Below are 71,934 nucleotides of genomic sequence, written 5' to 3' on the forward strand. Positions count from 1 at the left end.
ATTATTTATAAAGACTAAAAAAAGTATGTTAATTTAACGTGACATGTTAATTTAAGTGGAAGTAATAAGTTTGGATATGACGTGACATATATAATTAATACTTGTGGCAAAAGGGTGGAAAATAAATTAGCTTTCTTGAAAAATGTATTTATTTAATTTCTTGTATTCTTATGGGAAGGAAATTAACTCGTTGTCCTTTTTTACTTGCATCTATATTTGCCAAGAATATGCTTAGGCGGCTAGTTCTACGCCTGAAAACTTTTGAGAGATGAATTATTGAATTACTATATATAAGTATAATCGCTGTTAATTTGTTATTGGCTGATTATTTTATTTATAGGTTGATGAAATTAGATGCACAATAAAGCAACTCGCCTAAATTTCCATCTTTGATGAACTAGTACGGTAAACAGATCATAAAATTAAGTTATTTTAATTAAATAGTATTTTATTCCCTATAAATAGATATTTTAACAAACAGTACTTTCTCCGTTCACCAATAATTTGATTTGTTAAATTTTCTCTCTATAATTTCAAATAAATAAATAATAAAATTAAATTTGATTATCATTAGTAATTTGTCTGTGTATATTAGAATTAATCTATAAATGTATAAAGCTAAAATACTAACATTACTCAGAGATTTTGGTTTTGGTTTCTTGCATAATGTTCCATCCCCACTTGAACTCTTAGATAGCTGAAATTTTGCAGATATAGTAAAGAGTATTCAAAACAAAACAAAACTGAATAAAAAATACAAACACAAAACAAAATTAAATTCAAACTTATCCCGGAAGTCAGGGGTGTGACATGTGAAACAATTAGAAGCCTCCCCATTCATTTGTCAACCAAAACAACTCGATTTGCTAAATTTTAATTTGACCAGTTTAGGAATATATTTTAATCAACAGAAACCCCAATTCGTCCATTCAGTTAACTTACAAACCACAACCATACAATATTATACTTGAAAAATCAATGTGACAAACAATAATCCACAAATTAAATCATACAAAACAAATAATCCATACTTAAATAACCAAATGTAAACTTATGGCATTTGAACTAAAAAACACTCACCTTATTGAATATTTACTACACTCAAATTTCAACTTACGTAAACCTACTCCACAATTTGAAAACAATAATAATTGATGTCATGGGCTGCTAACATAGGTAATTAATTAATTAATTTCTCGTAGATAGTACGTAATCGTTTGTGTCATTTCCTCGCCACACATTGAGTCAAGTCAAAACAAAAGAGAAGAAGGAGTAGATGAAATATCTGTGCATGCGTCGTAACTTAGAGAGAGAAAATTAGAGAGAGAGGATATGGGGGAACAAGTTTTGCTCCATGGAGATCTTCATGCAACTATCTATGAGATCGACAATCTTCATCTTGGATTTCTTTCCAAGCTTTATCATAAGGTATTTTATTTATATCTCCATTTTTATTTCACACCCAACTAATTCTTTATATATACGTAGAACCAGTTATTTGTATATATGTGAGTTGACCAAGCAGTAAAAATGTCAATGTCAGAGGCCAAAAGTCTTATAATCGATTCCTCTGTGGCATAGCCTTTAAATTTAACTTCATTGACCCATTAAAAACACTTATTTTCTCTGTTTCTTCCTGAATTGCATGTTTGATTAATCTTTGAGTAATTCTTGTACTTTCATGAAGTGGTTTAAACGAGAATGCATGGTTAAAATAAAAATGAAGGATCATTTTCACTATTTTAAGCAATCGATTATAAAAATCTATGCATCTTCTTACAATCTTACTGTTGTCGCTTTGAATCTATGCATCTTCTTACAACATCAGGATTTGAATCTCATTAATTGTTGTCGATTTTCGTTTAATTTTACTGTTTCGAGTGTAATTAATTTGATAGTAGAATAATTAAATAAACTTTGCATCCCTATAGAAATTCCAATTTCTAATTGGGACAAGGCTATCATTGACTGATAGTGAATGTTAGTGGAGGTTGTTATAATCTGTTACCTAATCCATTTATCGAGTTGGTGATTGGGTCATTTACACCACTCAAAAGGCAAATAAAACTTTTATTAATGTAATCAATGAAACAAATACTACTATATTTATATTTCACATGCATTTTAATTCACGGAATTAAAATAATGAGAGCATGAATAAATTATAAATGTATAAATTATAAATGTAAACGTATGAGTAGTGATCTAGGGTAACAACTACTTAAATGCATAACTAGAGAACACGAATTTAGTTCACTATAAAAGGTGATTTAGTTCACTCATTCCTGTAGTGAACTAAATCGCTCTTATAGTGAACTAAATCGCTATTATAGTGAACTAAATCCTTCACGAAGTAAATACTTCATTGTAATGGTATTTTGGTTTACTCCTTCATGTAGTGAACTAAATCACTCTTATTGTGAACTAAATCGCTCATATAATGAACTAGATCATATTTTGATCTAATGGCTGAGATTTGTTCTCTAGTTATACACTTAATATTACTTATACTTTGATCATCTCCACGTAATTGTATATTTGTGAATTGTGCTAAAGAAAATTACTTTTGGTATTCTTGTAATATTTTTTAGGGGAACAAAATAGTCTTTGAATTCAAATATATGTGAACTTGCTTATTTTCAGCCCACAATTCATCTCTGACGTACATAAAAAAAGATTTATTAGCGTAAATTCAGGTGTATTGGAATAGGAATATAGGATATTATCCAGTATGGGCAATAAGATCTCTAAGATAAAAAGGTTAATATTAAAATCCTTTTACATATTTATGGCCCCGTTAATAATAGTATGCCTGTAAAATCCGTTTTTCTACGAATATGCATAGTAGTCATTAATTTAATCAAATTATTAATTAACATCATGATTTATATGTAATTCATTTATCAAAAATGTCTTTATCGTAAAAGGCTAAAATTAGTCATGAACATATGCTCATTTTACGATTTTGGTTCTAAACATTATCTTTTGAATTTTCGCATCCCAAACATTTCAACTCTGATCACAATCGGTCCAAAACTAACTTTTCCGGTCAACGTTTTTAATCCTGATTTTGATCAAATTAAGCTATTAAGTATGATTGCTAACTTCCTAATTATATCATTAATTATTTTGAAATTGAAATTATTTAAAATACAAAACAAATAAATATTTAAAAAAATGAAAAGAAAATGGAACGATTTTCCGGTGGACGGAGGTCTTGGCGGGGAGGGCGGGGGAGCTGGAGGCGACGTCGTCGGCGACCTCCTGCCAGTGGTTGCCGCAGCGGAGGGAGTACCACTTGTCCTTGTAGGCGTCGATGAGGGCGACGGTCTCCTCGGGGGTCCAGCACGGCGGGGGGCAGCAGCGGCGATGGAGACGGAGGGGAGGACGAGCGTCGCGGTGGGGATGTCGTTGTCGGGGGAGGAAGGGGAGATGATTGTAGCCATGGGGGGAAATTGAGAACGGAGAAGGGGGAATTGAATTGGGAAAGTTGCGATCGGAGAGGGAGGAGAGAGAAGGGCATGGGAGGGTTATTTTCAATTTTTTTAAAATAATTTAAATAATTTCAATTTCAAAATAATTAATGATATAATTAGATACCAGTTTAATTTGGTGTAAATCAAGATTAAAAACGTTGACCGTTAAAAAATGATGGAAAAGTTAGTTTTAGATCGATTGTGATCCGAGTTGAAATGTTTGTGATGCAAAAATTCAAAAGATAATGTTTATTGATAAAATCGTAAAATTAGCATATATTCAGCACTAATTTTAGTCTTTACTGTTATTTGTACAAAATTAGCCGTTTACACTTTCCACTGCTCCACACCCAACATCCATGCATGCATGGGTCATGTCATTTTTACAAATCCATATAGTTCCACTTTCAAAGTTCAAAAATTTAAAACTTTGAAACCCCAACACGTTTTTTATAAGTTATCAATGCTTAATGAACTTATAGATTGTGACACTTTTAAAAATTATTCAAATAGTTCATAATTCAATTAATATTTTGAATAGTTAATATCATATTAATTCTGCGAAATAAATTAGAAATCAAACTTACACTTTCCCGCGATTAATCAATCATAGGTGGAAGAAGCCGGACGTTTCAACAAGCATGCTTCGCGCCTCTACGCCACCATCGACTTAGAGAAAACTCGAGTAGGCCGGACACGACTACTACACGAACACGACTCGAACCCTCAGTGGAACGAATCGTTCCACATCTACTGTGCCCACTCTGCCTCCAAACTCGTCTTCAACATCAAGCTCGACAATCCAATCGGCACCAAACTCGTCGGAACAGCCGAGCTCCCCGTCGCCGACCTCATCCCCGGCGATCGAGTCGAGACGTGGATCGACATCCTCAACCGCCGCCGCCAGCCGATCCACGGCGGCTCCAAGCTCCGCGTCCGCCTCCACTTCTACGACGTCGCTCGCGAGCGCTGCTGGTCGCGCGGCCTCAAGAGCCGCAACTTCCCCGGCGTTCCGTACACCTTCTTCCCGCAGAGGAAGGGGTGCAGAGTCACTCTGTACCAGGACGCGCACGTCGCCGACGGATTCCTCCCTGAGATCCGCCTCGCCGGCGGGAGAATTTACAATCCGCGGCGGTGCTGGGAGGATGTTTTCCATACGATCTCCGCTGCGAAGCATTTGATCTACATCAGCGGCTGGTCGGTATTCACGAAGATCAAATTGGTGAGGGATCTGGCCGGATCTGAGATAGATCTCGCTAGATCTGAGATAGATCTGGGCGAATTGCTGATTAAGAAGGCTAACGAAGGAGTTAGGGTTTTGATGCTGGTTTGGGATGAGAGGACGTCGGTGAAGCTGTTGAAGAACGATGGATTGCTTGCGACTCACGATGAAGATACCGGCAGTTATTTCAAGAATACAGGTGTGAATTGCGTGCTCTGCCCGCGCAACCCCGACGACGGCCGGAGCTTCGCGCAGGGGGTGGAGATCGGCACGATGTTCTCGCACCACCAGAAATTGTTGGTGGCGGACGCCGCGATGCCTAACGGAGACGATCGGATTAGGAGGCTGGTGAGCTTCGTCGGCGGGATCGATCTCTGCGACGGCAGATACGATAATCAAAATCACTCTTTGTTCCGAACTCTGAACACAGTCCACGTCGACGACTTCCACCAGGCCAACTGCCGCGGCGCCGACATCCGGAGGGGAGGGCCGAGGGAGCCGTGGCACGACATCCACTGCAAGTTGGAGGGCGCCGCCGCGTGGGATGTGCTCTACAATTTCGAGCAGAGGTGGCGGAAGCAGGGTGGGAGAGATCTGCTTCTCCCGCTGCAGGAGCTCCGCGGCGCGGTGGCGCCGCCGTCTCCAGTGATGCTCCCCGAAGATCACGACACGTGGAACGTGCAGATCTTCAGATCTATAGACGGAGGCGCGGCGTTCGGCTTCCCGGAGCTGCCGGAGGAGGCTGCGAGATCCGGTCTGATCAGTGGCAAGGACAACATCATCGATCGGAGCATTCAGGATGCCTACATCCACGCGATCCGCCGCGCGAACAATTTCATCTACATCGAGAATCAGTACTTCCTCGGCAGCTCATTCTCGTGGCTGGAGACCGATGAGGTCAAAATCGAAGAGGTCGGCGCTCTGCACCTGATTCCGAAGGAGCTGTCGTTGAAGATCGCGTGCAAAATCGCGGAAGGGGAGCCTTTCAGAGTGTACGTGGTGGTGCCGATGTGGCCGGAGGGGTTTCCGGATAGCGCGGCGGTGCAGACTATTCTGAGCTGGCAGAAACGGACGATGGAGATGATGTACACTGACGTGGCGGAGGCACTGAAAGCGAAAGGCGTAACCGCCGCAGATCTGAGAGACTACTTGACATTCTTCTGCCTCGGAAACAGAGAGACGAAGAGAGATGGAGAATACGAGCCGCCATTGAAACCGGAGCGCGATACGTACTACAGCAGAGCTCAGCAGTCGCGACGCGGCATGATCTATGTCCACTCCAAGATGATGATCGGTAATTGAGGCTACATTTCCTTCTTCCTTGGAACGATGGTTGATTCGGTATTTTTATTTTGTCTGGTGGCAGTTGATGATGAATACATAATAGTTGGATCGGCCAACATTAACCAGAGATCGATGGATGGTGCGAGGGACTCAGAGATCGCAATGGGGGCGTATCAGCCGTATCATTTGTCATGCAAGAAGGCAGCGAGGGGCGCTATCTACGGCTTTCGGATGGCACTGTGGTACGAGCACCTTGGCATGTTGGATGACGCGTTTTGTCATCCCGAGAGATTGGAGTGTATACGGAAGGTGATGATAAGCTCTTACTTAAGAGTTATACAGTGATTTCAACTCTTTTTTTTATTTTTTTAAATGTTTATGTAATATTGTGAGATATTTATTTGGTTCGTTTGGTAATAGGTGAAACGTGTATCGGAGAAGAATTGGGATCTTTACATTGCGGAGACTATGGAAGGGGATTTGCCGGGACATCTACTTCCCTATCCGCTCCGGGTCGAGTCTAGTGGTAGAGTGAGTGAGCTGCCGGGAAATGAGAATTTCCCAGATACGACATCGCCCGTTGTAGGCGATGTTGCTCAGTTCTATCCATCGATCCTCACTACTTGATATTTCTAGTTTCTTCAAATAAATACCGTGTGTATATGTGTTGATCCAAATGATATGCATTTATTTATGTTATTTCTGCTCAAATGAGAAGTTGCGTTGTTGTAATGATGAGTGTAAATATGAATGAAAACGCAACACGTTTATTATTGCTTATCGAAAACGAGAAATAATTTTAGATTTCATTTGGTATTATTATTTTAATAATGGGTTTATATTGAGCAAAATGGGAATTATAAAATAGCATGAGTTTTGGTTTTGGTGCAAATCGGTACGCCTAAACAACGTTTTCTTTTGCAATTTAAAGAAGAAATTGATATTAGTCTCCAACCTCAAAATTATGCAACTTCAACATTCCCCGCATTCTACCATTGAACTTCAACATTTGAGTTTGGACGAACGTATGTGGTGAAGCCTAAAGGTAAACACCAAGCAACCATTGTGTTGCTTCTCTCACTTGACATATACATTTGGTTTTAGGATTGTCTCACATGTTTCTCATAATCCTCTTTGGCAGCTGCTGCACTCTCTCGGAAACCCTTCCCCTTCCAAATGTAAGGATAAGTATTACATGTAGATACAATATATATTCATTTCAAATCATCATTGTTGGATTAATTTTAGCAATAATATGCAGATAAAGTGGATCTTCCCAACAACGGCCAGTAGCTGTACTTGTAGGCTTTCCATCAACTGCTTGTAAGTTTTTAATGAACCTTCGTATCCTCTTCTTCACCTTCCCGACTTGTTAGAAACGCTTTCGGCTTGAGTCCATGTGAATTCAAATGGATTTGTTATGGTTTCTTGGACCGAGTTCCTCATAACTATCTGTTGTCTAGTGTATGTCATAGTTGTCCTATATTTAAATGCTTAAAGATAGTGTATGATTGATGGGTTGCGATCTGGAATAATTCTTTTTTAATTTTAGGGTGTTTTTTGAATTTCATAAGTGTACTGAGTTTTTTTTAAATTTCTGTTTTGAGAGAGACGCATGACCCTCATGCGTCGCCCGTTAATGAAACGCATGGGGGTCATGCGTTTTAAAGAACGACGCATAATAGTTATGCGTTTTATAATTTTTTTTAAAAAAATTTGACAATGTAAAACGCATTACCCACAAGCGTCTCTCTTTTGAATTAAATCACAGAGCCAGACCGCAGAACACCACAGAACACAGCGAGTAAAAAAGGCAGCTGCGATTCTTGGCGATTTCCGGCCACTTCTTCCAATTTTCCATTTTATTCCGGTAAGTTTTCTTCTATCCTTCAACATTCCTCACTTGTTCGTTGGTTATTGGCGTTTTTGTTTCGATTTTAGGTGATTTTGTAAATCAAACGAGGATACCTTTGGGTGATGACCTACCTACTTATGTCTACATCTAAAGGGCACGTATCCATGCCCTAATCTTATTAGAAGGACTCATTCTACCTGACACGACGGGTTGTGAGGTTCCTTTTATGTGGTTGAATGCATTTGAGGAACCGGACGAGGTGCACAATATTAGTTGGGGAAGTGAGGCTTTGTCGTACTTGTATCATTATCTGTGCGAGGCTTCCATGGATAAGAGGAAAGAGTTGGGCGGGCCTATGATCCTTCTGCAGCTATGGGCGTGGGAAAGAATGCCCACATTAAGGCTGTCGTTTGTAGTAGCGCTCGTGCACGAGCTGTATACGCCTTGTGGAGCCAGGTGATATATTTAAACATTTATCTGTTTATGTATCTTGGGTTCTTTTTTCCATCAATTTTATTTATAGGCGGAAAGGAACTACACAAATAGGAAATGCTCCTAGATTTTCGGTGGAGCATTACCATGATCAAATATCCTTGATTAGACCAAGCCAGGTGAATTTTATTTTTATGTTGACTTAATTTATGAATTTATTATGAAGTTAATTTGGCGTTTGCATTGTTGGTTTGTAATTTCTGTGGACGCCATATGCAGATTGCATACTGCCTGACTACTGCAATGATGTGAATGGATGCTCCATGTGCGACACTTACTTGTTGTGTTGGGCCTATGTCGAGGCACATGAGGCTGGACGAGTGCGTAGATAATTTAATCGGTATCAGAATATTCCTCAATTCGTAGATAGGATACTCAAAAATGCCGATTATTTGGGTAAAAATGATCGGCGTGGTAAGAAGGGTAATAATTGGGAAAAACACGCATCAATTCTACATTGAGGAGTGGGACATGAGGTATGAAAGGTTCCAGGCAACCGTAGACGCCGCAACGATGTCCATGAACATTCCATTGAGTCCGGGGTATATGGCGTGGTATAACATGATTACAGTGACGTACCTGACTCAACCTGGGGTACGGTCAATTGCTGGGATGAACGAGTCGGCTTCTTCGATGAGATTACTTGTAAGTTTGTTATATTAAACTATATGCTTTCATGTGTTATAGATTGTTTCGTATTTATATTTGTATGATTTTTTTATCTAGGTTGAGGGTTTTCAGCAGGTTTGGCATTTGACTACTGAACAAGAAATGGACCCAAGAATGTGACAGATTCGAGAAATTGCTAGGCATGTCCTTTATTCTACGAACCACGCCGATTCATGGAGTACCCGGCTTCCCAACACTAAGATGTGGTCATACCTTATGAACCACAAGTAATTCCACCACGTCGTGGAGTGACTGGTGTTCGGACTGGTAGACACGGTTTCACAAAACAGTTTAGGATGTCACAGCCGCGTCACGATTATGTGGTAGCAGAGCCTATAAATCCAGAGCATGACCCACCTCAGTGGTCTTTCTATCAGACGCATGAGTCTCAATCATAGTGGGGCCGTCTCCTCTATTCCCCAAGCCAACCTGAGCTTGATTGGAATCGGCGCCCCTATTCTTTTTTTTTAATTAACTCCTATATAAGAGAGGAAATTACAAATAAACTCCTATACTATAGATAGGAGGAAATTACAACTGATGTCAAGAGGGCTCGAACTCGGCACCTCATACAATAATGTCTAAGCTCCTTGCCGCTAGGACAAAGCCAAGATGTGCCGCAATGGAGTGAAGCCCGAGCATCAGTCGATTCATTTTTCCAAAATTCTCAGTTTGTGCCTCCTGTACAAGTTGAAGAAGAAGATGATGATGATGAAGGAGAAGAAGAAAATTATGAAAGAAAAGAGAAAAATGAGGAAGAAGGGGTTGTTCAGAACATCCATGTCCAACCTCGGCTAGTTGTGGAGGGTTCATCACTCACCGGGGTTGGGAAGTACATGAGCAAAGTGATGAAGAGATTGTCAACCAAGAAGAATAAGGGGATTGAACCGTCGAAATACACGATACCCCATCATCAAATAAGTAGCTCATTTTTCATTATATATTGATGTTTTGATACTTGATTAACAGGTTTATGGTCAAAATTTTAAAAATAATCAATAATGATCACAAACTTACAAGTAAAAATTTTAAGATGAATTCTTGCAAAAAATTTTAAAAATAATCAATAATGATCACGTGCATATCAATATACTAGCTCATTTTTAAGATGAATTCTTGCAAAAAATTTTAAAAATAATCAATAATGATCACGTGCATATAAATATACTAGTGTAATCAACAATGATCACATGCATATAAATTTTTAAAAAATTCATGCAAACTTTTTTTTATAAGAATGTTTTTTTTGTGTTACGAATAATTTCTCCTTTAATGTTTGTCCGTGTGTTTCAAATATACTAGTGTGATTAGAAAATTGATTGTACATTTTATTTTATGCAAAGTCTATAATTTGAGGCTTAATCAAATACATAATTTAAAATATTTTTGAGAAATTAAGTAATAATTAGGATTTAAAATTTTATTTATGGACCACTATGGAGATTCTCAATATGTCACCATCACCAAATGTGAGAATATAGAATAAGACAAAATAATAGTATACTCAATTAAGATTAAGAAAATCGGTAGGTACGCCCAATTAGACAAAATAATGGTGTACTCAAAGCTCAATTACTCAACCAACCCATCCCAAAATGAGAAAACCATTACATATATAACTCAAATGTATAATTTAGAGCTTCATTGAACATAAACATCACACTTTCATCACTGTCAACCCCAGTACATATATAACTTATACCGGTACCAAAGAGACAATGCCTCCATGATATTTCGATGGAGTGTTGATATGAATCTATTCTTATCTTAGCACATATCATTGCAACTAATTCAGAGAATGAAACACACGGATTCAATATGATGGAGGCTCTCGCATGAGGTGGATCATAACCAATACCCACTTGAGGAAGTTGAACTATTCTACCACCCCAATACAAACTCACATATACTTGCATGATTTCTGAAAAAAAATATACAAACCAACAACAATTAGAGACATTTTTTTTTTCTATAAACCCTAATTTAGTAAATTTGAGATAAATTTATTAGAAACCCTAATATTATGCAATAAACAACAAATAAGGAGGAATGTTGAAAGATTGAACAAAACTTACCAAAAGATAAGGGGAAATTGCCGGAAATCGCCGAGATTCGCCCAAGAAATCGCCTGCCCCTTTTCTCTCTTTCTCTCACGCTGAAATGAGCTTCTGCCTCTGTTCTCGTCGTTATGTTTAAACAAGCGACGCATGTGTGTCATGCGTTTTACCCTAAGACGCATGTGAGTCATGCGTCGTTTAATTAAAATAAAAAAATTGAAAAACGAATGAGGGTCATGCGTTTCATTAACAGGCGACGCATGAGGGTCATGCGTCTCTCCCAAAGCCGGAATTTAAAAAAAAAGCCCAATACACTTATGGAATTCAAAAAACGCCCTAGAACTAAAAAAGAATTATCCCCGTTGCCATCTTATAGGGTTTGATGTGAATGGCATTTCAGAAGACGCCAATGATGTGCACGGTTTGGAAGCTTCAGCTGCATATGTTGCAAGCTTATTGGCTAATGAACCTGCTCATAGTGAGTTTTCTACTTGGTTTGATAAATTAACTGCAATGCCTATATTCAATAACAGCTTAATGATGCATAAATGTTACCCCTGTCACTGGTGGCCATCTTATAAAATGGCTTCTTCACAGTAAAACTGGGCATCGGAGGCTTCAGTATGATTTCACCATACAAGACATATATGGTGTTATTGTTAGATTTGGATTAGATTAACATTGTTGGACTGAAATTATAGATGACCAGCGATTCTATTTTCCTAGTTATTATGGAACTTATTTTGCTACTCCCGGGCTGTTATCATATGAAAATTAAGCCATCACAAGGTAGTCAAACTTAGCTCATACTTTATTAATGGTTCATTAAAAATTAAAATTCATGTCAACCAAAATATGTTATTTTTATAGGACGGAGAAAGTATTAAATTGTGGTATGTAAAGAATTTGTATGTACTTGCCTGAATAGCATGCGTACATATATTTAAAATAAATAAATTAAATGATCGATATAATATACTCCCTCCATCCTTGGATCTGCACCTGCAGGTGAGATTGTAGGGTTAACTTTGAGGCTAGGCGTCATCCAATTAGCATGAAGGCAAAAAATGCCAAGAGGAGAGTCGTCGGCTCGAGCAACACAACAACTCGGTCGGTCGCCAGGGGCGCAAAGCCAGAAATTAAACTCAGAAGGGGCAAAAATAAACATAAACAAATAGCTTGTGGAATTTAAGAAGGAATTCAAATTTGAAGAAAAAATAGTATAGCTTTCCATATTTTAAAACAAATTCTTCTCACTTTTATCATATCCAACTACTTCATCTAAAATTTATATAGAAGGGGCACACCATAAATTGATTAAATAGTAAAAAAATCAATTTTTTTCAAATTTTTGGTTTAATATTACTTGATTTTACTTTTATATCCTTTTCATTATTTGTTGCTCAACATGTTACTGCTGCTATTTCGTAGTTTTTGCTCAACTTATTATTACTGTCATTTCTTGATTGTTACTCAACGTTTGCAGTAATTCATGATATTAATGTATTTTACATAATGAAACTCAAATATAAATACCAACTTACAAGTTTATTCACAAGCATATAAGGCTATATCGGTATATTCACAAGTTAAAGGTAGAGAGTTAGGGAGTTAAAGTTAGTGCAAGTGATCATTAACTATACCTAAATTCAAATGATGAATGATTTATATATGGACAGGGTTTGATGTGAATGAGCTTTATGACGGCTATGATGACGTGGATGGTTTGGAAGCTTGTTGGCTAATGAACCTGCTCATACTGACTTTTCTTTCTACTACTTTATTTGGTTGACCGATTGCCTTAGCAAATTAATAAACACACAATTAATCACAAATAGGAGTATATATCAAGGATTAATTTTCTTACAATTGAGATATATAAGCAATTTAACGACCCTTTCCCTTTAATTAGGCTGCATATTGAACAGTACCTATATTTGTGTTTTCAATATCTGTAATTCAATAACAGCTTAGGGGTGTGAACTATTTGATGCAAATGTGCCATAACATAAGAATTGATCGACACTGATACGAGAAAAATTTTAATTTCTTGAATCCTAAATTTGTTAATAACAAACATCAAGACTGATTGTAAAAGGATAAAGTCGTCGCCGTCGCTATTTGTAAGGTCATCCACAACGCTGTTCCTCCACCGTTCCTAAACCGTTCCTTAAACTACTATTTGCGGGCCCCACTGTACTTTTTTACTTCATTCCTTAACTAAGGAACGAAACCTGCAACCCTCCGTTTCTTATCCGTTCCTTAACCGTTCCTTAAATTACTATTCATTCAATTTCATTTTTTATTTTTATTTCCAACCCAATTCAATTAAAACAAACACACTTCATTAAAATTAAAATTCAAAAAAATAGAAAAAGACATAATTAAAATCCTAAAAAAATAAAAAATGACATAATTTAAAATACAATTTTATAGAGACAACCAAGAATGAGTTTGTCCCACATCGAAAGTGGAACATAAAACATTCAAGGATGTTTCTATAAAATAGAGATAACCAAGAATGAGTTTGTCCCACATCGAAAGTGGAACATGAAACATTCAAGGATGTCTCTATAAAATAGAGACAACCAAGAATGAGTTTGTCCCACATCGAAAGTGGAACATGAAACATTCAAGGATGTCTCTATAAAAGAGAGACAACCAAGAATGAGTATCATAAATTCGCAAGCCCATCAAATAGATATGGGCTAATACGAATTTCTAGTTTTCATTTATTTGTAAAAATTGTTTTTAAATATAAAAAACAATTTTTATAAATTCATTTTTTTTAAAAATTCATTTTTTTTAAAAAATGAATTTATTGCGTCAGCGTGACGACGCCCACTCGCGGGCCGGCGAGTGGGCGTCACACACGACGCAGGGCGAGCCACGTCGTCGAATCGCGTGGCGGCACGGACCGTGCCGCGGGTCGTGCCGTCGGCACCCGGCACGGCTTGGTAACGACACGGAGACGGAACGCACCTCTGCAACGCGTCGCGCGCCGGTTCCGTTCCACCGGCACGAAACGCGGAACGCGGGTAGCCCGCGTTGCGGGTGCTCTAAGTGGTTTGGAAACTCTAAGAAGTTGAATTATAAAACAATAAAGTGGTGATTTTGCCCCTAAGGCCATCCACAATGGCGCCTAGCGAACCGCCTAGCCGAGCCCCGGCGCTAGGCGGTCCGCTAGGCGAACCATTGTAACCGCCGAGCCGGTTTCCGGAAAAAAAATCGCCTAGTGCTAGGCGATGTGTGGGCGCTGGGCGATCCGCTCGGTGCCATTGCACGCTCCGGATCGCCGAGCGCATCGCCTAATGGATTTTTTAATTTTTTTTATTTAATGTTTTTTTTATGAAACTCATTCTTGGTTGTTTCTCTTTTATAAAGACATCATTGAATGTTTTATGTTCCACTTTCGATGTGGGACAAACTCATTCTTGGTTGTTTCTCTTTTATAGAGACATCCTTGAATGTTTTATGTTCCACTTTCGATGTGGGACAAACTCATTCTTGGTTGTTTCTCTTTTATAGAGACATCATTGAATGTTTTATAATCCACTTTCGATGTGGGACAAACTCATTAATGAAGATGTTGTAATGTTATTTTAATTTTAATGAAGTGTGTTTTTTTAATTAATGTACTTTTTAAATTTTTAATACTATTATTGAATTTTCCCGTATCTGTGTCGTAAATTTAATTCCGTATTTTGTGTGATTGTTGATTATTTGTTTTATACTCCTATAATTTTGAGTGATATGGCTAGGCTATGGCTAGGCTATGGGCTATATGCTTGTTTTGATGATGTGGCAGGAGGCTTTTTAGTGTTGATGATGTGGCATGAGGAGTTTGTGGCTAGGCTATGGCTAGGCTATTGCTGGGCTATTCCTATTGTGAATGGCCTAATTAAACGTTATTCCTGTTGAATTAATAATGTTAACACATTTTTTTATTTTTCACAGTAAAACTTGGGATCGGAGGGTTCAGTACTTGAGAATGGCGAAAACTTCTCCCAAAATATAAGTGCTATTTTTGGACTGATGAGTTTGTACCAACACTATCACTTTTCAATTCATGTTTCATTTACTTTTCCAGCACTCGAGGGTGTGGCTCAGGCTTCTGCGCGTGCTGCATCCTCGCCTATTAAGATTAATGATAGCTTTTCTTCGATACTTGTTTTGCAAATATGGATGTTAATCGGGTCGACTATTCATTTTTTTTCTTCTAATTATTCATTTTATCAAAATTATTATTGAAGTACTGAATTGGTTTTGAGCTGCATTCACATCCCTAGCCATGCCATATTAAGGTAGAATGAGATAAAAGAATGTTGAACCACTAATATTCAAAGATAATCAATGGATCGAACATGAGTCTGATTAAGTTGGAATATGGAAACATTTTTTTTTATCAATTTCTCTACACAATTACATGTTTGATGATATGGTTGATTATAAATTTGGTGTCAAGTCTTATAAGACGTTTGCTTCAACTGGATTTCGAGATGTCACGTTTAAATCGTATGCCACGTAAGCCATCTTCTGTAGTTAGCATTTGTTCTCATAATTAATTAGTTCAAATGATTGTTACAATTTACAAAATGTATCATCATCATAATTCATACAGGCTTGGCCACACTACTATTCCAGAGGAAATGGATGACCTCTTTGATTGGCTCTCTTTTAAATTGGGACTGGATGCAGCATTACATTTAAACGTGCCTTTTTAGATTTTATCATGTACTCAATCATATAAAAAATTTAAATAATCATACCGTATTATATTTGTGTAGGTAAACTTAGTATAATTGACAAAATATGTGCCTTACTACGTTGCGGTTAAAGTTTAGTGACATGATTTGTTTCAATCTATCTATCTTGTGTGATTTGAATGAATGGCCGTGGTGTTATTGTTGGATTATAAGAACATTGTCTCCTACTCCCTCCATTCCACAGAAATAGAGGCATTTCATTTTGAGCACTCGTTTTGAAAAAATGATAATAAATGATTAAAGTAGAGAAAGATTAAAGGAAGATAGAGAATAGTGTTTAAAACAAGTGCTCAAAATGAAATGTCTCTATTACTATAGAACGGAGGGAGTAGTAGTTAAGAATAATTAGCTCATGCTATTGATACATACATACATCTACAAAACTTTGTTTTATTTTAAAATCACAATTTAATTTGAAAGATAGTTGTAGCCCATGTTCTCATATGAACATCAATCAAATTATCTAAAACATATTGTCAAAGATAGTAGAGATAAGAGTCTCTATATCTCTCACACACACACACTTAGGTGAAGACTTCTTTGTTGGTCATCATAAAATGTAGATCTAAAGCACTTGAAAATAAAATCTTGCGTTTTCAGTGCCGTCAATCCAATCACTATTACAAATATATTGACTTTGAGATTAAAATTGATGAAATTGAAGAGAACCAAGTCGCATGTACAGATATATATAGAGTATATGAATATGCAACTTGCACAAGCACAACTAAACCAACTAAATAAAAATTTGTATCCATTCAGGAATCCAATAAAAAGTCTGATCTATTCAATATAGTTGGATCTTATATTAATAAATACGCATCTCAACTCCCTATATATTTTAAAATTTCATTTTCTATAGTAATGATTCATCAAGAAGAAGTAAAACCAAAAAACTGGGAATAAGTCTTTGAATCATATTTTTAAATGAAGAATTGAATCGATTACCTCTCAAATTCCAAGCTCTGATCATGGAAACAATTTGATCGGAAATGGAAGACAAAAGAGCAATTTTGATCTCCTTCGCCATAATCCTGCTGCTCGTGACCTCCATCGTCATCGCTCGACTCTCCCTCAAACTCTCCAAGACCTTCTACCTCATCTGCGGCGCCGCCATCGCCGCCATTCTATCCGTCGCCACGATCGTCGTGATCCGCACCCGCTACAACAGCCGCCGCAGGCAGCTCGAGCACCAGCTCAGCTTCCAGGGCCGCGAGCTGCGGATCGAGTACAGCTTCCTCCGCAAAGTCGCCGGCGTCCCGACCAAATTCCGCCTCCGCGAGCTGGAGGAGGCGACGGACGGCTTCCGCGCGCTCCTCGGCCGCGGCGGATCCGGCTCCGTCTACAAAGGCATACTCAGCGACGGCACCGCCGTCGCCGTCAAGCGGATCGACGGCGGCGATGAGCGCGGCGAGAAGGCGTTCAAGGCCGAGGTTGCCGCGATCGCAAGCGTGCAGCACGTTAATCTAGCTCGCCTCCTCGGCTACTGCATTGCGTCGCGCGAGGGAGCTCGATTCATCGTCTACGAATTCGTATTCAACGGATCGTTGGATAATTGGATTTTCCCCAAATCTAGGGCTAATCAGAGAAGCGGCTGCTTGAGCTGGAATCTCAGATGCAGAGTTGCGTTGGATGTAGCAAAAGCCCTATCTTATCTTCACCACGATTGCCGATCGTGCGTGCTGCATTTGGATGTGAAGCCGGAGAATATTCTCCTCGACGGCGATCACCGTGCCCTAGTTTCCGATTTCGGACTATCGAAGCTCAAGGGGAGAGACGAGAGCCGGGTGGAGACGACGACTATTCGCGGCACCAGAGGCTACCTTGCACCGGAATGGCTTCTCGAAAACGGAATATCGGAGAAATGCGACGTATACAGCTACGGAATGGTGCTGTTGGAGATGATTGGGGGAAGGAGATGCGTAACTGTTCTTGACAAAGGGCATCACTCGAAGAAGAAGTTTCAGTTCTTTCCGAGGATTGTGGTTGAGAAATTGAAGGAAGGGAAGCTGATGGAGGTTGTGGATGATCGGTTGTTGGTGGAGGGTTCAGGGGTGGATGAGAGTGAGTTGCGGCGGATGGTCGGGGTGGCACTGTGGTGCATACAGGAGAAGCCGAGGACGAGGCCGACCATGGCCGAGGTGGTCGAGATGCTCGAGGGGCGGAGGCCCATGGAGGAAGCGCCCCACACGCAGATGCTCGTCGTGGATCTCTTGTCCGTCGATGAGGACGAGGACGATGATGATGGAAGAACGGATAATCGCCGCCACCAGCCAAGGGGTGCGACGGTGGATCACGGTAATCCGTCGTCGTCGGATTACTCCATGGCCTTCTCCGTGATGTCGGGACGTTGAGTCGGAAGACGGTACAACAATTTTGCCATTTACTATAAAACAAGAATCATAGGTTTGAGGTCACCAACTGTGAAAATGGGTGTATTACAACTTTGGCTTTGAAATACACAAAGTCGTCATATCAACTGCTGTACTATACAAAAATGATGACAAACAAGACATGGAAAGAGATCAGAACTGTACACTTTGCTATACAAAGGAAAAAATGAATACAAAATGCCTTTTTCTCATCACTCTTGTCTGAGCCAAGTCTATATATAGAATAAATATTGTGGCGTCTCTAGCCTTGGCTTCCATTCGAATCAGTGGTAGGGGGTTTTGTTTGAGTAGAATGTGATGGAGGAGCTGTGATTGCGTACGTAAACCTGGATGACGAACTCTCGATGAGACCAGCAACTCCCGCTGGTGAAGTTTGAGCATTTGAAGGGAGAAACAGATCATGCCTCTGATCTTTATACGCATTCCATACCTGCATTGTGTTATTGCATAAGGCAAGTCCATCAGCCTCCCCTTTTAGTTAATACAAATGGAGATGTATTTTTCGAAACCCAGCGTTGTTTCACAACGACGACTCGATACAGTGTCTTGAGGGCTAGATTGTAAATATTATGCAAAAGATGAAAGATTGAGGACTTGCAACTTACACTTGAGGAATCTAGTATAGCACGCACTTTGGTACAATACGCCCCTTCTGCTGCAAATGCATGTAAAACCTAAATATAAACAATTTAAAGGTTAATGATTATTATCAAAGGTCGCCACACTCAAAACTAACATCACCAGTTATAGGATATATTCAATTTTGTTAGATTCTGACCTCGATTGCGAGAACCCTTCCAATCGATGCTTCTGATTCATTCCATTTCATCTGCGCAAAGAGCTCACTTCTACCTCCAGCTCGCCAATCGAGAAGGCCAAGAAGGACTTCGACAAGACCAACCCTACAGAAACGGTATCCCGTGTCAATATTAAATCATACTGGCAGTGCAACAAAGCAAATCTATGACCTACAACCCAGTGCTAGTAGAGTGATGTTGCATTATTTTCCTACTTATTTTCTGCTTTGTAACAATAGCAACTAACTGCATAATGTCTCATTATATAATGCACTGATTAGAAGTAATCATAAGACAGATTAATTTATATGGATGGTAGTCTCCCTGATTCAACTAGCACATTTCATATGCATACGTACATAATGAATACCCCATCCTTCCCTTAAAAATATTAACTTTTGAAGGGACACGGATTTTAATGCACAATTGGTAAAGTAAGAGAGATAGAAAAAAAAGTGATTGAAGTATTGTTAGTGGAGAATAAGTTCACCTCATTAGAGAGAGAAGTTTCCTAAATAGAAAGTCTAGGGGCGAACTAAAATGGAAATAGTAATATTTTTAAGGGACAGAGGGAGTATATGTTATACTGTATAGATAGACACTCACTTCAGACCCTGTGCAACAAGTGCATCTCTTGCTCGGTTTCCCGCAACTACAACACGCTTCAAGGTTTCAAGAGCAAGGATACTTCCACCTTGCCAACCAATAGCTTTCATTAAAAGTGGAACTACCTGCATTAAAGATCAGCCAAGTGAAAGGAAACTTGTTACTAGATGTTTATCCAGTTGTTTTGTGTGCAGTAAAAAGTCAAACCCACCACATACCTGAGGCATTCCCGCACTGGTGGCTGCCATAGCTTCTGCACAAGTGGTGCTGCCTGCAAGTTGGTGCAGAACACGCAAACAGCTAAGGCGAACACGCTCCTGAGGGGTCTGTATTTTTTGTTGGGAATTATCATCATCAGATGAATAGGTATCTGTAGCCATTGACTCTCTACTAGCTTCATAAGCCACTGCAGACACGAGTTTGGGCACATAACCAAGATATCCAACATGATCTGCGAGAGCAGGGTACACTCTCAGCAAAGAGACCAGGGCAGCAGAGAGAAGTAGAGGAAGCTCAGGGCCAACAGCTTGGCCATCATAGTGTGTGGCTGCAATTGATGATAAGTACTGATCCAGCAAACCCTCAAGAAACCTTTTGGGATTTCTTAGAGGAAATTTGGGGTCTTTCAGGAATAACCGGACATATATTCCTCCAACCTAGATGGAAATCGATAATGCAAGTCATTAGATATAACTGATCATCCTTGAGTACACTAAAAATACAACAGTTATACCTGAGGTTCATCTCTCATTTCCTGTTGGCCAGAGGCATGTTCAGGTGCATCCCAATCAACAAGATGCCCTTTCACCTGTTCACGATACAGATCTGAAGCCATAGTCGCAAGTTGTGCAGATAGAGATGCTGCCATTGCTGGGGTCCAAACAAGTTCTGGAGTCTCTGTTGTTTGCTCAAGTGCAAGGACAACTGCTTCACCAGGACCATCCCTGATCAGAGAGACGAGGCCATCAGGAAGAAATCTAGCCAGGGCTATTGCAACTCTGGGCCCATGCATTGTCTGCCCAACAAGCTTTCCTAGTAATGACGCCGCTGCCGCTCTTTGCTGCAGTGGAATCTCTTCTGCAGAGAATTTCTATTTAGAAGCAAGACAGTAACCTTTCAAAGAAATAGCCATGTGTCAGATTAGTATACCTTTTATTGGCAAGAGCACCTCTAGAATGAAAACAACCCCACCATGCTTAGCAGCTGCCCATGCAAGTTCTGGTGTGCTTGCCAAGGCGTAGAGGACATGTAGAGCTCCTTCTCGACAGCTGGGAGATGAATGAAGCATCTGTAGTAATGTAAGCAAACTCGAGGTATCTGCGACCATAGCCTCCAAGCAAGGGGCAAATGTTGTCAAGCGTGATAGCACAGTTAAACAAAGCTGGGGTATATTGCCTGTAGAAGCAGCAGGAAGAGAAAAACACTCGAAGAGGGGTTTTAACTTTTCCTTTGAGGACACAACAGAAGCTAAATTGGGATTTCTCGTCAATAAGTGCTGCATTTACAGAAGAAAAAAAATCAGATACCACTCAAATGATAAAATATACAAAAACAGCCCAATTTGTACCTGGAGAGATATCAGACCATATTGGAGATTCTTTATTAATTCAGTTTCCTCCCTGTTTGTAGGCTTCCCATCAACAGATGCTGAAAAATCATCAGAGGAGGGATGCTCGCCAGATGATTCAGCAGTTACATCACCATTAACTTGATTAATTGCGGCAGGTGCATTATGTACAAGATGTGATATATAATCAACTAGGGCAAGACAGAAACTCTCAGGTTCAGTAAGTTCAGAATCTGGTTGATCATTATAGACTCTCAAGTATACATTGCCAATATACAGTTCCTTAGATATTGCTTCATAAAGAAAGGAATGTGAATCTCTCAGTTCACATGAGCCATCTTGTCTGAGGCTTGCACGCTGCTCCTCCACAAAATTCAACAGTTCTGCTCGAGTGGAGGAATTCCAGATTATCTGCAAAACAATATAAAGACAGGTTGCATCATGCTCTATGTTACATCAAATATGGCACATATCACAGACCATTTGACATGCAGCTCCATACCACATTCATTTGTGTTGTGACACTTCAAATCTAGATAATGAAATGCTAACTACCAAATGTTCGAATTCAAATCACTCATACAATCGTTATAGGAGCTTCATACCAAGTTATTAAAGCTTAAAAGACTTCGTAGGCATATGTTTGGGCTTAGCAATAGCAAAAATGTGTAAAATATATTGCACAGAATTTCACAATCACAAGTTAAACTAATATAATGACAATGCAAGAAAGAAAGAAAGATACGCCTCGAGAAACTGATCACTTACCTCAGGAGATTCCAAGTTTGAGTTTAATATGGACAAGAGATCTTTGGGAGAGTTCTCTTTCAGCATGCTTGCAAGTTTAGGAGTCAGCAACGCTTTAAGGGCATCAGCTGCAGCTTCATTATAGGGTGCCGGAGAGTCACCGCTGCCCAAACCGCTAAGCCTCGACAAGGCATTAGATGCCTGAACAGCATGTGAATTTTTTGCTATTTGAACACTAGTACCAACCCCATGAGCATCAGTCTTATCTGATTCCCCAGCTGTTGAATCATACTGAAGTAATAACGGTATTAGGTACCTGAACATGCAAAAAAAGTCAACTCTATAAGACCACATCTGAACAGGAATGGACTCGGAAAAAAAAACAGCCTTTCACCAGAAACACAAGATGCATCAGGCAACTGCTGCAGTGAACTACAAATTGACATTGTTCATCAACTGCAGCTTCACACTTCATACATGGGTCTTTCAAAGAACAGCCCTCTAACGAAATTCAAAACCACAGTTCAAAGAGCTACTTATTCTTAATAATAGAATATGAGATATTTTGAAGTAAACTTCCTTCCAAGAAAATCTAAACAAAGCCTATTCCATTAGCAGAGAAACTAGACAGAAGAGCACCATGGCCATAAGTACAGTTTCCATAAAAAAAAATATATCGCTAAGAGCATCAAAATCAGGGAGCAATCAAAGATCATCATAGAAAATGCATAACTAATCATAAAAATCCTAATCATCTAACCCTAATTTCTTGCAAACATCCAGACAAGTGGAACTGCTTTGTAGAACTTAGATAAAGACATGAACCTAGACATCATAATCATTACATAATCCCACTTACCAGAGGGCACCAGCCTTCAGAAGAGCAGTTTGAAATTCAGAGGAGACAGAAACATGAGCAATATTCTGAAGCGCAGCATCAACAGCTGCTGGCACCAGCTCAAGTTCCGTGCAATGAACAATGTCATCAACTAAACCAGAGAACTCAAGCATTTCCATTCTGGCACTTTCAAACTGACTTATGACAGAAAATGTTTGCATTATGTTGGCAACAATAGCGGCAGATGGTTCACTGGCAGGAGTTGTTGGTTGGACCACACACGTGCATCGAGAAAGAAGAGTAGCAAGAAGCGGTATTCCACCATCCCTCACAAGCTCTTCACCATTCAATGAAGAGGAACCACACCTAAATTAGTTAAACATTGTACAGATTTGTGTGAGCTGAATAAATAAAGTGGAGAGTATTTGCAAAATAACAATGATATGGAAACTAAATGGAAGAGTGAGTTTACGTCAACCAAACAAGCTCCGAGGCTGCAATTAAGAGAGGTGCTCGATCAGAAGAAAGAAAATTAGTATCATCTTTATCCACTGTAATGGCATTTAACAGCATTGGATACCCAGCATATTTGAACGGCATCAAGACAGTCCCATAACGCCTGTATAGGATACATTGTCCCTTTAAGAGAAGCAGCAACCTCCAAGTTTGAGGTCCCTGTAACCCTTGCATGGTTGCCTGAAAGAGAATGAATACAGCATTTGATTAACAAAAGATGGTGATATACTATGCAAAATAACCTAGGTAATTAATAGATATACCCTCAGACCATACAAAACATTTTTATTAATTTGGTACCATCTATGATAAGGTGTTTTGCAAATGTCCCAACTTAGAATATCAACATCAGCTAGGACACCATCTCTCTTCTTGATATGGACAGTTTAAAAGTAACCTAAATTTGCAAGAGTAGCACTCTAACCAACGTAAAACTTCTGGACAATATCTGAAAAGTATTTGTGTAACTCACTAAATGCTATTTTTATAGTTTCAATAATAATAATAATAATAATAATAATAATAATAGTAATAATAATAATAATAATAATAAAGAATGAAAATAAGAAATGTGTTCCACTTGTCGACAGTTGACAGACACAAATCTTAAATTTCACTTGTTTTTACCCAGTAGCTTGACACCATCTTTATTGGACGTGCCAAACTGAAATCACATAGCTATAGGACACCAGTATCAGACAAGTTTCATTTTGTTTTTCTGTTTACAATTATGAGACCTGGTTATCTGTTAACTTCCATTTTGGTTTAAAATTTATAGATGCAGTTGCCGATCTGATGAATAGATAAGATTTTAATCTTGAAAGTACCTGCAGGCATTCATAAGCTTTTTGTACTCCTAGAAACTTCTCTCTCCCTTCAGGATTTTTGTCTGGATGATATTTCATTGCAAGTTTTCTATACTGTCTTTTGAGCTTCTCCTCGTCAATATTCTCAATCTGCTTTGATATGTCCTCAAGCGATCCAAATCCACGTTTTGTAGGGGCATCATCCCTGGTTACTTCTTCAATTGAAATCTCCAGTATCCTACAAGCTTCTTCTTCAGAAAGATCCATTGGCCTTCGAGTTAATTCCTCTCGCCACAGTACCAGCAATGATTGTAAAAACTCAACATGTTCAACAATTGGCCAACTAGGAAATCTAATTTCATCACACAAGTTTCTAAGATAATAACGATGACACCACATTTCATCCTTAAGCTCTGGATATGTAACTGGGGGCATTGGAGCATAATCATATAAGGAATGGCAATGTTGAGACAATTTCTGAGAGAAATCACCAAGATGCTGCAGAACCTATAAAAACATAAACAAAATTGACATTACCATTAGAGTATACCAGCAGTATATATTCCATAGAGTAAAGGTCAATTTTGGTCCTAAACATATGACCAAAATACGAATTTGGTCCAAAAAAATCACTTTTTGAAAAACAGGTCCATAACAAATGAAAATGTCGCCAAAGTAGTCATTTTTTACGGTTCCGTCAAAAAACTAACGGTCAACGCTAATTGCATAGTGGCATGACAGTTTTTTGACGGAACCGTCAAAAAAGGACCACTCCGACAAGGATTTTATTTATTATGGACCTGTTTTTCAAAAAGTGAATGTTTTGGACCAAATTCGCATTTTGGTCATATGTTTAGGACCAAAATTGACCTTTACTCTATTCCATAATATGAATTAAATTCTAAAGAGAATGGTTTTGCAATTTGCATGAGTAAGAGGATATCAAAATCCTAATTGCAGGAATAGTAGTACCTGGCATATTAGATTCTCTGCTCGCATCTTATGTGTCCAAATTATTTCAGGAGTGTCTGAATCAGAGACCATTGCTGCTGCAAAAGCAACTGGCCCACTACGTTCCAGTACATAGAGCAATGACTCAGGTAAGAGGCCTCCCAGAACACTTCGTTTCGCCAAAGGTAAAGAAGAGGAGACTGCAGCTTCCTCCCCTCCATGAAAAGCTTGGTGAACATGAGTCATAGAGAAAAGTTGGGCAATTGAATGAAGATTAGATCCAGGATATGCCAGGGCAAAATAAAAGGCGCCTGTACTGTATAATCTTATCATGGCTTTGGGATTCCTGGTAACTACAGCCTTAAGCAAAGCAGCGGCAGCCTCAACTATGGTTGGTTCACCAGAAAGCAAAGCCTGCATTAGATATTATTGAGGTGAAAATGTTCTATAAGATAGATGAAGGTAGAAAATTTGAAATACAATTAACGCTGCGTGAGCCACCACGCTGCAATCAGGAGAGAAAAAAAAACCTGCTCAAAAATCAACAGTGATTAATGCATATATAACCTAAAAGAAGATGAACAAAATAAGTAAGGCCACCTCCTAAACAAAGACAACATTGAAAGTTTACCACATCTAGAAGCTGATATTTTTCAGTAAGATGCCAAAGAGGAATATTTATGACAGAGGAATTTAAACAAAAAGGGATGATAAGGAAAGCCATAGTGGAAACAAATCCTTGCAGTCTCTATAGTGTCTATATACTCCATATGTGATATTTCCCTTTCATGCAAGCAAATTACTATAAATTAGAGCCTCGGATGTTAAACACTTTTTTATAACGGGTGGTAGCGTGAGATTAGCACTTTTGACCATTTTGTTTTCCTGTAACCTCCTATTTCAGATTAACAAGCTATATAAATCAAAGATAGGAAATAAGTAGCTTTAGTAATTTACAGGATTCCAACATTAACGAGCACATAATATCTGAGGACAAATAAAGACACCTGCAGATAACCAATTCAAGGACGGCACAATAATATCACCTGAGCTATATGTGGAAGACAACGTGGACTTGACAAGATTCCCTTTACTCTAGGCGTCGGAGTAACAATCTCTCCTGCATCGTCGATATCTGAATGAGCAGCTACCATGCTGTGTAATATGGAAAGTGCCACCTCTGCTACCTGTACAAGGTACCAAGTACCAACACATTTTAGGAACATTATAAACCAAGCAACACAACTACAATTCAAATACATCAAATGACTGAACAGCGTTCAAACTAATGCTATCTGATCCTTTTGCCAAGGCTGTGCTTGACTCCTAGATTTCCTATGCCTACATGTACAGCGTAAAAGGGAACTCTTAAATATATTTATTACATTAAGAACCAATATGGTAAATAAGTACAGACAATGGTTAAAATTCTGTGTTTTTATTAACAAGATTTTAAAAGTTTGTATAGAAAGTGTCAGTACCTAATACTAACATGTATTGGCTAAATCCATGACTTGAATGAAGGTACTCCTAAGGTTCTTAGACTGCTTGCTGTAGACTGATGACTGAACCTAGAACCATTTCATGCAGGAATTGAGACCAGTTCACTTAAAGAATTTATCGCATTGTCAGGAAAATTATACTAAGAGGGTGTTTGGCTGAGCTTACAACCTCCTTGACTCCTTCAAACAGCTTCTGAGCTGTTTGTTTAGGAGCTCATAAGCTCTTGAAAAGCATTTTGCAAATAAGCTCATAAACAGCTTTTATGCTGTAAAAATAGGCTCCAACAACTTATAGGCACCCCAAAAAAACTCCTCAAACCCAAATCTTTTTCTCATAATCATATAAGCAACAATCTTTTAACATACTCCATAATTTATTATTAGTAATATATGCCCTTCCAACTTCAAATCTATTACATTTTCAGACTCAAACTCACAATTCTCTCCCTAGCTTATAAGCTCAATCATCCAAACTCTTTCAAAACTTAGAAGCTCTTAAGACTACATCTTATAAGCTCTTGGAGTCGTATCGATTTCCGAAGTAAATGAAAAAACAACAAAAATTTCATGTAGTTGTATCGTTACCATGCTCTATAATGCTATACCTGAACTGGAGTAAGAACAGGAACTCGAACATCCATTGCCCACCTAAGCTCACGGATGTCTCTTAGTCTCTTCCAGTCAGGCATATCTGATGCCCAGCATCTGGTCGTCCAGTCAATTTCATTTTTTGACCAAAACCTTCTAACAGTGTCCTTCTCAACGGGCCCAATTTGGGTATTGTCCTTGTCGGTGACCATCCATTCTTTCAAGGGTTCCATGAAAGCAGTAGCAGCAATTAAGTTAGACTGCAATGGTATAGCAGTTCTTTCCGAAGCCTCATGGACAACGGTTAGTAAATCAACAGCAAGCACACATCCTCCAACCAAAACACATGCCTCCACATTTGAAAGAACTTTCATCAAAACCTAAACCAGAAGCAAAAGTGGAATTAGCTTAAAGATATCCAGATATTCAAAGTTTTAATGATAACAGTCGTGCTATGATCCAATAACAATATGGCCCTAGATGCCAACAGGTAAAGCAACAGGTCAATTGCAAACAAGAAAGATAAACAGGTTGGCAACAAATTTTAAGGATAGAATGAGTAACTAAATATAGAATATGAAATTGATGACAGTCAAAAGTAGCAAAGTTAAGCATGCATAAGTGAGTATGAGTAACAAGCTTCACTATTTCATGTGGGAATTTCATGGAAGGTTCTCATGAGTCCCTTTTTCAACTCAGGTGGGTGTTGTAATAAAAACCATGACTGTGTAGTTAGACTCAGGATTGATTGAGTGCATAAATGTGTGTTCAAAATCTAATACATGCCAAAGTTGCTGAGCTTTTAGCCTCCGATTTTACATTTGTTCTCGTAAAAGGCTACACCCTAATTTTTAGACGTCTTTCCAGCTTAATATCTTTTGACCAGAATTTGAGTTTGACATTTTTAATTTCTACAGTAATCAAAGGAAAGAAACTGGAGTGGTGCACTGACTTACCTTTAAAAGGAGAAGAAGCCGGTGTCTTAGAGCTCTATCATTTGTTCGATCCACTAGTACTGTAACATGTGCAGTGCCTTCAAATGGTCCTACCAAGGTATAATGTTGCTCATATACAATTGCCATCGCTCTTGCACAGAGCTCCCTGACTAAGGAACCACCCCCTCCGCCAAAACCATCTAATCTTCCCAAATCACACCAATCATCAGATGAACCCATTTCATCAGGAACAGCGCCATCTACCGTCAGCCCAGTGTCTGCATCACAGAGGAACCGATGATAAAGTGCTCTGAAAAATGCAACTGGGTCACGCAGTGGAAAGTCCTTAGCTCGACCGTTAGCTCCACTCTCAAGCAGCAGGCGCAGATAATATTGACCGACACAAACTTCCTTCGCCAGGCTAGGGTACCGAACAGCAAATTCAGTATAGTTCCATGATATCTGAGGCATGGTCTCTTGCCCACTCACAGCTTCCTTGGATGTAGCCCCAGGAACAATATCTTCAGTTCTTCCTTTCTCAAGATCTAATTTGTGAACCTCAGCCTGCAAAGCTTCCATCAACTCCTGCCGAGTACGCTCATTCCAGATCAAGTCAGCGCGATTGTGGTCAAGACCAAAAGCTCTCCAGAAACCGGGCCAATTTAATAGCAATCTGCCGCACCCCACTGGTGCATTCTCTGTAACCACCTTGGCAGGAGCAGGGATACCTGGATTATGGGGGCTAGATGGACCAATATCAGAGGCAAGTCTGCTCGTGACATTTGCTCCAGTAGGCTCAAATGCTGCATATTTATCAGATGAAGCAACAGCTGATGACTGATCACTTTGAGGGACCACTGCAGTAGGAAGCTCATTGTTGTCACTGTGGTGAATTCGTGAAGGATGAGCAGACGGAATGTACCCACTAGCTGAATCATCTGCCAAGTTGCGATATCCTTCTAATCCTCTAAATGCATGTCCATTTATCTGTTGTACTTGCTCTTGTACGGTGCCTTCAGTGTCATTAACAGAAGACAAGCCCTGGCCTTGAGAGGGGATTCCAACTGGACGATTTCTTCTTCGTTGGAGTAATCGCCTCTGTCTTTTACTCATCAAGGAAAGTTCCTGATTAGATATATCTTCATCTTCTGCTCCATTTGATCTAGTGTGCAAATATGCAACCAGCCCAGGTGGTAGAACCCTAGACAACAATCCAAGGGCAGGTTGATAAGAATCTGCCCACAAAGCAACAAGTTGCCGGCTGACATCACGTCTTTCACCAGCAGGAAGATAGAATGCATGTAATAGATGCCGCAGCAATGCACCATCACGTAAAGCAGCATCTCTCATTGATTCAGCAGCAACAGCATCTTCTTCTGCTATTGAACGCATAACTACAGCCACAGTTTCTCGAACACTTTCTGCAGGATGTCCAAATAATGCAAACAAGCGACGACGCAGCCCAGCTACGAGGCGCAGTAATTCAACAAACACTGTGTACTGGGTAGTTTCACAGTGTGGCTCGCATATCATAGCTTCGAGAACTTCAACAATGGTCATTGATAACAACGGTGAAACGGAGGTAGGTTTTATTCTGTTAACAAGAATATTCAGGTTACTCTGTTCAGCAAATAGTACAGACTTTGTATGCATTATTGTTGCATGTTGTTCTCCCTTAGTATCTGATAACATAGCTGTATCCCCTGGACCACCACCAATAAGCATAGCAATAAGCCCTATCGATTCAGCAGCTACTCCCTCAGAACCATTTCTGAGCAGGCCCATGATTCGTCCAACAGCAGCAGGAAATGACATCACATGCGAAGCAGCATTTTTTGACGAGAGCAACCTGCGCAAGCATCCAATGAAACCAATTACAGTAGCAGCTGCTTTAGGCGAAGGTGGTGGCAAGGGTAGGGACTCTGGAGGGAGATTTGGAGCAGCAGGAAGCAATGTGATCAATGCCATCAGAGTCACCTCAGGTACTTCAACAGTAGGGGGAACTCCACTAAATGGAATGCATGCATTAAATTCCCTTATCCTCCGCCACAATTTAGCTCTTGAACCAGGAATAGAACCTCCTTCAGCCACAGCATCTTTTGCAGCTGCTGCAAGGTGTTTTAAAGGCATTGTTGAGGATTCCATATCAGTAACAGGTCGCTGTGGCTGCTGGGGAAATAATAACTGAACTCTGCCACAAGGAGGATCAATCCGATGGCCAGGCATCGTCAACCTTGGCAAAACAGGCACTGGACATTGACCCTGCACAAGTCAAAGCCATAGCATACTGAACATATTTTGTATATAATTGCTAATGTAAAACCAATTTCCATGAATAATGGATGTAGAAAATTTCACTGCAATACTAGTCAAACTGACTTCAATTCAAAATCAGTAGACATGCAGCCGGAATCCGTCAGAGTCTCTAATTACTAGTTAATCGACCAAGAAACAAAGGTCTGGTTGATGATACTTCTTTTATAGTATAGCCTGGCCTGCTTTAAATTAGCGGTTAGTTTGAAAAGAACAATATCCAAGTAGTGGGTCCAACTGCAATCATACAGGACTGGGATTGATGATATAAGGTTTTAGGTTTTTTTAGTTATTCTTTTTAAATGGGTATTGCAGTGAAAATGAAATGAAACAATTGTGTTGGGTGTTTAGCACACTAGAAACTAAAACTTAGACGAGGAAAATTGCAGGTCAAATTTCACTTACTTCAGTTTGCAACACATCCAGAACTGCTGCAAGCAAGCTGTCACGAGACGTGCTAGCATATACCTGAAATAATTATAACAGATATGTATCAATCTTCCAAATCCTTTTCATTAAAACCCAGAGTCTTGGAGCCTTAAATAGTGCACAAGCAAACCAAATGGACTCACGTGAATGGGACATCCATCATTAAATTCCACAGCGAACATCTGTGGCTCCTCGGCAAATCGAACAAGAGCACTAACTGAAGATAAGGGCCTAACAATTACAGCCTGCACCAATTGAGTGAGAATGTGACCACTCAATCTTTATGAACTGTCAAATATCTCATCTGAAGTATTTGTCCAGAGCATGACAAAGCATTACTACAATCATCATATTTAGTAACATATGAAATAGACACTAGTTGCACACAGCTCCATGGAAATTAAAATCTCCAACATCACTGACTGCGCACTACCAGTTTCTTCCACTTTTACAGCTAGACATAGAATATGAAAGATTCATGCATATTTGGTCAGAGTTAATTTTTTGGAATGTTAAAAATATTAAATGGTTTTCCTTCAAACTTGAGATTCTGGATGAAGTGGTCATTCAACATTGCATCGAAGTCAGGACAAAGGGCCCCAAACAAAAAATCTCCAGTTCACGTATTACAGGCATGTAGTGTTAGAAAGATGTATGGGGTGGGTTAAAAAGCAATTAATTGCTACCACGTGAGGGGGCATACAAACATCAGATGGCAGTGGCACACTAGTATTATTATTGAACAAACGTGACAAACCAGAGTAACCAAGTAGGAGTTGCCCACAAGAAAATTCCAATGTGAAAGTAATTAAACATAAAGGGGGCGATGTCGAATAGTGAGCAACCAAAGCTGCACAGGGGAAGATTCCTCTGGCACCAATTAATGAATACAGATATTTCTTTCGCACGAATTATATATGGTTAGACCAAGATACAAATGTGTGCCCCACTTGTTCTTTTAGGTTAGGCTCCCTACAGTGTTAGGAAAGTTTTCTTGATCACAACTGAAATCAAAGCTGACTGTAAGGAAGACGGGCGGCAATTTCACACCAATAATTTTTTTATATGAAATGCTTATAGGGAGCCTAATAAACACATGTGAAAATGTATTTGTTAAAACTCTTAAATCTTGTCTCACATCGACTTGGTGACGATTCTAGCTCATCTATATAAGTGTGGATAACCCTCCCCCTTATAAGGCCTTTTAAGGGGTGAGTGGCCCATTTCTAATATGGTATCAGAGCGGGCCCAAGTCGATGATGGATTTTATCTCTTTATCTCTTCTCTTGCCTACCCACGTGATGGAAGTCCGATGTGTCATTCCGGCCCACACGTGAGGGGGCGTGTTTAAACTCTTAAATCTTGTCCCACATCGACTTGGTGACGATCCTAGCTCACCTATATAAGTGTGGAACCTTTTAAGGGGTGAGTGGCTCATTTCTAATAGCATTATTCTCTCAAAGGGTAATGTAGGCACCTCTCTACGGTGATAGGAATGTCTTCTTGAAAAGATCATATGAAAGTTAAGAGCATTTGATCCTAAGCAAATGCATTACTAAAGACGGACTTACTTCATAGTTTTCTGGGCGTCTTTCGACAAGTGAGGCCTTTGTTAGGATAAGTTGACGAGAGACAGCGTCACCCAAGTCCCCCAGTCCTCCTTTTGGTCCAATTGCAAGGCTTAAGCCAGAAGAATGTAGCATCCCATGTGCAGCAGTTCGCAACCTTATAACAGACCAACCACCAAGAGGAGTTTCTTGGGCCCCGACAGCGTCCTTACCTACATGTAATGTGAGTAAGTTCAGAATATACATGCAAATCAAATAAGGACACAATTAGCTGAATGTTCAAACATACAACTTGAAGTTAAATCTTACCCCTTCTTTTCACATATTCTGTGATGGTAAGTGACTGAGAGTTATCAACAACTAATGAAACTCCGACCATGGCATTTGCAGTTTTAGTCTGGAAAAGAATGTTTAAAGAAATTAACTTAAAATAAGAGAACCGCTCACAGCTTTACTCTCCTATATAGCTTTCTGAAAACGTTAAAACATTAGCATGTAAGGCTAAAATATGACAATGTCAGCAAAACACATTTGGCATACCAAACTCGATATAATGGTTGCATTTGAAGTCCCTGAAGAAGCCTGAAATGCTTTAGATTTCCGTCCATATAGAGAACATAGAACAAACCCGCCACTATCACCATTTTTCCTCCCATAAGCTTCAGAGAGAAGAAGTATGGCTGGAGAATCCATATCCCTGAAGTCCAAACACCATCGAAGATCTCCAGTCTTCAAGTCAATCACTTCAACTCCAATGTAAGTGACTTTCATTTTCTGCAGAGGAATACTTTAACATAAATATCGTGCACATTATTTAGCATAGAAAGCTTCAGATGATAAAAGCTAAACCGACACATCCTAGTAACAAGGGGGGAACAGAAATGTAAGAAAATAGCTGAAACAATGGCTGCTTATTTCTCGTAAGATTCTGACCATAGTAAAAGCAGGACTCCAAGTGTAAATATTCTTCATCTATTTGTAACCAAATGCAACTCCTATCATGCCATTCTTATCCGTTTCAATTCTATCATCCTGCTCCTGATACTCTCATCTCTTTTTAAACTATATAATACACTCACCTCATTTCACGGGAAGGTATTCAAATCTTAGTGCCATTAATCTAACCGTGAATGAGTTAGTGAACATTTTTCTGCTCAAGCTCGGAATGTGTCCTGTGTGAACAGCCAAATGCTAGTATTTAATACTCCATCTGTCCTATTTTACTCGCACTTTTCTATTTCGGCTCGTCCCAAACTACTTACACTATTTCTATTTTAAGTAAGAATTAGGGTATTTAATTAATATATTAGTGTTAATTATTCTTTATTAAGTGATTTCTCATTACACTTACTAATTTAATTATACTAAAAAATCAATCTCAAATTTACGACCTAAAATGAAAAGTGTGAGTGACATGGGACGGAGGGAGTAGTTTAATTCAACCTCAGTTGCAATGAATTTCTACAGAGCCCGAGCAGTTGCAGCACGAAGAAAAACACCATTTTCTTGTCAGAGGTAGACACCATGCTTACCAGAGTATATTCAAAAAAACTAAAATAATGCTCCAGTTACCCCCATAGTATAAAATGCCAAATAAGTTAAATAACTATCACAAATTTACAAATTACACCACCAAATAGTTATCCTAACAAAGGAAACTGCACTGCCATAGCAAGAATGCCCATAACACCAACTGAACAGAACTAGACAGCTCCAATATAAGAGGAAATAATCAAAACAAGTGCAACATGATATCTAATGTCGTCCTGTGATGGCCTCCAGAAATACTCCTATTATTCAGTTATGGTACCATACAGGAGAATGCAAACATTTGCTACAGAAACTTATTCAATAGAGGAGCACATGATACATGCTTCTCAGTTCAATGTTTCCTTTGAAGTATAGACACTAAAATACATAACAAATTGGGTATATATCATCTACTCCCTCCGTTCCGCGGTAGTTGAGTCATTTCATTTTCTGCACTCATTTTGAAAAAATGATAATAAATAGTTAAAGTGAAGGAAGAGTAAAGTACGATGGAGAATCATGTAGAGAAGAGTCTTATCTACATTATTTTCTCTCATAATTTACTTTTTTCCACTTTAACTATTTATTATTATTTTTCCAAAATGAGTGCAAAAAATGAAATGACTCAACTACCATGGAACGGAGGGAGTACCATATAAGAACATATGAAGCTTCATTAACTTGAGAAGCCATCCCCAACGAATATTTTTTCCACACCAGACAAAAATTCAAGGCACCAGAACGAGAGTTCACCATAAATTAAGAGCATTCACGGAAGCATAAGTTCTCCCAAAGTTGTTCCTTACATGAGTAAGCTTCCTATGGTACAAGAGCTAATGATGGGAATGATAATAATAATGCAGCTCTCACTCCCAGAAATTTATATTCAACAATATTCTCCTCAACCTTCAGCATATCATCCCTGGTTTTGTTTCGCTTTACAGTCAAAAGGTAGTGAAGCCACTAAACGAGGAAATATTGCAATATTTTGGCTCCGTTTGTAATATCTAACTGCTACTGTCACCAAATGTTTGAAATATTATTATCTAAGCAGCCAATTCTAACTCCAGCAATATACATAATGAATTCATTAGAGAAAAATTTCATTCAGTAAAAACCTCCACCCATTTGCACACCAACTCAGACAATATCAATTCTCGACAAGAAAGAAAGGATTGTAGTTCAGCTAGTAATCAAGGGACAATCAAAATGAAACCGATAAATAGGATGGAAATCATCAAAGCAAGTCAAATAAAAGAAACCAGTCATAACAAAACTTACAAGAGGGATCCATTCCGAGGTCCGCCTTCGTAAATGAAGAACAGGGAACTCCCCCACAACAGCGATTCTGTTCCCTCTAATCCGCTGCAGTTCAGTCAATATACTCGCCCTATACTTGGAAGAAAACTTCATCGCTTTAAACTTCCCACGGCCATCAGTCCGCACACTGATATTAAACTCATTAGAAGTCTCGTCCCTCCCAATGATCGGGGTAGCTCCTTCAAAATCGCTACCGACATCATACGAATTAGTCACGGCCAGCGTGCCTGGATCCAGAGTGATAATCGAGAGATTGGATATGCACAGAATTCTCTTGTAACGGCCGCGCCACGAGTGCTTAACGACGGCATACCGCGCCAGATACTCGGGCTCTTCAGGCGGCGCAGCAGAGGAGGCGGAGGGAGTAGGAGGCTGATTGTCGGAGGGGGCGCCGGCGTGGCGGCTGACGAAGTCCATCTGAGGGGCAGGAAGATAATGGAGAGAGTGGTGGCGCGGCCGACTAGGGCGGAGGAAGAACCATAATCCACCTGCCGAAGATGATGACGGCAAAGGTCTCTGCCTCGACTGATTGGCACCCAGAGCTCCAAATCGGGAAACCCTAACTTGTCAATCAAGCTATCAGATTTCAGCTGGCGGCAGAGCTGATCGCCTCAAAAACCCAATCAATCAGCATCTGTAATCAGAAGATTGTGGCGAAAACGAATGATCTCTAAACAAATTAAATTAATCGAATCGACGCGCTAGAAATTGGGGGCGATGAGAAGAAATTGGAAGTGAGCTTGAATCAAATTAAGGAAGTAATTGGAAGAAATTGATATGCGGAAGATCGGGAGAAACTTAATTGAAGAAGAATTTGATTGAAACAGTCACAATCCTCGACGCTACTATGCCCCCACCACCTTTTTTTTGTTTTTCTCGAATTATTTTTTGTTTCCTTTTTTTAAAAATCAGACACCTAAATCACCCAGAAAATCACTAATTTTGGATAAAACTGTTTTCGTCCCATCACACACTATATTACAATAATAATGTGATTGATTGTGGAGATTTGATTGTGTTGTCCGAAATATTTTTAAAATGAGGAATTAGTTTATAAGGTGATTTATACACAACTATGGAAGATTTCAAAATAGGAAAATGATTTTTTTACTATGCCAGACTTGTTTTTATTTTCAAAATTATGTTTTATGCTTTGACTAATAGTATAATCTTATACTTTGGATGCTATAAATCAATTAACAATATGGTCTATGGAATCAAAACATAACAAAATATACTCATCTTTTTCGTAGTTTAAATCAGTTAACAATAACAAGTAAATTCCTATAATTATGGAATCACAATTAACACAATTCAATCAAATTTAAGTCACATTCCTTCCACTTGGATGATTTTTGACTCTCACTTTCTATACTGATTTTTCACAGTAGCCAAAATGCATTTTCTTGTATAGATATATTAATGGTTCTTCACAGTAGTTAACTGCTGTCATTTTAGGGGGGGGGAAAAAAACTAATGTCATATTAGACGATAATTAACCGATGTTGATTTTTAGTGTTTATTTATTACTTCGTTGTTTTCACTTTAAAATATGATATACTTATTAAACAAGTACTATTAGCGATAAAAACTTACAAACAATCAAAGAAAAATAAATGGAAGCCATGTCGTTGGCTAGCGTCCTAAACCTGGAAGAAAAATATAGATTAATTTTAATTGTGCAAATATACATTGTTGCATTAATGATATATGAAATGTATAGAAAAAAAATCTTGAAGAATTTGTTAATAATGAAGCATATTAATCATGATATGATAATGAAGCAGATGTCTCAAATTCCTACAAATTAATACGTTCATGATATATTATGATTATAAATTTAGATTTTAAATTTTTTTAAAAAAAACAATTTTTTATTGTAATCAAATTTGATAGAGGTTTAACACGAAGCCCGTAAATATTTGCACATAGTAATGTTATTTTGCTAGGATGACTTATTCCGTTATTCGTGCCAAAAGCAATGGGCCAAATGAAAAGGTCCAATTGTAATGCAACCCAAACAAAATAAGCGAGCTAAATAAAACAAATAGATAACTTATTAGAAAATGTATGATACTATACTATACTATCATAGAAACACCATTCTAAGGTAGACGATGGAGAGGGAATATAATACATACAGACATACAGTACATTGTTTCTCTTTATAAATAAAGAATATAAATTTAAAGATCACATTACCATAGACTCGAACTTTTGAGATCTTTAGTCTTAGACATTATGTCACACACACTGGTAACAATATTTTTTAATTTCTATATAAAGATATTAGTGACTACTACTACTAATTTATTTCAAGGGGGAAATAGTCTTTGGTATATTTTATATACTCCGTATTAGGAGTAGTATTATTATATCGATAAATGGATAAGCATTGATGCCAAAAATTAACTTTAGAGCATCCGCAATGGCGGACTTCCGCGCGGAATTCCCACGGACGTCTCGGAATTCCGTCGCGGACGTCCGCCATTAGGCGTGTCCGCCACGGATACGGAATTGGGCTGAGGACGTAGCAGGTCCGCGGCGTTAAGCGGAATTCCGCGGGGACGTCCGCCATTGCGTCGACTCCCGCAGAATTCCGCTTTATTTCATTTTTTTAAATGTATTTTTTTTATTTGGTGAAATGTACTTTCTTATTTTAATGGATTTTTCCTTGTTTTCGTCGAAATTTTAATTACGTAAATTGTTTACTTCCGAAAATTGTTTAATTTGTGATTTTTTTTAATGAGGGAATTCTGTCGGGAATTCCGCCACTGTGCAGTGGGAAGTCCGTATGACGTGGCAATGCAGTGGGAAGTCCTTATGACGTGACAGAAGGTGTTTTTGGGAATTCCGCGGGGAATTCCGCCGGGACATCCGCACCACTGCGGATGCCCTTAGACCTAACCTAAAACGTCTCAATCGAAACTTTTTCTTTGTGCCTTTTCCCCTTGTTGTTTCTTCAATCCATCAATCAAGTCCAAAGTGTTTTTATTTAATTGATTTTCATATCATAGGTTAGCAAATGTTTGAATTGGTCTTTATTAATTGTGTCAGAGGCATTGCAAATGCATGCTTATACTTATACTCATGACAAGATAATTCATGTTGCATTGAGTTTTTTTAAATAAAAATTAAGTACAGTATATGGTAGTACTGCGTATATTTGTGATTTGAGAACTGATCCCAATTTTATTAACTTTCATGTAAGATAATGTAGATAATAAATTAGAGTAGTTCCGGTGATAACTTTTTTTTAAAATGAGAAATTTGAGAAATGAAAAATATACTATTAGATATATTAATATCAGTTGACATCACAAAGCATACCAGTTATTGATATTGAGTCAAATACTTATATTCATGAATCATCGAACTGATATTAAGTAAAAAATTCGAAATGTTATGAAATGTAAATTGTTATCAATTTATTTGCGAATTGTATCATTCTGTGTTTTGATATACTAGTAGAGACTAAAAACTTAATGTACGTCACGATGGACTCGGATTCAATCCTAAGACTTCAGGCATTGACCATTCTACTATTAGGTCGAACACGTAAATAAGAGAGATGTGAAATGATACTCGTAAATAATTATTCCACGAGTTATTCATGTATATTAGTGTTAATTGGTGAATTAACATTCAGCTAAAGTTCAGCTCAAGAAAGCCGTTGGAAGCTGTTCCAACTGTTTTAGGTTTAGCTTTTTCTCATTTCTTTTAGTTAGGGTTTTTCCTTGATCCTCCATGTTTAGAGAGGTATTAATAGAGATGAGTGTGAGATTCATGTGGTTGTAACCAATAGCTCCATATTCATTCAATCCAAGAAATACAAGAATTCCTTTCTGTCAATTGTGTGTATTCATCATCTTCCTTTCGCATTCTTCAATTGTGCTCGATTGCAATCAACTCTCCAACAATTAGCAACCCTCTCATTGGAAATTAATACAGGATATATAGTAACTCAAAGAGTGAATATGTGAAATTGGACCAAATTGAATTAAAACTAAGCTTCTGAGTTCCGACCATTAGAAGTAATAATTACTTTTTCCCCAATACGGAAAAGAGTAGTATATTATAGGAGTATTAACTTTTGGCTCGGTTTCACTACTGATAGTATTAGCCATTAGGGTAAAGTAAAGAGATGTGGTTTTAAAAGTACTAATACATTGATTAGTAGTAGGTTCTTCGTAGTATAATTTATTTTGTTAACATGATGATTAATAATGGTTACTATTCCTCACATATAGACATGTACGAAATAGTACTATTTTTTTAACATGTTTAGGATGGTTTTTTAATAGACTATTTGGGTTATTTTAATCTTTCATCAAATTTCAGGCCATTTTTGTATTTTATAAATAGGTCTACTATTTATAAATTTGGGTTGCATTTTTGAATTTAATTAGATGCATTCTTGTTTTGATCATCTCTCATAGTCTCATATGTAATTTAAAATTATCATAGCTACAATTAAACATAACATCTAAACCTCCAATCATCACTCTCCATATGTCCCAATTTATCCTACACCAATTAATATTGCCAATAAAATTTACTCCACAAAGTGATCATCACAGCACATCCAATGCAGTAAACTATAGTTTTGCAGTAGTAGTAGTGTAATTTGATGATTGACACTAGAAACACAATTACACTCCAAAGTCCATGAAGAATCAAATACAGAATCGACGCGAGATTCACGAACAAATGTGGGACGATATTATTACGAATACAAAGCAAACGAAGGCGATTACAACACACTATCACTTAGCTCGCTACTCAATCGGAGAAAACAACTCGATTGTGGATCACTCACCTAGCTAGCTCAAGAATCACAAAGTGTATTCACTTCTCTATCTAGTTTCTTGAATCACACGAATATATGGAGAAAAACAAGATGTGAAACTGAAAACTGAAAAACTAGTCGTTGTAACTGAACGAGCTGTTCAAATACAACGGTTGGTAGCCGAGCTTAATCGAGCTCGGTGTTGGAGAAGGTTAATCGAGTTCGGTGTTAGCCGAGCTTAATCGAGTTCGGTGTTAGCCGAGCTTAATCGAGTTCGGTGTTAGCCGAGCTTAATCGAGTTCGGTCCTCAATAATGACTTGGGCCGATGGTTGGTCCAGCCACACCAAAACCCAACAAATCTCCACCTTGGCTGCATCCACCATCCGGCCAGCCAAAACTCCACCTTCACCAAAATTCCCTCATCTTCTTGCAGTCAAGTTAACCAAGTCTAAACAATGCTCGAACTTAGCACTTGGTAGGGGTTTAGTCATCATGTCAGCTGCATTTTCAGAGGTGTGGACCTTCTTGACTGCCACCACGCCTTTGCTTATCTCATCTCTTACAAAATGAAGTTTGATGTCGATGTGCTTACTTCTCTCATGGAAAGTCTGGTGCTTGGCCAAGCTAATGGCGCTGTTGCTGTCACACAAGATAGTTACAGCCTCTTGCACCACACCAAAATCCCCCAATATTCCCTTTAGCCATTTAGCTTCTTTAACCGCTTCTGCTAAGGATATATACTCTGCCTCCGTTGTAGAGAGCGCAACCACAGATTGGAGATTAGACTTCCAACTGATTGTTGTACCAAAGAGCTTGAAGATATAGGCAGATTGGGATTTTCTGCTATCAATATTTGCAGCATAGTCTGCATCACAGTAGCCTATGAGCTCATCCTCACCGTCTGCTGTGCAGAACAACAATCCCAAATCTTGTGTGCCCACCAAATACTTCATTATCCACTTCAAAGCTTGCCAATGTGTGCTACCCGGGTCTGCCATGTATCTGCTGGTCAGGCTTATGGCATGTGACAGATCAGGCCGAGTACACAACATCATGTACATAATACTCCCAACAATACTTGCATAAGGCACCTTAGACATCAACTTCCTTTCCTGATCATTAGCTGGTTTCTGACTGACAGAGAGCTTGAAGTATGGACTTGTTGGAGTTGATACCTTTCTAGAGTCAATCATCTGATATTTGATTAACATCTTCTTGATGTAGCTATGCTGCATCAACCATAACTTCCTAGCAGCTCTCTCTCTTATGATATCCATGCCAAGAATTCTCTTTGCATTTCCCAAGTCCTTCATTTCAAAAGCTTCTTCCAAATCCTCCTTCACTTGCTTCACATCTGCCTTACTAGGGCCTGCCACAAGCATATCATCCACATAAAGTAACAAGTAAGCAACAGCTTTACCTCCCTTGTACCTTATGTAAACACAGCTATCAAAGGCAGATTTCTTGAAGCCAAGTCTCTCCATCTGTCTGTCAAAAGTCAGGTACCACTGCCGGCTGCTTTGTTTCAGTCCATAGAGGCTTCTCTTCAAACAACAGACCTTATCCTCATCTCCCGGCCTTATGAATCCTTGTGGCTGCTCCATATAGATTGTCTCCTCCAACTCACCATGCAAAAAAGCTGTTTTTACATCAAGTTGTTGCAATTCCCAATCTCTCCGAGCCACAATTGCCAAGAGTATCCTTATTGAGCTGTGTTTCACCACAGGAGAGAAGACCTCGGTGTAATCTATCCCCTCCTCCTGTGTGAAACCCCTTGCAACCAAGCGAGCCTTGTATCTGATACTATCATTCTCAGAGGCCTCCACCTTTTTCTTGTAAATCCATTTGCAAGAGATAGGTCTTTGTTGAATCTGTGATCTGAGAACTAGGATCCAAGTTTTGTTTTTGATGAGAGAGTCTATCTCATCCTTCATAGCCATTTTCCATTTCTCTTTGTCTTTGCTGCCAATAGCTTCCTTATAGGTGCTTGGTTCTGAGATCTCCAACTCCTCTGCAACACACAAGGCATAGTATACAAAATCTGCATCTCTGAACCTTGCTGGTGGTCTGATTTCCCTTCTGGTTCTGTCTCTGGCCAGAGCATATTGCTGAACTTGTGGCTCTGGATCAGAGACATCTGGAGTATTATCAGTAGGCTGCTCATTCTCCTCATCTGAGGACATCATTGGCTCTTGGAAATCAGCAGCATCTGAGGCTCTATGTTCTGGTTCAAGTTGATCAAAACTGACCCCAGCAGGTTCTGGAGTTGTCACTGTCTGCAGAGTAGGCTTGAATGGCATAATTGACTCATCAAAAATGACATCTCGACTGATGATGACTTTTTGATTCCCTTCTTCTGTGCACCAAAGTCTATATGCCTTAGCACCATCTTGGTAGCCAAGGAAAATGCATTTTAGTGCTCTAGGTTCTAGCTTTCCTTGCCTTGTGTGAGCAAAGGCTCTACAACCAAAAATCCTAAGCTTCTCATAACCTCCTAGGCTTCCATACCATCTGCCATCTGGAGTATCAAAACCAATGGCTGAGCATGGACATTTATTGATCAATTTGGCTGCTGTGGAGACAGCTTCTGCCCAGAATTTCTTAGGCACTCCAGATTCAAAAATCATGCATCTTACTCTCTCAAGGAGAGTCCTATTCATTCTCTCCGCGGTTCCATTTTGTTGTGGATTCCCCGGAGCTGTCCTATGCCTCTTCACTCCCCTTTGCACACAGAAGTTATCAAATTCCCTTGATAGGAACTCAAGCCCGTTGTCTGTCCTCAGACACTTCAAGCCATGCCCTTTCTCAACTTCAACTGCCTTGTACCATGCACTGAACTTGCTGAATGTGTCTGATTTCTCCTTGAGGATCCATACCCAAACCTTCCTGCTATAGTCATCTACTACACTCAAGAAGTACCTTCCACCACCTATGGAATTAACCGGGCTAGGACCCCATAGATCACTGTGACAATAATCCAGAGGTCTTGTGGAGTTGTGCTTTCCTGAGCCAAAAGGCAATTTCTTTCCCTTTCCCAGTAAGCAAGACTCATACATTTTTACACTCTCCCTATCATCACATGCAAAAACGCCCTTCTTGATCAATTCTTTAAGCCCTTTATCACCCACATGGCCTAATCTCTTGTGCCACAACACCAGATTCTGTTCCTCAGCAACATAGGAATCTCCCACAATGACCTCAGCCTCCAGATAATATAATCTATTTATCCTAGAGGCTGACATAACAATAGCACCACCATTCATAATCCTCATACTCCCACCAGAAAATACACAAGAAAATCCTTTCATTTCAAGCACACCAACAGATACAAGGTTCCTCTTAATAGTAGGTATATACCTTACTTCAGTCAGCAATTTAATAGAACCATCATGCACCTTAAAACGAATATTACCAATGCCTTTAACAACACACACCTGGTTGTTGCCGAGCAAGACTGATCCATGTGCTTCAGTCAGGTTCTCAAACCAATTCTTGTGGCTGCATATGTGGAAAGAGCACCCGGAGTCCACGATCCAAGAGTCTGCAATGGGCCTCTCAGTCACATTCATGACCTGAGCCGGCTCCAAATCTGCTGCACAGTCAGCAGTGTTCTGATCAGAATTGCCATCAGCCTGCTTCTTCTTTAAGGCCCAGCAATTTTTCTTGATGTGCCCAGGTTTCTTGCAATAGTTGCAAGACCTGGACTCCTTCTGATCCCACTCCCTTTGGCCTTTTCCTTTCCATTTTTCAGAACCCTGCCTCTTCCATTTTTCAGGTTTCTTGATATTGGCTTTCACGTTCAAGCTTTCCCCAGCCTGATCACGCAGTCTTGTTGAAGAACTCTGAAAATCCTTCAATTTCAGGGCCGAATACACCTCTTCATAGGTGATCTTGGAGTCTCTTCCAAGGAGTATAGCGTCCTTGAATTGTTCGAAGCTCTTCGGTAATGAATTGAGAAGCATAAGTGCTTTATCTTCATCCTTGATCTGCTCATCGATGTTCTCCAGATCATCCATGCATTTACCAAAATCTTCGAGCTGCTCCAAGATGCTCTTCGCCTCTGATATCTGGAAGGTGAAAAGCTTCTGTTTCAGATGAAGGCGATTTGCAAGAGACTTCGTCATATAGATGGACTCAAGCTTCCTCCATACTGCCGCAGCGGTCTCCTCCTTCGAAACCTCCCTCAGGACTCGATCGCTGAGACTCAGGATCAGAGTGCTATACGCCTTTTGTTGAAGTTCTTGAGCCTTTGGATCGACCTTTTCATCCGCACCCTTGGCGGTGTCGGCCTCCCCATTTTTGACGATTTCCCAAAGCCCTTGTTGCATCATCACGGCCTTCATCTTCAATCTCCATAGACCGAAGTCATTCTTGCCCGTAAACTTCTCCAATTCGAATTTCGCCGTAGACATCGCGCCGATTTCTTTCCCACAGACGGCGCCAATTTGAAGAATCAAATACAGAATCGACGCGAGATTCACGAACAAATGTGGGACGATATTATTACGAATACAAAGCAAACGAAGGCGATTACAACACACTATCACTTAGCTCGCTACTCAATCGGAGAAAACAACTCGATTGTGGATCACTCACCTAGCTAGCTCAAGAATCACAAAGTGTATTCACTTCTCTATCTAGTTTCTTGAATCACACGAATATATGGAGAAAAACAAGATGTGAAACTGAAAACTGAAAAACTAGTCGTTGTAACTGAACGAGCTGTTCAAATACAACGGTTGGTAGCCGAGCTTAATCGAGCTCGGTGTTGGAGAAGGTTAATCGAGTTCGGTGTTAGCCGAGCTTAATCGAGTTCGGTGTTAGCCGAGCTTAATCGAGTTCGGTCCTCAATAATGACTTGGGCCGATGGTTGGTCCAGCCACACCAAAACCCAACAGTCCAAAATGCATACATATCTATAAAAGTCAGTAATGGTACGTAGAATTTGATTGCTATAGAGAATAAATAAATTAATAAATAAATAGATTTGCTTGATTTGCCTTTCAATTTTAAAATGAAAAATCGTGAATATCAAAACATGGTAGGGACCATAAACGCAATAATTTCGCAAAGCAATTAAGATAGACGACAAAGAGCACCTTTTTGGTCTCTAGACTTTAACAATACAAAGAATCTATACTACCATATTACAAATAATAATATAATTCAAGAATACAATAATATCTGCGATGTGTGGATGTGATTTCTATTTACCCACTTTTGTAATTATTTAGTTCACCCCAACACCCACTTTGTCACGGAAGAGGCATATTTTTCTATTGATTCACAAAAGACATTCCCAAGTATACAAAAAGTCCATCTCAAATCTCAATAAAAGTTAATTATTTTTTTCATGCTCAAAGTTTGTTTTAATTTTTCGAAGTAAAGTAGTATGTTTGTGACCTTGACATATTGATATTCAATAATTATATTTTTATTGGTAAATTTAATTAGGGTTGACCTTTTCAATATATGATAATCGATACTGGTATTTCTTTATTTGAGTAATTATTCATAGTAATATGTTAGTACATGATTCATTAGTTTGACGTTAAAGTCCTTCACGAGTGGACATTTATTTGATCCTTGATATTTGGTCATTTATATATTCTAATCATCTTGAGGTATAAATGATTACCAAAAATTTTATGTAGTTATCAACCATTTTTTTCTCAAATGATAATTTAAGAGAAAAATTACCTAAAAGAAATTAAAAGGACACTCATCCAATTATAAAAATAAAAGGATAAGCAAATCTACAATGTGAGTTCGTGCTAGATTCCATATAAATTTATTTGTATTTTGAATCGTGTTTACACAGCGCATGATCAATGCGATACATAATTAGTATTTTATTTTTTATTTTCATGTGAAATAAGTAAAAGATAATTTCAAACGTAGGATGATTGAGCTGCCATGATTGACTTTAGAAATTAAATAAGGTAGGAATACTTCACTTTTCAAGTGAAATAAAGGCTAGAAGCCTAGACAATGTTGCATAAATGTTTTTTTTGGATCATTGATTTAAGCGTGATTATTCATGAAAATTGAAAAAAAATCAAGAGGAGACCAAAATAGAATTGTGCAGCCTACTAATTTTGTGGTGGATATATTATTTAAAAGGTCAACCACAATAAATGATTCCAACCAAACTTATCGACAATTTAAATCCACTGATTTGGATGCTTCACTCATCTAATTAATGGAGTATACGATTTTCATATATATATAAAGTTTTGGTGTATAAATATGATCCATTTTTCGTGATCTTATTGATTTTATTGTTTACCTATAAAACATTAACTTCGTTAGAAAATATTCATATTTCGCTAAATTAAATATACACACTAAAATATTGTTTATTTACCTAACTCCTAACGGTTGAAAAATGAGGTGATTCTAAATAAAACATTCCACACACCTTAAAACAAAATAAGGAATAATTTAATGTATTATTTATTTGAATAATTATCTCGAGCATTAGTTTGGATTTAATATCACATGCATACAACGATTTTTATCATAATTTTGCGTGTGATGGATAATAGTAAGATATACCATTACAATTCTGCAAAGTCTAATAATTTAGCCTTGACAATATAAACATAAAATAATTTCTTAGGAGTATTATTTTGCAACACTAAAATAATTTTTTTGTTCGTTGGACATTATACAAACAATACATTCTTCCAGAATATAAGGGAAAAATCTCGAATTCAATGTACAACATATCTTTCATGTGTAAAAGGAAGAAGTGTTGGTTCATTATATACCTTTCTTTATTTGAGTAGCATTTGTCCGAATCAATTAGTGGAGGGAATAATTCAATTAAATATGGATATAAAAACAATGTATTCGAATCTTTCTTTAATACAAAAAGCAAAATTTTGGAGCATTCGTTCTAGACAAGTAGATTTTTTTTATTTATTATTCCTTATGTAACTCTCAAAGTTACATATGATAGGAGTATCTATATTTCTTATAGGAAGGATAGTAGTGTCATTATACATGTTATTATGTTCAAATATCAACGTCACACGAGATTATAATTGAAACATATAAAGAGGTACATAATTATGTGATGGAGTATGTGACGAGTCAATAAAATATGGAGTATCTACTATCTAGTACTATTAGTAACAATGGTCACAAATGAGCCATTAGGAAGAAAAAAGGTTTACACTGAATCAAATATTTATGTATAAGAAATTGGAAAACCAACATATTTGACAAGAACAATGAAATTGCACATTGGTCTCTATAATTACTAATTAGGAGTACTATAATAACTATAAAGTCATCGTTAGATATGAGAAGTCCCTTTCATGCAAGCTGCGTCTGATTAAATTTATGTAATGATATTATGCTTTATTTTTCGGAAGTTATTAAGATTAGGTTTTGTAGGCTTAGGTCTCACCTTTTTTAGGAAATCTTACATAATTGAAAATGTTTTCTGAGTTTAAAGACCTCTTTACAGATATTCATTTACTAACATTAATTTTACCATTAAAAAAATAATTTAACTAGCTTATATAGAAAGCATTCCACGAATGATGTGACCACCTCTTGTATCATAATTACAACCAAATTTGGACTGCACAATGCAAAAGTGGACATGCGAGATTGATGCAGTGACTTTAAAAAAGTACTTATAATAGCATTACCTGTATTGATACAAGAGTATGAGAGCGATTTTGGAAATTTTCAATTATTGTTAAAGTCTCTCCCTCATGCTCTAACATTCAAAATCGAATCGACGTGATCAACAATTCAAAATATACTCCATCGTAAGAATCAATTATATTTTCGCGTCATCTGAGCCCACCATGTGAATCAAGACCGTCTAAATTCACATTCAAGAATCAATATAAATCTCAGATTACGATACAAGAAATGATTTTGAAATTAATACAACTATATATATACACACACATAATTTTGTATTTGAAGCTTGTTGCCTAAGGGTTTTTAATGCGATTTATCACCTGTATGCACATGTATATTTTTTTTTACCAAACACACACTTACCAATAATTCCATGTTTTTCTCAGTAATATGGAGTATTATTAAAAAGAATTGTTAGTGTCCAAATGAATATCATGTGTGATCCGTGTGAATAAATTGACTAGCTACTAGTGACATATATTTTGATCATTTTCTCATCACATCAAATGGTATATGCAATTTTCATTGCAAAATATAAACCAAATAAAAATAGAGCAAAAACTATATATTATAACCCACTAAATGAACTACTCCATCTGTCCCTAAAAATTTGTCACATGTTTCTATTTTCGACCATCTCAAAAATTCGACACCTTTCATTTTTACCAATTTTGCCAATGGACCCTTCCACTAACTCATTTCCATTCATACTATATAAAAGTATAACTCATATTTTATTAATTTTTTCAATTCAATTTCTATTATATGTCTCAAATTTTGTGCCGGGTCAAATTATGACAAATTTTTGGGGACGGGAGGAGTATATCTAAGCCAGCCCCCACGCCGGTTTCTCTATATAACTAACAAGTATAACAGCAAACACCTCACTAATTTATCGACCCACCAAATTACTCCTCTCTCTCTAGAAAGTAGAAACAGAAAGAAAAGGAAGGATCGATGGTGATGAGGGAGAATATGGCGGCATCGATGAACGCCAAGCTGGTTGGGTCGGGCAAGGAAACCCTAGTCCTCGCACACGGCTACGGCGGAGAGCAGTCGGGCTGAGACAAGGTGGTGCCCCTCCTCTCCGCCCGCCGCCGCATCCTCCTCTTCGATTGGTGCTTCTCCGGCGCCCCTCAAAGATCCGTCCCTCTACAATCCAAACAAGTACATACATACATATCTTTAATTTGCAATTAATTAAGCTTATAGATGTGGAAAAAAACTAACAATTTTTTGAAAATTGCAGCTGCTCGAGCTACGATGATATCGCGGACGACCTAATCTCCGTTGTAGGAATCAGACCAGTCCGGATTCACTAATTACCGAGACTTCTTTGTTCTTGTAGAAAAGCCAAACTCTTAACCACAGGCTGATTTAACCAATATTACAAGTTTGATTACAATTAATAAACCCTAGCTATTACAAGTCTTGACAGAAACCCTAGCTAGTCCCTTGACTAAATTGCAGCCTGCACACTTAAAGAAACAAGTTAGTAATAACAAACAAGATCCTCTCGAATCTAAGATATTACAACTGATATGAACAAGAAACACAGAGAAAACCGAATAGATCACAACAAATGGCTTAGCCACCCGCCTATAGTCCAGATCTATTCAACCAGAGTTTAGGTCCAAGGGAGCACTGTCAAATCCGACCAGAGATTCACCTATCACCGTCGGGATCAACACAACACAACTCCTTCACACCGGATCTAGAGCCACATAACACAATCTCACACCAAAACCCTCACACACCATACCCTAGATCTCACACACACCAACAACCGAAGTAGTTGCCTTCGCCGGTTAAACACCACCGTCAATCGCACCGAGGAACAGCGAGAGACTCCAAGGAAACCGTCATACTCCTCTAACATATCTAACACACTTCACAATCCAACGATGCAGGAGCATGATCCCAGTGAAGGAGCGACGTGGCAGCCATCCAACGGTGGAGATGAAGAGTCACGGGCTAAATGGCTCGGTCACTTGGGTCAAGCCCAAACAATTTTGCATTGGGCCAGAATTAAATCACAGCCAAATAAATGTCCACCAACATATATTCAACATGCGTGATGGAGGAGATGAAAGTGACGTCATGCGTGTTTGTAGGGCATTCGATGTCGGCGATGATTGGCTGTATCGCTTCCTTGAAGCTCCCCGACCTCTTCACCAGGCTCATCCTTGTTGGAACTTCTCCCAGGTTTTTAAATTTTTATCCATCTACTTTTGCAGTTTCAAGTTTTAATCAATCATGAATTGTTTAATTTTCTGTTTTAATTGTGGATCGGAGATTAATAAGAGATATAGTCATATTGAACAGTTAGAGAAAATATGGGACTGTGGAGGAAGATTGAATATGTCATTTGAAAAAAAGTCATTTTTGTCTCTTTGTGTGAAAGAGAATACCAACTGCAAATTGCAACCATAAATTAACTTCTTTCTCACTGCCTACCACTACTAGTCTACTACTATCTCGAATCACGTCTTTCATACTTTTATTTTTTTATTATTGCTACTTCAATTTAGTCTATTTCTAAATTATTACAGTCAAAAGTTACCGCGTTGTCATACATTTCTTAATTTTAGTCTCAATTTATTTATGATTTACTATAATTTTGGTTCAACTTGTCACTATATTGATAAAATGCAGGTGTGTGTATTAATTTATTAATTTTATTGAAAATATAAATACTGGTGTAGTAATAATTTATTAATGTATAACCTATTTCAGATTTTAAAAAATGAGGCAAGAGGAAATTAAAAATGTGAGCCTAATGAAATTGAAAAGTGGACAAGAGGCAGATGATATACAACTTAGTATTTTAATTTGCCACTATCTATTGTTAATATGTTAGTTATATTAATTTAATTGTGTGGGTGACCAAAAACCATTTAGCACCACTCATTATTGATAAATGAAGATTTGTTAAGCATACATTTTTATAGTAGATAATAAGATCAGTTCAACTTGCATTTTTCAAATAATTCTGTATATTATGTTTTTGGCAGTTTATGTCGTTTGTAGAGTGTGAGCCTGATGTGAAAAGAACCAAGCCACAAAATGTTTAGTTTTTACTAGAAATAATAGAATATATATATAATGGTTTGAGAGAAAAGAAAACTAATTGATGGAAATAAAATTTTAAGCCTCAAAATATTCCAACCTATTCATCTAATTCTTAAGTATCGTGTTGAGGAAATAATTACTCATATTTTGTGGAGAAGATTAATTTGATAGATGAACAAGTATAATAACATGATAAATACAGGTATCTAAACCTCGAAGACGAAGGGTACAAAGGAGGTTTTAATTTATCAGATATCGAAGAGATGCTATCAAGCATTGATTCAAAATACGAGCAGTGGGCTCCGGCGTTTGCTTCGGTGGTGGTGGATGCCTCCGACCCACTTTCCATCGAAAAATTCGCAGTTTCATAGAAGAAAATGGGCTCACAAACAGCTCTCTCTTTAGCCAAAACAGTGTTCCTTTCCGACCACAGGAGTGTTCTTGACAAAGTGGTGGTGCCTTGCAATATCATCCAGACCAGAAACGACGTCGTTGTGCCATTCACCGTCGTCGAATACATGCAGAGCGCCATCAAGGCGGGGGAGGGTGCGAGGTGGATGTCATCGACACCGAGGGTTATTTTCCTCATCTCACTGGGCATCTCCAATTTGTTCAAGTTCTTGATAGAATTTTAGGGTGTTAAGTTATGTTTCTCTTTTTTTTCTTTTGAGTTGATGGTTATATGTGTTTGGTTTGTTTGGTGAAAGAATATGTTTTGGTTTGGAAGTGAAAGTGTGGTGTTTGGAGATTTGTGTAAGACCATCCGCAATGGGCGGACGATGGCACGCCCGATGGCGCGCATCGTCCGCGCCATTCATCGTCCGCCCCCACTGTGGGTGTGTGGCATAGGCCGCGGACGATACTCACGGCCTATGCTTCGGGCGTGACTTAAACCGCGGACGATGGCCATCGTCCGCTCCATTGCGGACGTCGCGGACGATGGCCATCGTCCGCGACATCGTCCGCCCCATTGTGAAGGCCGCGGACGATGGCACGCGGTTTCGTTTTTTTATAAATAGCGTTCATTTGTAATATTTCATTTCACACGATTTCATCTTCGAAACTTACATTTACATAATTACTATGAAATGGATTCAAGCCCCAATAGCCCTACGTTTAGCGGAGAGGCGCATTGGCCGGGTACAGAACCTCACGATTATCGTTCGTTCAGCGACAACACCCATTACGATCCCGATTTCAGTACGGAATCGTATGGGTTGTCTGATATGGAGCCGTCGCCGCACCGCCCAACCGGATCGGCCGATCCCGCCCCCGCAGCGACCGGTGCCGCCAAGGGGAAGGCGAAGCGGAACCGGCAGCGGGCGCAGAAGTTGCCGCCTCCCGGTGACTGCGATGAGTACGCCCCCGGCCGTACGAACTACACCGGCGACGAAACTCTCACTTTGGCCCGGTGTTGGGTAGATATATCGGAAGATCCGATATTCACCAACAACCAGAGACAGACCGCGTACTGGGAGCGCATCGCGGACCTCTACAATTCGGTCAAGCCGCCGACCGCGTACAAGCGCAAGCGTGAGCAACTCCGCAAGTACTGGGATCAAATCAAGAAGCAAGTGAACTTGTACTCGGCGGAGTTTGAGAAGTGCGCGCGGTCACAGGGGAGTGGCGAGAGCGTGCACGACGTGCGCTCTAAAGCGATGTTGTCGTACCGGTCGATGTTCGGCGAGTTCAAGCACGAGGCCATCTGGGCGCTCTTGAGGGAGAAGCAGAAGTTTCAAGGTGGAATTCTGCACACTGGTGCGCCGAAGAGGACGAAGGTCACCGAAGCTGGTGACTACACGAGCAGCGGCAGCGGCACTAACCCGGTTGACCTCAACCGGACGTACGTGGATGAAGGGAGTTCCGGCACACCGGTGTCCTCCCGGCATCAAGGCTGCGAAGGCCAAGGGGAAGGCGACCGCGACGTCATCGTCGACCGCTGCAACCCCTGATCCGGACCCGGATGAGCTCCCGACGCAGACGTCCACCGCGTTTGCGTCGTTAGCTACAGCGTCGATGGCAAGGACGATGTTGCAGACGCACAAGGCCCTCAAGAAGTGCACCGACCCCGAACAAGCCGAGTATCTCCGTGCATTACTCGATGAGTTGCGTAGGAAGTTGGGAATTGGCCAGACTTAGTTTTTTTCTTTTTTTAGTTGAATGGTGTAATTTTTTTTATTAAAACTTCACCGCTTGTTATTTAGTCATTTTTTTTTACTCGTTACGTGTTATTTGAAAACAGTTAAATTAATTAAACAAAACAACAAAATGATGATGTGGCGCGTCATAGGGCGCGCCTTAGGGCGCCCCACTGCAGGTGGAGAAGGAGGAGGATAAAAATGCTGACGTGGCGCGCCATAGGGCGCGCCTTAGAGCGCCCCACTGCTGATGGTCTGATACAGTTGTGGTAGTTTCTGTATATGACGATTGGAATGTTAAATTTTCTTGTGTTTGTTGACAAGTTTAATCTAAGAGTGTCCACTATGGTAGGACGCGGCTATAGCCGCGTCCTGGGGCGGTGGGCGGGCGGCTATAGTGGGGAAGGTGGGCGGACAACTTTTGGGGGCTATTGGGGCGGCGGACGCGGGATAGCTGCGTTCGGGGCGAGGACGCGGCTGTGAATTTTGTTGGATTTTGTATTTGGAATTTGGGGGCTATTGGAGGTGTCCACTATAGTGGCGGAAATAGAATTTTGGGGCTATGAACAATAAAATTGGGGCTATGGATAAAAACTGGGGCGGGGCTATTGGGCGTGTCCGCCTTATAGTGGACACCCTAAGGGTGCGTTTGTATGTTGACAAGTTTAATTTAAGGGGTCCGTTGGCTAATTAAATTTAGATTTTTAATTGAATTACTAATTAAGAAAATAATGCTACCAATTAAGATACTAGAATATAAAGTATTATCTATAATATAAAATTTGTATTAAAATTGGCTTTAAAATAATACTAACAATAATACTTATTACTACAATTATACTGTTATTATTGTTATAAACCAGAGTGATTCATAATATTAAAACTTACATTAAGATTTCTTAGTAAGCTATAATTGATGACATAATAACAACAATAACAATTATTATTATTTAACTGTTGTCCATATTAGTAAAAATTACATTCGGATTTGTTTAATAAAGTCATTAATTGATAACTTACTAAGAAAAATATTAAATAAACAAATAATAGAAATAAAATTATGATATTATTAATTATAATAAAACAAGTTTATTAAAAATGAGCCTGGAAAATGTAATATAATGAAAAATGATTGAATGCATTATGAGTTAGAGAGAATATCATCTTGAAGTTCGTAGCAACTATGTGGTAAAAGTGTAAATAAGCTGACATCAATAATTTTACATTCAGAGATATTGTCTGAATGAAAATGAACTTAAGTTTTAAATGTATCAAAATGACAAAAACGATGTTTTAGGAGACATTGTATATTGTTTTTAGAATGTTGATGTAAAACGATGTTTTAGGAGACATTGTATATTGTTTTTAGAATGTTGATGTAATCTTCGCATCCTCTCTGGCACCATAACTCACTTCTTGTGTTTCTTCAACATATGTGTTTCTGAATGATAGAGTTACCTATGCGCAAGAGAATAATACAATTTGCACAGCAATTATTTATAGGTAAATATTTATAAAGAATGCTAGATTGTTGATTTACAAGAAACTGATGAATGAACAGTTTGCAATTATTATGCAAGAGAACGTAAAAGCTCAACTTTTCTATTTCACAATATTGAAAAAAGAACATACAGTTTTATGCATTGGGGTCGTAATACTTGTCCAGCACATTTTCGGTGTAATCTCCAAAAGAAGTGGATCCCTTTGGAATAATAAACTGTAAAAAACAACCAACACCATACAATATAATTTGAATATGTACATATAAACAAATTAATTTCTCTGATTGAAATATAGATTCATCGCAGGTTAATAGGTTATTGTCACAGCATGTAGATAGAAAATCAATGGACTCACCTCATGAAAATTCACCGGCTCCGGAAACACAAGCTTTTCATCCCTGAACATAAAAATGATCTCTAAGAATTGCATGAGACACTTTCTTTTGTATGATGGCAAATGATCTAAAGCAATTTGCTTTATGTTTTTTTTTTATTTAATTATGTTAAAATCAAGAAGGAATCGCCGAAGCAGATACACAGATGTAACTAGGAGACCAGTTAGAGATGGGATTTAATTCCAAAAGAGAGAGGTTTCGAAGCAAACTTCATGTTCCTCACATTTTGCTTCATTTTATCACCAAACTAATTACTATAAGATGTCCTCTTGCTTAGCCCCTTTGTACGGAAGAGAGTTTGCAGCATATTGATAACCAGAATCTATTATAGGTAACCTAGAACCAAATATTGAGATGGAGAGATTGTGAATGAGCATACCAGTTAGGCTGCATAAATAACGCAAATGTAGAACGTTCAACACCAGATGCCACTTCGCCTTTTGGTGCCTAAATATAAAAAACTTGGTTAAAAGATATAATCAACAGTGCTTCCATTAAAAAAGAGAAATTCAAATAGCCAGACTACCCGAACACAATGTGGTGTTGCACAAAGTTGACCTCCTGACAGTATCTCCGTTGTTTCACCTATTTGATAGGCAATTTCATCTTCCCCATACACCACCTATATCAGTAAAAGCACAGAAGATGACAACTCATACCAAAATCAAAAGCATGTCTTAAGACCATCACGCTATCGTAACTACATGTTGACATTGAATAACACAACAAAGTTTGTATGAAGGGATAGGGGCCAAGAATTGGCATATAACATCTAGTCGAGTTTCTTGGATTTTTTCTTCAACTAAACCATGCATTTCCTATCTATTTTGTTGTATAACAGAGAAAATTATGGGGCTCTTATTGCAGACGCCAAGAATCAACGCTCTAGGATGCAACAAGTGTCCACTGCTATAACCATTACACCCGCCTCGTCTTTTTCCCTTATCCTCTCTTTTGGTTTTTGGGTTTGTAATATTTTGAGCACATAAACACAATCAAACCTTTATACTAGTAGGACAATGAGCAGAAAGATGTATACTTTGACTATTTGACCTGAACGTGTTTTTACATAAAGGCCAGCAATGCTGTCTGGACAAGGTATTTCTGCAGTATCTGTATCCCTCGTGAAAATTGCACGAGTAAGACCTGTATAAGGGATGCCAGCATCCATTAGTCACAATTGATGTAAAGACTGAAACAATAGAACATTTCTCAAGGGAACATGTGTTTTCTACTTTTAAGATCCTTAATACACTCTTTCAGTCTTATTAGGGGACAATACAAAGGGAAGAAAACAAATGTAGAGAAATAATATGCACAACAAACCACAGAGAGATGCAAGATCTTATACCAAGAATTCCATCAACTTTTGTACAGCTGAATAAATTATTGTAATGTAGTTCAAATCATGCTATTACGGACATATTATCATAATAGCCATATCTTCACTGGGGAACTAATTAGCCAAAGAACCACCATCATGAAAATGCTACCTCATCTATACTAGATCCGATGATTGTAATACAAGATCTAAAATTTACATACCTGTAAGGGAACCATGATCTGTATGCCATCCACACCATGATGACATAGAGCCACTATCACTATCTACAAGAGAAGTGCTGTAACAAAGCCATTCACGAAAGATTATTTTTTTAAGAGGAAATCTTTCTTCCATATTTTTTTAAATGAGTGATCTTTACTACGTGTGCCTGTTAACATAAACTAGTAGAGCATACATGCTTTGCGAATGGGAGGTCAATACTTTTGAAATTAAAAATAATTCAACAATGTCCCATTTTTGCAGTGAGGTGAAGGATATTATGTCACAGTAGTGGGAACTGTTCATATACATGGAGGCAATGACCCTGAGAATGCTCCACATAACGTTGAAAAGAAGTGTACCAGTGATAGGACGGAAAATAGTAAAGGAGACGGCCTTTGTGGCATCGAGATCGAAGAAGTATTTGCCGCAAACTCCCATTTTCATACTTTTTCAACCCATTTGATGCTAGAGAAGTCCAGATCAAGAAGCAATATATTAGATTTCAGATAATGTATCACAGCAAATGCAAAATCCTGCCCTTCGGCGGCAAAAAGGTCTTATATTATTAAGTATCTATGTTATCTTACCACTTTTAGTGCGTTCAAGTTATGGCTGGACTGTATAAAAAATAATTAGTTATAAAAAAACTGAACATGTATCGAATTTCAAAGCCATTTTAAAATATAGGCACCCATCAAGAATCAGTTGCATCTTCATTCCATAACTTGGGTTGCACAACATTTTCTCCTTTTTGATAACTAGACTAGAGGGTTTGAAAAATATTTTCCAAACAATAGCCAGGATATTTCTGTCAAGAACAGAGATGAGAACCCTATACTATAAGCAAGCATTAGATTGTATGAGATAAAATTTTGAACTAGAATGACTAAGGTCCATGCTTTTAAGTTTAAAAAGCAACCAATTGAGGTTGAATATATTGCATGGGTGTTAAATGCATCATTTAGCATGCTGGATATCACTTACTAAAACTAACATGTATAATCACCATACACAGGACAGCCTCAAATAAATGGAAAAAAACTCATAGCAAGTAAACAAAATCCAAAGATAAAGAACTTACTATATTGATCACAATGGTGTGCCAATAGCAACCCAACATCCAGTATCAACTTTCCAAGAGCTTTAAAGGCTACATGTGGTAGAGGCGAAAAGAAAAGAATAGAAAAAGAAAAGTTATGTATCCAGACTCCAACCAATGAAAGTTATCAAAGAAAGAAAAAAACTACCAAATTTCTTTCGCATATCACTATCCTAATAAAGTATTTGATGAAAAAGATAAACCGTTTGATTTATAAACAAATATTACAAGTATTGACTACAAACTAGAACAAAAATATACATCTACAAACTAGAACAAAAATATACATCAAATAGGATCAGTTATCAGTACGAATCGTTGGAACTTCAGCTCCAAACAATAGTCACGGTTTTTCAGAAGGAAACACACAAATACATGAAACAAAATTTAAAGTCTCATACTAGGTCGACAACAAACTGAAGATGTGGAAAAAGTTTCTAAGTTGCATAAAGTATAAATGGTTATCGCATTATGAGAAGTTTTCCAAAAAAAAAGTTGATACAGAAAGTACACAAACTCCAATAAGTTACACCATTCCTACTGGAAATAAAGGTAGAGAATATGTAAACGATTTACTAGACAGGTTCAGAGTAGCTAGAACCAGCTCATACCCAGTTCAAGTTCTGGCAACACATCATGAGGCCATATATTTGGTCCACAGTAAGAAGGATACCTAATAGAAAAAAATCATCATAACCATTAGAAAGTATCGTAGTTTCCAATATAAAAATCAAGTTGACTATTAAAAAGCATTTATCTTCTATGGGAAATAGATCAGATTACAATTCTCAGCCCAAGTACAGAAATTTCTCAATGCGGTTTTAGCAAATGTCAACATGGGTGGGCATACAATTTATATAACCTGTATAATTTCAAGTTACTATCAATTGTGCATAATTGACAGGTTCCAGCAGATACTTGAACATCAACAAACAACATGACATGAAAAAAATGACAGAGTTGATTACATTTTAAAACTTGAATACCCACAGGCCACAAATAAACATGAAAAACATAATCAAACTGAAATAAAGTCATGCAGGACATCAGCAGTCAGATCGGGATGTGAGTAACTGAAGATACAAAAGAATAATGAGAAAGGACCTACTGCTACAATCATCAAGTTTCTGCTTCAAAACATGACAGACTTGATAACATTTTAAAACAGGTATAGATACTTCACAACCAATAACTTTTCAAATTCAGGGAAGGTATATGCTGTGTAGTTAATTTAATCAATCATTCACTTTTTTAATTCATAATAAAAAGAAGGGCATCCCAAAATTCCCATGCATGTTCTGTGGGATGAAATAAATTTTCTACAACAGGAACAACAATCTATGAAGATTCAGTGTCAGTCTATTTAGCTATCTGTTATCCAATGCCCATGATATCGCTGTTACTGCTGACAAAAGTAATTGCAAGTTTGCAACGGTTATTACCTTTTAACAAGTGATTGGTCATTTGTGGGGACATCAAGTATCGGATTGGCATAGAATGATCCCTTTAACGTATCTGTTAAACAGAATCATACTCTCATGATTGAAAAAGTGTTACAGAATAGTAACATAGACAGTTAGATAATGTAAAAAGAGATATATGACTATTTGCGAGGACAAACAGAAAGCTGCTAAATTCTGCTTATATATAGTCCAGGGACCCAAATTACCTGGTTTTCCGGACTCAAGTTTTTCTTTTCCATGACTCCATCCAAAATTGTACCTACAAACGAACATGAAAAGCATGAGCAACTTAAACTAAAGGCATCAGGACATCACCAGTGAGATCACAAGATGAGTAACAGAAGACATACCTACTGATAGGATCTTCAAGTTGCCGCTTTACATCTTCCGGTAGGCTAGCTAATCTGATTTAAAATCATTACAAGGTTACCGAGAGGAAAAGAGAATGGGAAATTTAATCTACAGCTGACTGAAGAAAATCAAGGGTCCATTACATTGGCGTAAACAATGTAGAAGACATAACGAGAACAGCTAGCTCATTGAATTCATACCTAGGTGCAAGGCATAGAAGATTTCGACGCAGTAATTGATAACCTGGCACCTACAACAAATGGAACCAAATGCAATCTCAAAGTTAATATTTATGTGCCACTCTATGCATTCTGTTTACATGTTGCAACAATTAGGTTAACACATCCTACTTCTCTCCTAAACGCTAAGTACTGTAATGTAAATAATTAACAACACCACATTATTGACAACACCAATATTTCCCAGTCAAATCCTAACAAAACAAACGAACAGAAAATTTGAGTAGCTATACCGTTATCCGATTCCACAATTAAAAAACTAAGCACGGTATTCCAAATTTATGTGGAAGTGGTGGTTAGCTGCAAACTGAATGTATAAATTCAGTAAATAAAAGAAACCAGTAAAAAATTACTCCATACATTCGATACGGAGAGAATTCCGAGGCCGTTGGGGCCAAATCCGAGCTCTATTTTATCCGATAAATCAGCACTTGTATCCTATAGTGGAGAACGATGTATCAGAACATATGCAATCCCCATAACTACCAACTCAAGCAAAAGTATTGGATATCGAGATTACCTTCAATTGATCGTAGGAGATAGTAACGATTGAAAGCGTAGGAGCAGCATGAGTTTGCGAAGACATTTCAGCAGCTGATCGAATAGCAGAGCGCTGCGGTGGAGGCGGCAGAGCAAGCCTTTTATTGGGTGCCGTCGATTTAGCCGTCGTTAATTAGGAATTTTAAATTATTTTTAGTTTAATTAACCTTGAAATTTAAGATATTTTATGTTGATTTTATTTTTATAAATAAAACAAATCTAATCTACTCCATTTCATAAGCGATTCTATTTATCTTATTATAATCATGCAAATAATTTAAGCGTTATACTCCCTCCATCCCATATGCCCATAAGTGAGACTTATTAAAAATTTTAATATCCTATAATCATGCAAATAGTTCAAATAGGTATTATTTAAATTCCAATTATATGCAGTTGATTATACAAATGCATGGTTTTTATTTACAAATACAATAATATTTTATTAAGTATACGTACAAACGCAGTAGTCATGAAATAAGAAATATGCATCCATAATAGGAAGGACTTCCCCACGGACTAGCACTAAGACTTCTCAAAAACACCGTCTGTCATGTCACTAAGATTTTCCACCCCACTGCCACATCACTAGGACATCTCACTGCACAATAGTGGACAAGTACTAAGACATCTCGGCGGACAAACACAATAATAAAAATTCACAAATACACAATTACAGAATTAAAATTTCGACACGAATACGGGTGGAGAAAATGCAATAATAATTTTATTAAATAAAAAAAATTAAAATAATACAATGCAACAAAAAAAAAGTTAAACAAAGTTTAGTATGCCTTGAATCTTTATAGTTGACGCTAGCCGAACGGGGGTCTCGCCGATAGTTGTGCATGAAATGAAGTGCAACGAATCGAATATATAGAATAGAAATTTAAACAAAACGAAAAATGCTCTCGCCCGTCGAGCACCCACAATAGCGGACGAGCGCCTTATTCGACAGACAAGAGGTCATCCGTCTGGCTCGTCCGTCGCGCGCTCGTCCGCCCCAATAGTGGATGTCCCGGACGGACAACTCGTCCGTCGGTCGGACGTCCGCTATTGTGGATGCTCATTATACTCAGAAGAAGTAGCATTAAAAGTAGTATTGTTCAAGCTACACTCTAATAAAATCGACTGTGCATATCAAATAATAATTACCTTTGTTATAAGAAAATAAATTCCAATTGACTGATATTATAATTGCCATTATTTATACAATAATAATAACTCATCACGATTTTCCCGTATGAGAGATTATATATTTATATTCATAGTAGATTCTGATTGATTGAAATCAAGGCATTAGCAATGGGGCGCCCTAAGGCGCGCCACGTCAACAGTTTTATCCTCCTACCTCCCCACCTGCAGTGGGGCACCATAAGGCGCGCCCTATAGCGCACCACGTCATCATTTTTTTAATATTTACAAAATCCATACGAATTTAAAAAAAATAATACATTAAAATACGAATTTCATAAACTTCATTTCATTTAATAAAAATTAATACATTACAATGCGAATTAAAAAAAAACGCAAACTCAGCAACGGCGGTTACGAGCCTACACTTCTTCAATCATGTCACTCATGAGCTGCGCATGCTCCTGTTAGTTGCGCACTGAGGCATGTCTAGATAGAACCTCTTCGAAGCCTAACGGTAACCCTCTATCGGGTGTGTCGGTCGATGTGCCGGAAGAGCTAGATGCATGGTCGTCTTCATTCCAGTCGGTGATGCTTCCGCATTCACTCTCGACTATCATGTTGTGCATGATTATGCACGCATATATGACATCGGCGATGACTTCCTTGTACCAGAAACGAGCCGGCCCTTTCACAATTGCTCAGCCGCCGCCGCTGCCGCCTCCTTCTCGCGCTGCATTTGCGCATAGCATGCCGCCATGGCCTCTTCAACGGCTGCATCTAATGCTTCGTCAAGCGAACCACCAGATTCAGACGAACTAGAACTATTGGTGTCGTCGCCGAGATTCATTTTGGTTGGATGTAGAGAGAGAATATGTAAAGAGATAGTCGATATGTTCGTATGCACAACTGAATGAGAAACGAGATTTAAATAGAAAATCAAAACCGCGTGTCATCGTCCGAGTCGATCGTCCGCGACCTCCACAATGGGGCGGACGATGGCGCGGACGATGACCATCGTCCACAGCCACAATGGGGCGGACGATGGTGCGGACGATGGCCATCGTCCGAGCTATCCTCCGCGACCGAAATATAGGGCGCGACTATCGTCCGCGCCTTATGGCACGCACCCGCAATGGGCGCTGACGATGCGTGCCATCGTGCGTGCCATCGTCCGCCCATTGCGGATGCTCTCATACTATCTTTATTTATAAACTATTAGTATTGCATCACAATTTTCTTTTACGAGAATATTATATATTCTTAAATATTATGATTACCTTTGTTTATACATCGATAATATTTATTTTTCAAGCAGTATATCGGCATTGCATTTGCATATTGGATAGTCGACATTAAATTTGTAGCAGTAATATTTATTAAATTCTTATGGAAGGTCTTAAGAGCATGCACAACGGTGAGCAGGACGGCGTCCGTCCTTCCGTGCCAGTGGCACGGAGACGCTGTTCGCCGCTGCGCTTGCGCCGCTGGCACGGCACTGCTCGATGCATCGAGCACGTCCGTGCCAGCGAGCAGGTGACGTGGCAGGCGCGGATTGGCCAACGGCTTAGCCGTTGACAATTTTGATTTTTTTAATAAAACCGATTTAAAATAAAAAAAAATTATTTTCCCACTTCCCAAAAAAAAATATATTAGTTTTCAACTTTTTAATTTTTTTTTTCATTTTTTCCCCCAAAAATACACATTTTCATCTATAAATACCTCCACTTTAACACCCAAAAATTCACACTACACTACACAATTCTCATCTACATTCTCTCATTTCCATTCTCATCTACATTCTCTCATCTCCATTCTCAATCTTTCTTCCACTCCTACAACATAACAATGTCCGGCCACGACGATCACCCCCGGGCTCCCACGGTTGGAATCCCGATTGGTTCGATTCACAACCGTTTCCTAGTCCGGAAACGGAATATATTGCCCCTCCTCAAACCCAAAGTTCGGGAGTTCCGGGTGGCTACCGGCCTTACCCAATCGACGACCAAGATGCCCCCGAAGGGAAATACGGGTAGACCCCCGAGCCTAGAGCGAGGTTGAGCGGCCCCTCCCAAACTCTGACTCCTCCTACTCGTGGTATCCGCACACCGTACACTCCGGCGGAGATGGAGCAATTTTTCAAGGCGTTCTTGTCAATCTCTGAAGATCTGGAGGTTGGCACGAACCAATCCGACGATCATTATTGGTGGCGCATCTTCGCAGGTACAATGAAAACCGGCCGGCGGGAACAATCGAGCGCAACGAGAGTATGGTGCGCAACGCCATATGCCCATATACAGAGTCAACGAAGAAATCTAAAAGTTTCAGGGGTATTACCTCCAGGAAGAGCGGTCGGCGGGGAGCGGCCGAAGCGAGGTCGACATCATCAGTTCCGCCTTGTCGACCTACCAATCCATGAACTACAAGCCATTCAAGTACCTCAACATTTGGCAGGAGACGCGGTCGCATCCGAAGTATAGGGGAGGCGTAATATCCTCCTCTAGCGGCTCCTCCAAACGGTCAAGGTCGGTATCCCTATCCGACGCCGGCTCCGAAGACGTGGCTAGCCAACTTGCCGGAGCTAACTTGGGTAGCCCCGACGCCGGCCCGAGCGGTTCCCAACGCCGACCACAAGGAAGGAAGAAGGCGGAGGCCAACCACCGTCGCGCCGCGACTCCATCCGGCGATGCTCCCGAACCCGCTCCCGTTCCCTATGCGCCACCTCCACCCCCCACCAACTCGTTGTGGGCGATTTTGGCCCAACTCAATATGGCTGATAGGTCAACTATGACCCCTGCGCAACTTCGATTGCATGAGGCCATGATATTGGGTCTCCAAAAACAATTGGGGGTAGTGCCGCTGGATGAATAGTCTTCCACGGGGTATTTTTAGCATTTAATTATGTAATTTTTAATTTTTAGGAGTTTAATTATTTAATTTTTAATTTGTAGGAGTTTAAGTATATAATTTTTAATTTTTAGGATTTTAATTATGTAATTTTTATTTTTTAGGATTTTAATTATGTAATTTTTATTTTATTTGTAATTTGTAATATTATTTCAGTTTTTTTAATGAATTTTAATATTATGGAAATGTTTTTATTCAAATTGAATAATAGAATGGTGAGACCCTTGTGCTCGTCTTTGCGGAAGAGCACGGCTGTGAGTGTTGTGCTCTTGCCTAAGATCAGACAGAAAAAGTGGGGCCGGGCCCACAACCGTGCTCGTTGGCAAGAGCACGGTTGTGGATGCTCTAAAGGCTAAAGCTGATATTCTTTTTGGGCTAATTGGGCTTTTATAGATTAAAAAGAGATTGGGCTTTTATGGATTAAAAAGACTGGGCTTTCGTTATAACTGGAGTATTATACATTTCATTTTGGACAAATCATCATCCATCTCTAGAATAAATAGAGACAAGTAAGAATGTAAATTGATTTAAGCATTGAATAAAATCATCAATAATTATTTCCTTTTACTTAAATTACAAAAAAAATTATAGCCAGCCATATTGTAGCTTTAATCAAATCCACAACAATTGACATATATAGAAATCGAAGAGTTATAAAGTATACTCCATGCCCTGGTCAACCTCCTAAATTAGGGTTGAGGAAACAGTTCTCGGTTCTTGGTTAACCGAGAACCGAACCTTATTTTTTCGGTTCTCGGTTATCCAAGAACCGAAATAATAAGGTCAAGGTTCGGTTCCGGTTAGTGGTTTAGTGTTTAGGCGGTTCTTGGTTCTAACCGAGAACCGTAGGGTTAGAACCGAAGAACCGGTTAATTTAGGGATTGATTTTAATTTTTCATATATTCATTTTAATTTCATAAAATTATAAAAAGTAAAAAGTAAAATTCCTACCTTTCATTCAAACTGCCAATATATGTTGTACTACTAGTTCTATAATTTTGTTTAATCAGTTGTTTTTTAAATTTATACATGTATCCTAATATGTGCGTGAATGGATGCAATGTCATAGAACTATCAATCCAACTTATGAATTAAAACCTTTCTCTTTCAGCATTACCCTTTTCAAATCTCAATCTCTCCACACGCACGCTAGTCTCCCCCACGCCGGCGATGCTGCTGCTCTCTCCGATGAGGCAGATGCCCTCTCCACGCCGCCGCCGCTGCTCTCTTCGACAAGCCGCTGCTCTTTCACTTGATTTCGGTTCCTTCGGTGGAACCAAAGACCCTGTCGGTCCGAACTGATCGGTTCCTTGAGGAACCGGACCGAGGCTTCGGTTTCGGTTCTGGATTTTGAAAAAAATGAGTCGGTTAACCGACTAATCGGTTCGGTCGGAACCGAAGCGACCGAATCCCCACCCCTGACCTAAATCCTAGTAATAAATACACAATTCATATTTCTTGACTAAAATTAAGGAATTCAAGAGAAGAAAAAGGACGACCCTTTGTATGGTCACCATCTTAATAAAGAGCTCTTTCTTCTTTTGTGCTAAGAAGTTAATGGAATTCCAAAATAATGAAGGAGAATAGATTCATTCTAATTGAGGGAGTGACGCATAATGTTTGTGCGTCGTTCAATATCGACGCACAATCCTTATGCGTCGTTAATTAATGACGCACAAGGATTATGCGTCGCTTAACAACGCATAAGGATTGTGCGTCGATATTGAACGACGCACAAGGGTTATGCGTCGCTATTGAACGACGCACAAACATTATGCGTCGTTAAATCGGCTTTTAACCCCCTCCAGGCAGACGCAGATCACAGGACGAACATACACACACTTTCATTTCCTCTCTCGGCGATTTCCGGCGTTTTCAGGCGATTTCCGGCGATTTTTCCATAAGATCCGGTAATTTGTTAATCAATTTAGCTACATTCGACATTATTCATGTTTATTGTGCTTTCATTTGTTAGTTTGACCCAATTTATACAAATTAGGGCTTGTAGGAAAAATGTCCTTAATTGTCGTTGTGTTAAATGTCTTTGATGCAGAAATCATGCAAGTATTTGTGAGTTTGTATTGGGGTGGTAGAGTAGTTCAACTACCACATATGGGTATTGGTTATGAACCACCTCGTCCGAGGAGCTCCATCATATTAAATTCAGGTGTTTCCTATTCTGAATTAGTAGCAATGATCTGTGATGCGATAGGAATAGATATGAACCAACACACAATTGAATTATTATGGAGACAATGTATAGTCGTTGCTTCCGGTATGAGTTATACATGTTCTCTGATTTGCAATGATGACAGTGTGATGTTTATGTTCAACAATGCTCAAAATTCAAGTGGGTGTATTGAATTATTTGTTGAGTATTCACCGGTGAGGAGTGCAGAAATCCCACCAGTTGTTGATTATGGTATTGGAGCATCTGCGAGGTTTGAACAAATGAGTTTTGACTGTGGTATTGGTTCATCTGCGAGGGTGGACCAAATGAGCTTTGATCGTAGTATGAATGAGCAGCGAGATGTTTTAGATGTTGTAGATGTTGCTGATGTTGGGGTTGGATTGAATGATGAGGTCGATGCTGCAGATGATCTTGCTGAGCCAAGGCCACTATCTGAGACAGAGGCAGACCCCGACCTCAGTGATGGTGATGGTGCTGATGATGTCGGTGCTAGTTCTGATGATGAGATAGTACCATGTAAACCTGTTATGCAAGGTGAACAACCAATTCCGGAATACAATCCTAGTGGGTTTAGATTCTTTCGTGAATTACCAAGTCATCCTTCTGGAGTATCGGATGATGTGGGTGGTAATGAACACAGCCTTTTGTATTGGAATGAGAATGAGCCGCATCGGATTGTGTTGGGAACAAAATTCGATTCCAAGCTACACGTGAAGACTGCTATTACTATGTGGAGTTTGTGGAATGAAAAACAGTTTAAGGTTGTCGAGAGCAAACTAAGAAGGTGGCATGCTGTATGCAAATTTCCAGCAGGAACGACAGTAACAGGGGCAGGCATCATCAGCACCACCGACGCTGAAAAGGCGAGGGAATGTAAGTGGGAGGTTTCGGTTACACAAAGGTCGCATGACGATATGTGGGAAGTTAGGAAGTGGAAGAATCGACATACTTGTATAGGCCATCGTGCTAATAGAGATCATGCTAACTTTTCATCCCCAATGATAGCTCTGTTGATTCGACATGCCCGAAACGCGGTTGAATTGTCGGCAAACGCGTCCAGCCTCGTGTGCCTCGACAAATGACCAGCACACCAAATATGTGTCGCACAAGTAGGATGCGGTCGAATCAATGCAGTAATCGGGCAGGATACAATCTGTATATGGTGTCCACAGAAACTACAAAAACATAATATCATTCACACAATTAATTTCATACTAGATTAATTCATTAGCTAAGCTAACAAAAATAAATTTCACCTGGCCCGGACGAATCAATGATAACTGATCACGATAATGAGCTACTGAATGTTGGGGCGCATTTCCAATTTCAGTAACTCCGTGCCACCTACACGGAATATTAATATCAAAAGTTACCCAAAAAAATACATAATTAAGTAAGTTACTTAAAAAAAATATTACTTGACTCCACACGGGGTATACGGCATGTGCGTAGGCGATATCAAGAAAGCTGGCCTCAATGTAGGCATTCTTTCCCACGCCCACAGCTGCAAGAGAACCATAGGGCCACCCACATCTCTTCTCTGTCTGCCTACAGAAGCTTCACACAAATAATGATACAGGTATGCTAAAGCAGCACTACCCCAACTGATATTAGCCACGTCTTCCGGATCGTCAAAGGCATTTATCCACATAAAGGGGACCTTGCACCCGGTAGTGTCCGGTAAAATAAGCCCCCCTAACAAGATTAGAGCATGTATACGTGCTCTTTGGACGTATGCATACTCATGCAGCCCATCACCCAACGGCATAGTCGCTTGGTTGATCAGAGACGTCATCAACAACCCACCGTGCTTCGTTTCTGTTTCTGCGTCAGGTATCCATCCCAACACATCTCTACACTTGCTGGGCCAATCTTCATATCCAATAGGGTAGTCACAGCCAGTGAAAACACGACCGTCTGCTCTCAAACCCCACAGGTTTTGCACATCCTGTAAGGTTACGGTTACCTCACCAACTGGAAGGTGGAAACAGTGGGTCTCAGGCCTCCATCGCTCGATCAATGCAGTTATTAGGTCATTGTCCATCCTTCTTGGCCTTCCACATTCAATCACACCTCTGAACCCCCAAACATCAAGCCAATGCATCACATCTTCATGTATTGGCAATGCCCAAACCTTACTCTCCGTCCTACGAACTCTGAACACATTTGTTGTGCCATTCGCCAACAATGAGGCTGAAATATGTTCGTTTTGATGAAACAGTACGGATGGATCCTCAGGTCCATAACATAACTGTTGTTCAGAACTTGCAGATGCCATCTACTTCAAAACATTCACCCAACATATAATAGCATAAGATAACTAAAATTTTCACATTTTTGCACAAGAATATATATATTTTCTGCACTTTGGGTATATAATTTCAATTGAACCACTTACTTCTACAATTGACCCTAAATTCATGTGAAACACACAAATACGCAACAAAACAACACAAATAAGCAACACACTAACAGTAATCGTCCGTAAATTGAGCAATTTCATATAAACCCTAACTTTACTAAATTAGGGAAAACCTCCATAACTTCAGCAGTTATTGATTTATGTAGCCAAATGGATGAATAATTACCGAAATATGTTTGGTATTTGGTTGAAATCTGTCGGAAAACGCCTCAAATCGCCGGAAATCGTCGCTGAAATCGCCCCTCCTTCGCTGCTCGCTGCGTCGTCTGTCAATTACGAGCATTCTGCCCTCTTAATCCCGATTTAACGACGCACAAATAATATACGTCTTTAACAAATGACGCATATATGTTATGCGTCATTAAATAACGACGCATAACATATATGCGTCGTTTATCGACGCATAATCTATATGCGTGTTTATTAAAGACGCATATTATTTGTGCGTCTTTCAGTAAAGACGCATAACATTTGTGCGTTTCATTAATAGCGACGCACAAATGTCATGCGTCACTCACTATGCGGGAATTAATCTATTGCTCTTCATTAAATTGGAAGTAAGTTGACATGCTTTCACAAAAGAAGAATTAGTCCTCTTAATAAACATAGAACAAAAAGGGTATCTTTTAAAAAAATAATAATTGATTGATTATTTTGTTTAATGTTCAAATCTTTTCATTTTGTTATCTCTTTCTACTTTATACTATAGAGAGATATAGATATGGTGATTTGACTTCAAGGAAGGGCATATTAAGTAAGAGAAAATTATATTTTGAAGTTAATTATTTTACTACTATATTAATAAATAAATTGATTTTTTTAAAACTGGATTTGTGACAAATCATATTATAATAGCATCCCTCATAAACTTATTCACATGCTAGTATAGTATTTCAAGAGCTCAATAAATAAATAACATAAACGCAAGGTGAATAAATTAGACAATATATTTGTCAATTAATTGTTCATGTGTCCCGACCAAAATACGTTTATTTTGAATGAAATAGAATCTAAATAGTGCGTCATTCTAATTTTGTCTGCATGTGTAACTTGTCACATGTTCTAATTAGACTTAGGTGCTTTGTTTTTTGTAAACAGCCAAATATTATTTTGAGTAAAAAACAACCAAATATTTTTTTTAGTTGAAAACAACCAAATAATTACTGTAACTATTATTGATATGGTCGAAGCTATTGCATACGACTTATATGTCGTTTTTGCTTGCTTTTTATTCATGATCTATAGTGCTCCATAACTTATTACACATGAATAAAGTTTATTAAAAATATATTTACAAATAATATTATTAAATGTCAGCTCCACACAACATATTGGTATTGCCGCATAAATTTTGTATTTATGTAGCCATCATCACTTGTTATATTAATCTCAATTAAGTTTCACCAATCTTCATCTATTATTAATTTTATACTACCATAGTTTATTAATTGTAGTTAGAAATTTAATTAGTGTAAATGTACTGACTTCTCAACCAATGCGATATCTTTACCCTAAAAAAGTACTCCCTCCGTTCCATAGTAATAGAGTCATTTTGTCATTTTGATACGTTCCATAGTAATAGAGTCATTTTCTTTTTTAGTAAAAGTCAACACATTTATCAACACCTACTTTACTCTCTCTTACTTTATTCTCTCCCCATTTCTCTATTTTTTTCATTTTCCACTTTATTCTCTCTTTACCTAACTCACCTAGCACAACTTTTTTAATCTCCGTAGCGAAAAGAAACGTCTCGATTACTATGGAATGAATGGACTAAGTAATTGTGATATTATCTCATTTGTGTCTAATTATTGATGTTTCCAATCATTGATAAGTGGTTTTTCACATGTTGACATGATGTGACGTAATTGTATTTTGCCTAGAGTGTGACATAGTTTTCTCTTAATTTTCAAACTCAATAATCAAATCAATTTCTTAATCACATACTGTATATATGTATGTAATAGTACTGTCATGTATTCTTATCATTGCAGATAATAAATAAGGATAAATTGTTTAGTTTAGTTTAGTTTGAGTAGCATGTTTGATAAAATAATTTAATTTAAGTTTGTGTACCAATCACTAAAGCTGAGTTACTTACTTTTCCTTAATCTAGAATACAAAAGAAACAAAATTCCAAAAAAGCTAACTGACTGTTTTTCTTACACTATTATTATCAAATGCCTTCACAAAAATTATGTTAGTTTTATTTGTCATCATTTTTATACATTTTTTGCATAATTATTAATTTTCCTTTGCATTTTAATCATAATTATAACCATAATTATGAAACAAAAATCTGCATTATAATCATAATTCCACGAACAATTTGTTGATGGTCCATACTTGCAAAATTCGGAGACCACTGGAAATCATTATTTCATGAAGCGACATGCATAGAGTAACTGTAAAGTCACATTTTGGTACAAATATTTTCAAACTTCACAAAAATATTTTCCCATTGCACTAGAGAATGTGCAAAGCGCACGCACAACATGTAACTCAACGAACTGAATGTTAAATGTAACAAAATCGTGTGTGTTTAAATTCATGCACGATTACCCGCCTCGACTAATGGTGTGGATCCGTGGTACATGTGCAGGCCCCGTCTCTTTGCGTTTGATTTCGATTTTAATGTTTTTTTTAAAAAATAAGAAACGAGAAAAACGAATATTGTTGTAAAGTGTTTCGATGGTTGATATTCGTCCTCTTGTCGATGCTCTAAGAGCATCCGCAATGGCGGATTTCCCAGCGGACGTCCGACCAGAGTGTCGGGTGTCGGCGCGGACGTCTGCTGTGGACACCGCATATCCGCGGACTTCCGGCGACGTCCGTCATTGCGGTGTCACGACGGACGTCCTGATTTCTTAATTTTAAAAAAACTCTATATATACGGATAGTTGAACTTCATTTCATTCGCACCACTTGTTTTAACGAGTTTCTCTCTCTCTCTTTCTACGTTCCTATCAGTATATCCAAAATGGCTAGTGGTAGTGGTGGGGGTGCTGATGACATACACCGACGAATTAACGAAGAGGTGCGGGCCTATACGTCCCGGGAGATAAATCGCCTGATACAAGCGGCATTGCAGCAGCAGCAGCAGCCGGCGGTACCTCGCCCCATCCATCGTCGAACTATAGTACACCGGGACCACATCGCTGCACACCATCGGTTGTATGAGGACTACTTCGCTCTGGAGCCGCTGTTTGGGGATAACTTATTCCGGCGACGTTTTAGGATGCATCGTCTGCTA

The 71,934-nt window shown here is 38.7% G+C and overlaps 5 protein-coding genes and 2 pseudogenes across 7 annotated transcripts; 4 read left to right on the forward strand and 3 right to left on the reverse strand.

Moving 5' to 3' along the window:
• The first annotated feature begins 1,284 nt into the window (after positions 1–1,284).
• On the forward strand, positions 1,285–6,762 carry LOC121799929 (phospholipase D alpha 1-like). The gene is made up of 4 exons (XM_042199450.1): positions 1,285–1,428; positions 4,090–5,992; positions 6,065–6,291; positions 6,403–6,762. Exons 1-4 carry the CDS (start codon positions 1,333–1,335, stop codon positions 6,607–6,609), a joined length of 2,433 nt encoding a protein of 810 aa, XP_042055384.1. The 5' UTR covers positions 1,285–1,332; the 3' UTR covers positions 6,610–6,762.
• LOC121801122 lies at positions 6,717–11,729 on the forward strand (annotated as a pseudogene).
• Positions 11,730–16,419: 4,690 nt separating this feature from the next.
• Positions 16,420–18,408, forward strand: LOC121799932 (probable receptor-like protein kinase At5g20050). The gene has a single exon (XM_042199452.1). The coding sequence runs from the start codon at positions 16,814–16,816 to the stop codon at positions 18,173–18,175; it is 1,362 nt and encodes a 453-aa protein (XP_042055386.1). The 5' UTR covers positions 16,420–16,813; the 3' UTR covers positions 18,176–18,408.
• Positions 18,229–36,076, reverse strand: LOC121799930 (dnaJ homolog subfamily C GRV2-like). Its single transcript, XM_042199451.1, has 22 exons — positions 35,189–36,076; positions 32,918–33,151; positions 32,687–32,774; positions 32,381–32,589; positions 30,953–31,054; positions 30,786–30,848; positions 28,089–30,329; positions 27,150–27,512; positions 26,089–26,229; positions 25,064–25,456; positions 24,113–24,598; positions 23,242–23,465; positions 22,791–23,135; positions 21,953–22,247; positions 21,185–21,595; positions 20,767–21,112; positions 20,351–20,694; positions 19,836–20,273; positions 19,618–19,742; positions 18,993–19,116; positions 18,820–18,888; positions 18,229–18,644 (listed from the first exon to the last, which is right to left on the reverse strand). Exons 1-22 carry the CDS (start codon positions 35,642–35,644, stop codon positions 18,456–18,458), a joined length of 7,686 nt encoding a protein of 2,561 aa, XP_042055385.1. The 5' UTR covers positions 35,645–36,076; the 3' UTR covers positions 18,229–18,455.
• A 12,516-nt stretch (positions 36,077–48,592) lies between these two features.
• Positions 48,593–51,486, forward strand: LOC121797962 (annotated as a pseudogene).
• Positions 51,487–54,011: 2,525 nt separating this feature from the next.
• Positions 54,012–60,166, reverse strand: LOC121799935. Of its 2 annotated transcripts, XM_042199457.1 has the most exons (16): positions 60,008–60,166; positions 59,848–59,925; positions 59,449–59,498; positions 59,248–59,301; positions 59,104–59,156; positions 58,877–58,949; positions 58,046–58,107; positions 57,417–57,485; positions 56,695–56,800; positions 56,335–56,411; positions 55,829–55,935; positions 55,316–55,411; positions 55,169–55,236; positions 54,750–54,792; positions 54,525–54,609; positions 54,012–54,350 (listed from the first exon to the last, which is right to left on the reverse strand). In XM_042199457.1, exons 1-15 carry the CDS (start codon positions 60,071–60,073, stop codon positions 54,529–54,531), a joined length of 1,083 nt encoding a protein of 360 aa, XP_042055391.1. In that variant the 5' UTR covers positions 60,074–60,166; the 3' UTR covers positions 54,012–54,350; positions 54,525–54,528. The 2 variants fall into 2 exon arrangements, with proteins under 2 accessions (XP_042055391.1, XP_042055390.1); XM_042199456.1 differs by lacking the exon at positions 54,012–54,350 and having other exon boundaries at positions 54,386–54,609.
• Positions 60,167–67,345: 7,179 nt separating this feature from the next.
• LOC121800336 (serine/threonine-protein phosphatase 7 long form homolog) lies at positions 67,346–69,009 on the reverse strand. Of its 2 annotated transcripts, none has more exons than XM_042199910.1 (3): positions 68,848–69,009; positions 67,516–68,537; positions 67,346–67,434 (listed from the first exon to the last, which is right to left on the reverse strand). In XM_042199910.1, exons 1-2 carry the CDS (start codon positions 68,962–68,964, stop codon positions 67,674–67,676), a joined length of 981 nt encoding a protein of 326 aa, XP_042055844.1. In that variant the 5' UTR covers positions 68,965–69,009; the 3' UTR covers positions 67,346–67,434; positions 67,516–67,673. The 2 variants fall into 2 exon arrangements, with proteins under 2 accessions (XP_042055844.1, XP_042055845.1); XM_042199911.1 differs by having other exon boundaries at positions 67,516–68,540; positions 68,848–69,005.
• Positions 69,010–71,934: the final 2,925 nt, after the last annotated feature.

This window comes from Salvia splendens, chromosome 4 (assembly GCF_004379255.2).
Source record: "Salvia splendens isolate huo1 chromosome 4, SspV2, whole genome shotgun sequence".
Lineage (NCBI taxonomy): Eukaryota > Viridiplantae > Streptophyta > Magnoliopsida > Lamiales > Lamiaceae > Salvia > Salvia splendens.

What these genes read in the sequence shown, in the direction of transcription:
- LOC121800336 (XM_042199910.1), bottom strand. Translation starts at nt 68,964, where the DNA reads ATGCTCGTAATTGACAGACGACGCAGCGAGCAGCGAAGGAGGGGCGAT. An exon ending in CAAATACCAAACATATTTCG is followed by an intron (nt 68,538 to 68,847) that starts GTAATTATTCAT and finishes GTTTTGAAGTAG; the next exon opens with ATGGCATCTGCAAGTTCTGA.
- LOC121799929 (XM_042199450.1), top strand. Translation starts at nt 1,333, where the DNA reads ATGGGGGAACAAGTTTTGCTCCATGGAGATCTTCATGCAACTATCTAT. An exon ending in TTTCCAAGCTTTATCATAAG is followed by an intron (nt 1,429 to 4,089) that starts GTATTTTATTTA and finishes AATCAATCATAG; the next exon opens with GTGGAAGAAGCCGGACGTTT. An exon ending in CCACTCCAAGATGATGATCG is followed by an intron (nt 5,993 to 6,064) that starts GTAATTGAGGCT and finishes GTCTGGTGGCAG; the next exon opens with TTGATGATGAATACATAATA.
- LOC121799932 (XM_042199452.1), top strand. Translation starts at nt 16,814, where the DNA reads ATGGAAGACAAAAGAGCAATTTTGATCTCCTTCGCCATAATCCTGCTG.
- LOC121799935 (XM_042199457.1), bottom strand. Translation starts at nt 60,073, where the DNA reads ATGTCTTCGCAAACTCATGCTGCTCCTACGCTTTCAATCGTTACTATC. An exon ending in CTTCTATGCCTTGCACCTAG is followed by an intron (nt 59,302 to 59,448) that starts GTATGAATTCAA and finishes ATTTTAAATCAG; the next exon opens with ATTAGCTAGCCTACCGGAAG. An exon ending in TATTTTCCGTCCTATCACTG is followed by an intron (nt 56,412 to 56,694) that starts GTACACTTCTTT and finishes GCTTTGTTACAG; the next exon opens with CACTTCTCTTGTAGATAGTG.
- LOC121799930 (XM_042199451.1), bottom strand. Translation starts at nt 35,644, where the DNA reads ATGGACTTCGTCAGCCGCCACGCCGGCGCCCCCTCCGACAATCAGCCT. An exon ending in GGTGCTCTTGCCAATAAAAG is followed by an intron (nt 20,695 to 20,766) that starts GTATACTAATCT and finishes AATTCTCTGCAG; the next exon opens with AAGAGATTCCACTGCAGCAA. An exon ending in AAATGAGAGATGAACCTCAG is followed by an intron (nt 20,274 to 20,350) that starts GTATAACTGTTG and finishes ATTTCCATCTAG; the next exon opens with GTTGGAGGAATATATGTCCG.